This window comes from Nannobrachium achirus (assembly GCF_963921795.1).
Source record: "Nannobrachium achirus genome assembly, chromosome: 12".
Classification (NCBI taxonomy): domain Eukaryota; kingdom Metazoa; phylum Chordata; class Actinopteri; order Myctophiformes; family Myctophidae; genus Nannobrachium; species Nannobrachium achirus.
This window is the reverse complement of record NC_137832.1, coordinates 31,678,910-31,739,857: the sequence shown is the minus strand read 5'-3', so window position 1 is coordinate 31,739,857 and position 60,948 is coordinate 31,678,910. Positions and strand designations below refer to the sequence as shown.

Sequence of the window (60,948 nt, the reverse complement as noted above, 5' to 3'; positions counted from 1 at the left end):
CTCTACTGTACCTTACTGTATTGTACTTTGTACATTAATGTACTTTAATGTACTCTGCTGTACTCTACTTTACCTTACTGTCCTGTACTTTAATGTACTCTACTGTACCTTACTTTACCTTACTGTACTTTAATGTACTCTACTGTACTCTACTTTACCTTACTGTACTGTACTTTAATGTACTCTACTGTACTCTACTTTACCTTACTGTCCTGTACTCTACTGTGCTCTACTTTACCTTACTGTACTTTGCTGTACTCTACTGTACTCTACTTTACCTTACTGTACTTTGCTGTACTCTACTGTACTCTACTTTACCTTACTGTACTTTGCTGTACACTACTGTACCTGACTGTACCGTATTGTACTGTACTGTACTTTGCTGTACTGTACTGTACTGTACTGTACTGTACCGTATTGCACTGTACTCTACTTTACCTTACTGTACTTTGCTTTACTCTACTGTACCTGACTGTACCGTATTGTACTGTACTGTACTTTGCTGTACTGTACTGTACTGTACTGTACTGTACTGTACTGTACTGTACCGTATTGCACTGTACTCTACTTTACCTTACTGTACTTTGCTTTACTCTACTGTACCTGACTGTACCGTATTGTACTGTACTTTGCTGTACTCTACTGTACCTTGCTGTACCGTATTGTACTGTACTTTGCTGTACTCTACTGTACCTTGCTGTACCGTATTGTACTGTACTATGCTGTACCTTGCTGTACTGTATCTTACTGTACTGTAATCTACTGTATCTTACTGTACCGTATTGTACTGTACTCTACTTTACCTTACCTTACTGTACTTTGCTTTACTCTACTGTACCTGACTGTACCGTATTGTACTGTACTTTGCTGTACTCTACTGTACCTTGCTGTACCGTATTGTACTGTACTTTGCTGTACTCTACTGTACCTTGCTGTACCGTATTGTACTGTACTATGCTGTACCTTGCTGTACTGTATCTTACTGTACTGTAATCTACTGTATCTTACTCTACTGTACCTGACTGTACCGTATTGTACTGTACTTTGCTGTACTCTACTGTACCTTGCTGTACCGTATTGTACTGTACTTTGCTGTACTCTACTGTACCTTGCTGTACCGTATTGTACTGTACTATGCTGTACCTTGCTGTACTGTATCTTACTGTACTGTAATCTACTGTATCTTACTGTACCTCTCTCTCTCTCTCTCTCTCTCTCTCTCTTTCTCTCTCTCTCTCTTCTCTCTCTCCTCTCTCTCTCTCTCTAACCCCCCCCTTCCCTCTTGAAACCCGATACTCTTGTGACCATGATGACAAACTCACTCTACAGAGGATTGCGCAATAGGTATTGCGAAATAAGCATACAAACACAAACTGTACGGTAAATATGCATTTTGAAAAGATGACACTAAGTGGATTACGTTCAGCATAGCATGCAGTATATATTTCTGTAATAATGGTGACTTCCAACACGACCGAATGTCGGGAACCGCCGAACAGAATCCGTCTTTGGCCGTTTTGAGTTGGTGTGGCTGAGATGTAAACAAAGTGTCAGTCTGACAATGGCCAAAATGATTATTTTATCATTAGCCTATTTTACGCTTTTTGTGGACATCTTTGAACAGAAACACAGGTCAGTCTCCTGGTTTCATTCAGAATATGTATGACACTGATTTACTATAACTGACACTATGTGGCATATTTAGCCTAGGAGTCCACCAGTGGTTCTCAAATGTTTTATTTGCAAGGACCCCCGTAACTCTGACTCTGAGAGTATACAAATGGAACATAATATGGACCCTATAGCCTCCATCATAGTCCAAGGTAAAGAGCTATCACCTCACCGCGGTGTAATTTTCTAGCTATCACCTAGCCTTTGCTATACATCTTTAGGTGATAGCTAGAAAACCACACCACGGTGAGGTGATAGCTCTTCACCTTGGACTATGATAGAGGCTTAAGGATCCATTTGTACACTTTTTATATGAATTGAGTACAAAAAGACCCCAATTTAAACAAGCAATTGAGCTTTCTAGTGGTTTAAATCCTTTTAGTTGACCTTGTATCAGTGAACTATACTGTCCTGTACTTTTTCCTATGCAAACCTCTAATAAAGTCTTCAATCAATCAATAATCACTAGTCTCAGGGGTCCATTTGGTTCCATTTGTACACTCTCAGAGTTCCAGAATCGCTGTCCCTCCAGAGTTACAAACCTGTTAAGGTCATTCTGACTCTTAATGTGTTGTTATGGTCATTCAGGACCAAAAACATGTGTTTTTGGTCATATTATTCGCTCATTTTCTAGGTCTTGCTATGTCTATAGGGCGATGACCTGTGCAATATAGGCCTATATATTTACAAGCAACTTTACTGAAAAAAGCCCAGAGTGGCTTATAATAGGTAGACATGGCAACACTGGTCTCTTTCTGCTTCTCTCTCTCTCTCTCTCTCATGCTGTCCTGGACTGTATTTACAGTTCCAGATGCCCCGCCCCCTCACATTCACTGTAAATACCCCCGGGGTTCCCTGAACCACACTTTGCAAACCAGCAATGGATGGACCCCCTCAAAGTAATAGTACTCAGATGGTCCTAATATTGACAAGCTTTTTAAAAACAGCAGATCTACAAGCTCACAACATGTTGCAACGTCACATTGTAGATCAGCTTCTTACAATTAGCCAAAGTATTCATGTGATTCAAGTGATTCATCTACTCTGTGGTTTCTAGGATATACTGTAAATCCCATAGCCCGGGATCCTAAAACGTTATTCTTTTTAAGTTAAATTTCTAAAACACTACAAAACATTTCTCAAAGAAAAGTACAAGCACACGTCTCCACAGTAAGCTGAACACATTGAACTTTGAATGGTGTTTCTAGGTGCAAGTATGTAGGAGTTGAAGAACTTGACTATCAATAAATATTGAAGACTAGAAAATATTGTTCCTTCGGAACAATTCTGGGCTCGCTTCAAGCCAAAAAACAATGGCTATAATAGTACAAAATGTGCAGTGCTTTCTTTGACGTTACTGAAGTAAAATGGTAATCAAACTACAATGCAGACAAGCAGTGTTATTACATGAACTTAACTGTATGATTTGAGGCATTTTGTTCCAAAAATGTGTTATGCAAAAGTTGACCCGCTGTTGGCGCTATAACAGGCCAATGTGAGAAGGATGGCATCTGTCCATTGACCTAGTGGGAATGTGTGCAAAATGTCACGCACATCGCAGGCTGTGTTCATAATTTGAGGCGTTTTGGCCACTTTATCGCTGCTTGCATATAGTAGTCTAGTAGCCAGAATGTGAACCCAGACATTTTGAGTACCCCAATGTTTTATGTTAGAAATGTTGAGTATGGGTCCCCAGCATGTAAAAACCACCGGATGCTAACTTGTATATGTTGGGCGATTTTCATAATCAGCCGCTAGAGTTGGTGTCCCATCAACTTTACATTACAGGAAAAATAAGCAAAAATTAATCTGCTTCAAGTAGCATATGAGGGGTCTAACTAGGGGTATTTCATGATTCTGAATCCATTGCAAGCATCCGTTTTGCATGAAAAACATTCCTTGGGCTAAAACGGACCCCAGAAACATGTGAAAAGTGATGACTCTGCACTTTTCATCACTAAACCAAGGCCGATCTTTCGCCAAGGAATGTTTTTCGTGCAAAACGGATGCTTGCAATGGATTCAGAATCATGAAATACCCCTAGTTAGACCCCTCATATGCTTCTTAAAGCAGATTCATCTTTTGCTTATTTTTCCTGTAATGTAAAGTTAATGGGACACCAACTCTAGCGGCTGATTATGAAAATTGCCCAACATATACAAGTTAGCATCCGGTGGTTTTTACATGCTGGGGACCCATACTCAACATTTCTAACATAAAACTTTAGGGTACTCAAAATGTCCGGGTCTACAATGGGGCTCTATGGGCTGGCTACTAGACTATAGTCTATATATATATATATATATATATATATATATATATATATATATATATATATATATATATATATATATATATATATATATATTATTTTTTTATTTTTTATTTTTTTTCTGGGCCAGTATGTTTGCTATTTTTGGATTTTGGTTTAAAAAAAATGCATTGGAGAAGTGTGGAGAAATAAAAACTCTGAAAGTACAGCTTGGACTGTTTTTGGAGCCTAGGCCATCGGCCAACTTTACAATAGAGGATAAGACAAAAAAATATATATCTAAAGTATCACAAAATAATTTATTGAAGAAGCATAAAGAATTCAATGTAAATTCTTCAGCAGTATAAATGTTGGTCATAAAAATAATGAATTCATTTGGCAGACAGGTTTTAGTGGACAGGTGGATTCGACCGTTTCTGAGGTTATAGCACCACCTTGTGTTAAAAACCTTTCAGTCAACTCTACAAACAAGTAACTGGACTCAAAATGCTGTAAATCTTTCTACTATACAAGATAATGTACAATAAGTTAGATATTTTATACATTGAACTATATTGCTAAAAAGAGGTTGGTGATAGAGACACATTGTATTTCAGGCCTGTACCTCAAGACATTCATTTTTAGGATAAAGAACATTGGCTTGGGGTTATCAAAAATGCACAAACACATTCAGAACGAACAAAAACAGCTGTAAAACACTCAAATTCCTTTTGCGTGCGTGCGTGTGCAGGCAAAACCAGCATTGCATTGCTGGTGTTGGTCCACTGTGTTTTATGAAGTTCAAAAAGAGAAAACCAGTCAGATCAGTCATCTGCAGCTTCTGATGTTTTTTGGACATACAACCTGTCCAAAGTGTGCAGAAGCATTGGCGATTCATAAAATAGGCTCTGTTGAATTGATCTTTCACTGCAACCCAAACACACCGAATAGAATTAGAAAGTCACTAAAGTGTGTCTCTCCCGGTCAGTGAGTCCCTCGTTCAGCCATGGCCTGTTGTATCTGTCTGTTCAGTTCGGTAATGATGCGATCTTCATGTGTGTAAACTCCCGTCCGCAGTAACGTGTCTCTCTCCTCCAGCAAGCGACTCAGGTGGTCGTCAGCGCTCTCGTTAAGGGCCGGGCTTTGGGAGCGGCCAGGGGCGGGCCCAGAGGAGGACGAGGGTCCGAATCTAACCTCCTGATGTTTCAACCTGGAGGGCAGGGGGGAAAAAACGTCCATTTAAATTTCAAATATAGTTTGGTTTCACCATGAAAAGAGGTAGAGAGAAATAAAACAGAGATGGGGAGAAAGGGAAAAGGAAGAGAGGAAGGCAGCAAGGATCTTTCATAAAACACAACACAAAAAAGTCATGCTTTAGCACGTGGGTTCTCAAAGTGGGGTCCAGGGGGGGTATCCCGATCGCAGAATTCACTTTTGATTTGATTTCAGCTGAATGAAAATGAAATGTGAATTCGGCAACCTAGAGGGTTCAGACTAGGGTTCTAAGGGGTTCTAAGGTGTCCCCAGCAAAATGAGTTGTGAGCTTATCAACACAAATCCTCTATAGGACTGGGAGTCCCTAGCAGTGGCAACAGCAAATTAGGGTGGGACCAATATTTTCATATGGGGGTCTGCAGCCAAATATATATTAATTTGTGGGTCCTTGAAACAGTTTGAGAACTACTGCTTGTTTAGCGTAGATAAGTTCATCAAAATTAGGATTGCAATCATCAAAATCATCATCATCACCTGTTGAGTTCATTCCTGATGTCGTCCAGTTCCTGTCTCTCTGTCCGGACTGTCTCCTTCTCCTCGGTTGCAAGGTAACGCAGCCTCATGGCCTCAATCTCCTCCTGTTGTTTCTTCAGACGTGCCATTGCATTCTCCTGCTCCCTCTGAATACACACAAACATACAGTATTGATTTTAACCATTTAGCTTTAGCTGATTCTCTCAAACTAATGTATACAAAGTATGACAAACATACTGCTCCCTGGAATTTTACAATTTAAGCCCTAAATACTTTGTCTAAATGTTTCACCTGTAATTACAGGCCCAAAATAGGGACTTAAAGTGGTTAAGCTCCAAAAGAAAATAAATAAAATAAGCACAGCTGAAAATGTTTGAAAAGAACACCCTAAAACCTTAATCTTAAATGAATAAAAACTTGGTGAATGTATTCTGTATTCTTATGCAAGTCCCCCATTACACAGTTGGAGATGATTGTATAAAATATTAAAAGACGTATGGTCATTGAGGGTAAGCTACAGTGGGCTTAGGTGGAGTCTGAAGGCGGCAGCTAGGGAGAGAGTCTTTTTTAGTTGCTTAGTTGTTCTAAGTGCGACAGGGAGTTTATTCCACAGTTTGGGGGCCAGGAGGGCGAATTGTCTGGGACAATATTGATGAACACTGTTGTCCCTACCTTGACACTTTAGGAAGAGAAACCCCCCTTTCTAAAGCTTTGTGCTTCCTAGATTACTAAACCAGTGATATTTGTCTGTTATTGACTAATAAGGCTTTACACAAGGTGAAGGATCAGGAGTAGTGCATATCACAAACCAGTCCAGTACTGATCATTGTATTTTGATCAGGCATTACCTGTTTGAACCTGGCCAGTTCTTTTAAGGCGCGCCCCCACTGCTGCTTGTAGTACAGCTTGGATTTGGTGGTGGCCTCCAGCTTCCTCTCCAGCTCCGCCTTAAAAAACAACAACATACACATCAATAAAAGACACATGAAACTCTGTGGATACTTTTACAACTGACTCTTACTTAAAGCGCCACTGACATTCAAAAAAAGGAAGATTTATTTTGTTATAAAAAAATAAACGTTTTATTTTAACTCATTCTGTGCCGATCCCGAACTAGTTCGGCTTTATTTCAATCCAATACAATTTTTTTTTTATTAATTCACTTACCCCGAGCTGCTTGTAGAGTCGTGGGTGGTCCTGGCTCGCTAGCCGCTAGCCAGCTAGCCATTCTACTCTGTCCGACGATATATTCCATTAAAAATGGTTTAAAATACATTTTTGAGCTCCCCAATGTTCACCCGATGTTCGGCGCCGCTTCCGATGAGTACACGAGTGTGCCGATCCCGAAGTAGTCCGGCTTTTTTTAATTAAATGAATAAAATGATAAGAGGCCTTCTGAAGCCTGGCCTGATTTTTCTAGCTACTAGCTGAAAGCTAGCAACCTCCCGGCCGGCCGTAATTTGCGAACGAAATCGCCAATCTCCGCCTAATCCAATGAAAGACCACATCTTTGAAGGCTTATATCTCTGGATTGTGTCTTTAGGGAAGCGGCGCGAGGTTTATTTACGGCGAAATCGCCCAAAAATGATCTTTTAGATGACAAAATGGGAATAGCCATTCTGTTAGCATTATCATCCGGGACATTTCCATGACGTGCATGAACGTGAGCACGTGAGGTCCTGGAAGGTGAGGTCCTGGAAGCTAAAGCGCTCGCCTATGAGAGATACCCTGGCATTCCTTGGCCGCTAGAGGGCGCTGGCAAAGAATGAATTAAAATGTATTTGCTAATATTTTGATGTCATTTTGGGAATGCGCAATAAGCCAATCAAATTAATGTATTGCTTTACTGTACATTCTCACCCACAGCCTGCATCAACTTCCTTGCACTAAACTAGTAGGAAGTGACTATACATGAAAATGTATTTTTATATATCTGTGTATATAAACTAAAATATCTTTGTTACATCAACATTGTTCGTGTGAATAAGTTTGTTTATGCTTATTTATTGAAATGATCAAAATCACTCTGTGTCCCCGATCATCGGGGAGAAATACACGCATCGTATGCCAGTTGGCTATGTCCTTCCCCATGCTGTGTAACCATTTCATGGATAGGCTTTGTTATTATGGGGGAAAAGAGTTACATCACTAATGTCCGAGTGGGACGGCTGAGGCTCGTTGATTGAGGCAAGAAGAGGCAAGAACAATAATAGTAGTTTATAATACTAGTTATTTACCTTCTCCAGTTTCAGAAGGTTAATTTCAGACTGTAGCCGTAACTCGGGTCGGATGTTTTGCTGTTCTCTTAACAGGTGAGAATCCTTCTCCAGCTGTTTATACCTCGACTCACCATCCGCTATCTAGAGAATAGGACAGAATAGAACAGAATAGAATACAAAGAGAAGAGAAGAGAATACAAAGAATTCAATTGAAGTAAATTCGGATACATTCACCACGCAAAGTACACACACATGCACACAGGGCTGCAAGTCTGTCTCTCCCTACTTGTTGCAGCAGTCTAGCTCTCTCCTCCTCCATCAGTCTGACTTTGTCTCTCTCCAGCACCACCCGGTGGTCAGAGTCCAGTCGCAGCCTCCTGCTGCTCTCCTGCAGCTCTCTCTGGGTCAGCTCGTGCTCGGCACGAAGCTCCTTCTGCAGCCTCTGGGTCTGTGTGGGTAGGGATGGGACAATACGCGATATTATCGTAAAAATAATAATAATAAGATAATCGTATCATGGAGATTTAATTTATCGTGATATTGTCCTCCGTCATGCGCTGGGATCAATTCACCTTTTATTTGCCGAGTTGCATATCCGGTACCACTTAAACCCTCTATAATTGGTAAAAGGTACACTTATAATATACGTACTTGATACAGTCTTTTTTCACTCTATCAAATGTCTTTGTCAAAAAATAGCCGATCTACAATGTTTTCTGCTATGTTTTGGCAAATGTTCCACCCCAGGATAATGGATTTTGATCATCGCGATAATATCGTAAATCACAATTTCTTTTGTCTCAATAATAGTGATATGAAATGTTCATATCGTCCTATCCCTGGTGTGGAGTGGACATGACATGAGCACATGGTTTTGCTTCAATTCAACGTTAAATCCAAATGAACAAGGTTATGTTTGAGGTTGATATACCATAATGCTCATACACACTGATCTGGTCTTAGACATGCTGAAACAAAATAATGTTTTCCATATCTTTTAGCGTTGGAACCTCTCATATCATGCATTTACTGTAAATGCCAGCAATGTTTGTCACCACTTCAAATTCCTGTATGTTAATTTGCAGTAAATACGATACTGATGAACAGGTTTTACTTGTCATGTGTTGGCTGATTTTTCTTTTTACTTTTGAGATCATGTAATTGATAAGCAATCAACTTGGAATCGTTCAAACTTGTTTGTGAACACAAACAAAATACACACAATAAAAAAGTATGGACACACAGTATGTGCACAGACTGCATACAAACCTCTATCTCAGCATTTGCCAGTTGTTTCTCTCTCCTCTCCAGATCACTCAGAGTCTTCTGCAGCTGCTCCTCCAGAAGGTTATACTCTACCTCCTATAGAGAGACAGAGAGAGAGATTAAAAGAGAGAATGTGAATACAAGAACAGTTTGAGAAAGACAGTAAGAAACTGGTAGAAAGGGAGATGGAAGAGGGTCAACAGATCTTTTTAGAATGTGTGTGTGCGTATGAAAATCTCAAAAGCCATCGTTTGTATACATGTGTGCATTTGTGTACGTACCTTCTTCCTGACCAAAGCTTCTCTCTCACCGTCTCTCTTCCTCCACTCCTCTGCCAACGCCTGCATATGGCTCAACTCTTTTTTCTTCAGCTACAGAACAAACACAAATGAAAGGAAACTATTACTTTCTCAGTTATAAGTTATTGTGGCAATGGGTGTGGCAAAGTGATCTTTAGCAAGGCACAAAACATAGCCTATTCATCTCAGAGAGGCCAGATAGGTACATACACTATATTAATTTAACAAGGTTAAATACAATACTTTACAGCAACAGAGACTAGTACACATGCATAAAAACATCCGCTGCTTCCACCATTAACACACACCATCAGTATGAACCAATGCCAATGCCACATCAGACTATATAAAATATAAAACATAATAACGTGTAATAATAACCTGGTCATCAAACAAGTCCTCCTGCTCTTCCTTCCACAGCTCCAGTTCCAGTGCGGTGCGGTACTCCATAGTTTCTCTGGCTGGAGTAGGGTCCTGTGGGGCAGAGCTGGGGGCAGCAGCAGGTTTATATGCTGGATGTTGGGGCTGCTTCTGTTGTCGAGGTGGATGGATGTCCTATTGTATTGGGAAGACATCAAGTAAGACAGATTACTCTGAATCTTCTCATACAATGTCTGGAGGTTTTTCCGGTGTGCTCTGCTGTGAACCTGAAGCCTATGGTTATGGCTGAGTCATGTGATGCTACTGTATATCATTTGTTAGTTTGAAAAGGATATACAGTTTGAAAAACAAGATCTGGCATGAGTACGGGATCATTAAAACACATGAGCAAGTGAACGACATTCCAGTAATAGGTTAGTAGTTTAAACCAGAACTTTTACGAAACATTGACAAAGGAATTCAACTACTACTTGTCAACATCAAAATTGATATTATGCTTCTGAACAAATACAGTATATATTCTATTTCATTGGTGGTCTGACCTGTGGTGTATCAGAGACACTGATGTCCTTGGCTGTGACCAATCCCAGGTCCTCTAGAGTGGTGACATAAAAAAGCTCTGCTACCTTCTCACTGGGACTGTGTGGACAGACACATGTAGAACACACATTATTAACAACCAGATTGAACAATAGACAATTAAAGAAGAGCACTGCATTTTTATGCTGCACTCTTCAGAGTGCTTTGCAACACAAACATACTATTTATTGTCAGGTAATAAGTTAGTAGGTGATAGATATGATTGGTTTAAGTCATTCTTAGGTGTAATTCATGCCTGTGTGGTTTTAGGACCGGTATTCTGTCTGTGTGAGTCTGTCTCCAGTGCTGTTCCCCAGTAGCTCCTAGGAACCTGGTCTTGTCAGCGCTGAGGAGGGCAGACAGCTGGATGCTGGCTGTCCCCATCAACTGGTCTCTGCTACTGGTGTCTCTGTGCCACACCTCCACCAGCACAGGAACCCTGGAGCACACAGATGTGCACATATGCAATCTATTATTAATGGGAACATTTAATTGAATCCTCCCCACACACTGTGTGTGTTGGCACTGCTGTTGTGTCCAACTGGCTCACCTGCCAGCGAGGAGCCCCCACAGGGAGGACACAGTACCTCCTCCCACCCAACACTCCCGGCTGACAGATGCCGCCTCAGCCTGTAGGCTTATGTGCAGTGATATATCATCCTTCCCGCACAGTTTCACGCCCCTAAACAGGGGCCAGTTGTGTTTGTATAATAGATGGTCGACAAAGCCGGATGCACAGAATTGGATTCAAACCCCTAGATTCCACAGTGGTGGGGAGGTACTTTAGCATTGCGCCTAGGGATGGATATCATTCAGCATACGATACCTTTTTAGATACCTGGGAATCGATACGATACCTTTTTCGATACCATTTTCGATACTTTTTATTTATTATTATTATTATAATTATTATTTGCCTTTTTCTATGGGCTATTTTATAGACGTTGGATCATTATCATAATAATAAACATTATAGGCTATTCTCGGCTATTTTCACAGTAACGAGTGTAGCCTACTAAAGCAGTCATTAAACTCTCAGTAGCCCAATTGTTACAGATGCGACCGGCAAGGGGTGCATTCAAAAGTATCGAAACAAGGTATCGTTTGTTTTTACGTGAACCGATACTCGATAGTATCGACGTCAGTGAATCGATACCATTAAAAGTATCGCCGACGATACCCAACCCTAATTGCGCCACAGTGGACTGAATTCAGGTTCATTAGTGAAATGTGTGTTTAATTAAGACTATCCAGTAAAGAAAAAAGAAAGAATAAGTGAGCGAGAGAAACAAGAGTCCATAAAAAGGGTCATCTAATAGTGTTCCGTAGCAGTATGCATGTGCGTGTGTGTATGTATGCTGTGTAATGTGTGTGTTGTGTGGTCCTAACCTGAGGAAGGTATCCTGTAGTTGTTGCGGCAGGGCAGCAAAATCAAAGGCACAGTAGGACTGAGGCAGAAACACCTCCATGTTTCTCTGGACCTCCACGGGAGGGTTGGTCATTATAGGAGCTGCACTACCAAAGAACTGGTAGGAGTACCTGGGAAAACAGCACAGTGCTCCTAAATACAGAATAAGGAAGCATTTCAACTGGAACCCATAGATCAATACCAGAATGACCGAGATTCGTGAAGCTGGAAGATTTGAGAAGAATATACCTTTTTCACAAACATGACTGTACAGCATTTAGCCCACTGTGTTTACGGCATGGTGCAGAAGGGGTCATCAGTCTAGAAAACGTTATGTCTGCCCCATTTTGTGAATAGTTCTTTAACATCTTTGAGAAAATGCCACAATTGTTCTGTAGATTTAGTCTTATTCAAATGCCATCGGTTGCTTGCTGCTTGTTCACTGAAGATATGACTGGCTGTATGTTTGGTGTCGATTACATGCTGCAGAATAGATTTGGGAAGGATCAGACACCTCCCTGATGGTATTGCACGGTTGATAATAATAGTCTGTACTCAGCATTGAGGAGAGCACTTCTGACCAAATCTCCAACTCAAATGCAGCCCTAGACATGCACAGAACATCCACCATGCTTCACCGCTGCCAGCCGACACTCATCAGTGCAGTAGTCTCCAGCCGGTTGGCAAAAAAACTGCCTTCTGTTGGAGCCATGAATATAACATTTTGACTCGCTTCCATTTTTCTGTTTTGCAGTCGTTATGTTTTCGTGCATAAGTAAATCGCTTGAAAGAAATATGAATCTAGACAAATGTTGGGCCAAACCTTTTGCACAGTACTGTATGTTAATGTATTCAGGTGGGACAGATCCAGAGAGCAGGTGCAGTGGTACCTCAGCATAGCGTTGACAGGGTGCGTGAGAGTCAGGCGGCCCAGGCTGCGGAGGTCCAGGGAGAAGCAGTAGTGATGAGCAGAGGCAGGGATGGACACTTTAGGAGCGGACACACTGACAGACGACACTCCACCCTCTGCTGCTGCTGCAACCTCTGCTGCTGCAGAGGTAGGAGGGATCCACAGTCAAACCAATGCATGACACGGTCAAAACAATGCATGACACCAACCGTATGAGTGATTGGACCAACATGGATATAGCAAAAGCAAGCAATATATTTTTCATGTTGTTATGGGGAAATGTGTCTCAGAAGACAGAGAAAATGTTTCATTTGATAAGAACTGCGTGAAAGAATACATTCACAAGTCAACCAATAGCAATATTCATACTGCTGTTGCAATTCAGCATCTTCTTAAAATGTTACATTTTAACTAGAAAAAAATGAATAACTGAACCAAATATAGAACATTTATTAAAATTTGTAATACGTGATAAAAGAATGACTTGGCCAAGTTGGCCACAAATAACAATGACACTAAATATTCTACCACAGCAAATGTTACCCAGACATAACAGCTCCAAGAAAGCCTTAAATCCCATCAAGCATCAAACATCATTAGTCTATAATTATCCTGGCTAATACAGACTGCATGGTACAGTGTGGAAGCCATGTCTGGAAAGGCTCTCATTTCATTGTGAATCATTCGCTCATTAACCAAGTATATTTTGATTGGTTCTTACTTCTCATATTTAATGCGTAGTGCATACTGGTCCTTACCAACAAATCAATTAGCTACGCGGCTACGCCCCACTAGCTATACCGGAAAAAGAAACACAAAGCTCTTGTGGGGTCTCATGCAGTGGCATGTAGACTGTGAATTTGTTCAATTCCACATGGCTATATCTAACCAGTGCCTTAGGGCCCCCCCAGACAAACAGAATTTGTACGCAATGTTGTGGCATTTGAGGAATTTATGACTGTGACGAGAAACAGCCCAAGATCGCTCACAAGGCACAGTTTTTCTTGTGTCGTGTGGAAGCGCCGGCCGATATGTTAATTCGCTTTTTTACGACCTTTTTTACAACCCACCCGACAGGAGAAAATATCAAACTTGCTTGAAAATCAGCACACAGCGGGGGAGAGAACTAGCAGTGTTCCTGTAGTGTGGAAACGAGTGACGATATTGCTGCAGCAAAATCTATGAAGTCCCTCCTTCCCTCTCTCATCTCTCTCTCTCTTCCTCCGTCCTGGCTCCCACTCACTCCCATCACTAGTTAGCCTATTAATAATTCTAAACATTCTAAACATCCATTAGAACTAGGGATGTGTGCGGTTATTTGGATATCCGACTAATAAACGGGGCTGATCCCACTATTTGGCTTGTAAATAAAATTTGGTTATTCTAATTATATATTTTTATTGAGATATGATCTTTATTAAACATTTGCATTTTGCACCCATATTAATGTCATGTCTTTATAATAAAATGTTGCATTTAACAAGTAAAATAAGCAAATTAAGAATTACCATGGGTGATTTGCGGAGCCTGACTGTGTGGTCACGATGACCCCATACATTCAGCGCACCAGCAGGCTCTGTCTTTTTTTTCTGCTGCTTATCCCCAACATGAGGCAGCACATTGATCAGCATCTACTCTAAGTTTCTATGTGCAAAGTGTGTGTGAGTGCTTTGATGGCAAATGTCATCGTGATGGATAAATCAAATCCAATAAAGACGACTGGATGGGAATCACTCGTTAGCCTACCTCTGCTCGAGCAGGCTATACTGCCTGGCGGCTGGCGTGCCTGCTGCTTCAATGTGATTCGGTCATCTGAAGAATATTAATCCATTTTGAGGTGAGAAGAGAAGAGAACATGGAGAAAGTAGTCTTATAAATTGGCTGCGAATGCCATATATTATGGTTTAACCTAACATAGAGAGCTGTGCTGTGCAGGTCGCGAGTCCAGTCAGTCCAGCTGGCTGCGCTGGGAGTTAATTGGTAGCCTATTTAAGCTACTTTAAAAAAAAGTTTTAGTCTTTCGCTGGTGATGTAGGCCTAATTAATTATTTTGAAGCAGATTCCAACAGTATAAACGTTATTAAAATGCTTTCATATAGCCTACTCTTGATATTCTTTCAAATGAGGTTTGCCCTAATGGGTCAAAATGTGCTCAGTTTTGGAAGAAAGAAAATAACAATTAATTTTTGGATAGTCGGATATTCGGTTTCAAAATTGTCATGTAGGCTACACCTAGGAACACATACAGTTTGTCTCATGATCTGACTTTTAATGTCACTGGTTTCTGCTGCTGCTTTGAGGGAGGCGTGATTTATTTATTTATTTTTTTGTCTCGTCACGTCTCGCACCAGATTTCACCACAGGGGTGTCGGGGAAGAGGTCTTGTTGTGTGTGCGGTTCTGTCGCGCGTCTCTCGCACAGCGGGACACACGACCCAATAATCGTCAAGACTGAGGATGGTGTAGTGTGTGTGCTCATACGATCCGATGAAAAAATTATAATATGTTATTGTAGGCGAAATCTCTTAGTCTGTAGAGGCTTTTAATGTCTCAGGGCACACAGTCCCTTCATTATCTGTGTCAGCACATCAGCAAGATTAGCCAATAGGAGGAAAGCCCTAGCATGGGATCAAATAGGGGTGGATGATATGGAAAAGAAATACAATATCAAAATATATTTCCAAGCGGTATCACGACAAACGATCTTATCACGATTCTTTTTCATGTTGGTTTTTATTGTTATTTTGTACAACAACCTACAAGGTAACAAAAACTAAAAGAAAAGGATCCTTTTGGGAGGTCTAAATTGACCCTTACAAGTATGTAACTCTGACAGCATACAAATGAAACCAAATGAACCCTAACGGGTCCATTTGGTTTCATTTGTATACTGTCAGAATTAAGGGGAGGCCTTGACATTGTAAAGTTTGAGCACTACTGATTTAGACCAAAATGAAGATTTTAATGAATTTTAATTGATTTAATTTGATTTTGTATAAGGCTCCCTCATTGTTTCACAATATATACGATATCTCTGAAAAGTTACGATATTTATCACCATATCGCCCCCACACCTAGGATCAAACAACCTGAGCGACCATTATTTCATGGGAAAACCTTTTGTCACTGGCTGAAGTGAGAAGTACGAGCCTTTACCTGCTTGTCCAGCTTGACTCTGGCCACCATGGAGCTCCTCGCGGAGGCTCTCCACCTCGCTCTCTGTGTGAGAGGCAGGGGGGTGGGGGGCCGGAGCAGAGGCAGCGGGGGGTGGTGAGGATGGGGAGTCCAGAGGCTGTGCAGAGGATGCCCGTTGGACCATGGAGGGCGTGTGAGGTCTCTCCTCAGGAGGGGGGAGGGAGATGGCAGGATTGGGAGGAGGGACAGAGGGTGGATGGGATGAAGGGCGGGAGGAGGGTAACTGTGGTCCACCTGCTGCTCCCTCTTCATTTGCTAAAAACTAGAGAACGAGAAACATCTGTCATTGACCAAATCCGCAAACACACTGATGAACGTGTGAATGGTTATGTGGGAGAGTGTGTGTGTGTGTGTGTTCTTGTTGTCAATGAAGGAGACAAATCAGTTTCCATTCTTGAAGTCTGTACCTTTGATTCTAGCTTAGAGGAAGCCTTTATGACCAAAGTCATTAAATACCAGCCGCTCCTACGAACCATCACAGAGCTAGGCTATCTATTTGTGTTCATCTTTGGCAGTCTTGGACATGTACATAGGTTGGTTGTAAGAGGCTTCCAACAACTTGGGATGCCAAAAAAAAAGCAGCTAAGCGGCTTGCAAAGTTCTGTGCAATCTCTTCTACTACCGGTAGTCGCCAAATATGGTGAAAGCGTTGTTACTTGTACCCTTGAATGGTGTGTGGTTATTAGATATTTGTACAGGATTTGCTGACTGTACATTATTTACAGGACCTTGTAATATTTGTGTCCTTGTACTGTATCTCTTATGTTGAGTGGACATAAATAAATGATTGAAATGTGTAGATACCTCCTCCCTCCTCAGTGTAACTGCAACTCCTACAGTGGGCTGCAGGTCAGCAGGCAGAGCTGGTAGTTTCTGCCTGGCTCTGTTAGGAGGTTTGAGGACGAAGGCTCCCTCCACGGTGGTCGGCTGGCTGTCCAGGTCTGCCGTTCTAGTGATCAGAGCTGAGAGAGGGACCTCTGTGCTGCCTAGCGAGTGGTTCCCACAACACAGGTGGATCTGTGGAGACAACATGTGCTAATGTAAAGTCGGGATGGGACGATAAGCGATATTATCGTTTATTGTGATAAAAAACACTTGCGATAATCGTTATCGTGGAGATTTAATTTATCGTGAAATCATCCTCCGTCATGCACTGGGATCAATTCACCTTAATACCACTTAAACCCTCTATAATTGGTAAAAGGTACTTGATAGTCTTTTTTTTCACTCTCTATCAAATGTCTCACAAGCTCACAAGCTTTTTTCTGTTTGGAATGTCTTGGACTGAATGTATTTTTTATGTTGTGCTGCACTATACCATAACCACATTTTGTAATGTCACATAAATTTTAATTAATAACAAACACAGACAGACAGACACACAGATAGACAAACACACACACACAATCCCTACCTGTAAACTAGGTTGCTGTGCTAGGAAGGTGTGGATGATCTGCTTGCTGCTGCGGATGCGCACAGAGGCGCGCTCTGGTTCAAAGCTGGGGTTCAGGAGGTTGCGGAAGGGCTCACTGGTGATGTCATTTTCCAGTAGACGGTAGTAAAAGAAGAAATCTGAGTCTTCTGACAGTTTCATCGTGCTGGGAATCAACTGGGGAGTGGGAAGGACACACACACAGGCAGACAGACACACAGACAGACACAATGAATGCAATAAACCAATAAACAAATGTTAGTTTGCATGCAGTTACATGTTGACAATATTATATATATATATATATATATATATATATATATATATATATATACACACACAGTATATATATATGTATATGTATATATATATATATATATATATATATATATATATATATATATATAGTTTCATTTCAGCTTTGGCATTACCTAGACTAAGCACAGTAAGCAGACTTGTGTCGTAGAAGAAGAAAAGGGACAGGGGCTTAATAATATCTAATTTATATATCGCTTTTCTACGCACCCAAAGGCGCTTACACGGGGGGGGGGGGGGGGAGAATACAACGGTGAAAAATGGGGGTGTGCAGTTAGCTGAAGCTTGTGTTTTGTACCTACCTGTTCCAGTTTAGTAGCGAAAGCCACAGTGACAGACAGAACAAACATGTCAGCGCAGTACTCTGGAGGTCCGATCTGATGATAGCCCTGATCCTGGATCAGAACTGCCTCCAACTTCTCTGGAAGCTCAGTCAATGCCGGAGAACCTGGAGGAGACAGAAAGGTTGATTTAAAAAAAAAAAAAAAAAAAAAGTAGTGAGGGTTGAGGGTAGGAGGGACAGCATGGTGCTAGTATGGTGGAAGGCAGGGGAACACAATGCCATGCTGTTCCGCCTGCTTTCACCACTACCACCACCGTGGCAGTAGTGGTGGTGGAAGACAGAGGGAAGAGCATAGTGGTGCTAGTGGTGGACCACAAAGACACAGAGGCAAAAAATGACACTCACTTTTAAGTCCCTTAAAAGGAGACTAACATTAAGGAAAGATGTTGGGCTACTAACTGAATGTAATCATTTTATATTAACAACCTGCTTCACATTAATGCATTTACAAATAGGGGTGAAACTATTTATCATTAAGTAAGTAATCGATCAATAAAAGTTATCAAACTGTGTTTGACGGTGTAAATGTCTAAGATGTGCCATTGACAACTTCCCCCAAATCTGAAGAGCACTATCTGTCATTTTCCTTATCCAGATTTTGCCCATTGTTTATGACCTATCAAATGTACGTTCAAATTACAATTTAGGTGTTTTATTCTCTTATCCAGAGCGACTTAACAGATTCAACAACAAATATCAGGGTAAATAGTCACATAATAATCTCTTGCCACAAAGAAACTTGTTAACCTCAGTGAGTTAAACAAGTAAACTATGAATTAATCAATCGAAGAATAAATGACATACGTAAAAGGTTAACAGCTTAACTTAACTAACACATAATTATCCACTTTTACATTTAGTAACCAGTTGAAGAAACTGAACCAACTGACCTTGTCGGGGCGGGGCTTTCTTGGCTTTGAACCTATCAGGAGAGGGTTCTGCTGGCTTGCTGTCATTTTCCAGAACCATCGTGAGAAGGATGGCAGGTTTCAGTTTGGTGTATTTACTGCTCAGTAGAGGATACCACTTAGGATCCTAACAGACAGACAGAGACACACATTAATTTGCCAAGGGCTCTTGATCACTGCTAACATTTGTATATAAATAGTCTGAAAGCAGTGCACACTCATAATATACAGTATATTGGAAAAAACAACAATAAGACTGTAGACCAGCTAGTCAATATATGACTAGCTGGTCATATGATACTGTATGTAGTAGTTTGGAAAGATATAGCCAATACCTTCTTTGTATATACTTTCTGTTTGTTTAGACTCACTGTTTTCTTTTTTTTGTTCTTTCATTTTATCTTCCTTACATATCTACTGCATAGTACTGTGTTCTATTCGTCTGTCATTCAATGTTATATGAGATACTTTAATGGTTTCCTGTGGAAATAAGCTTAGTCTTTTCATGGATCTCCTTTTAATAGACCTTGTACCAGTGAACTGTACCGTCATGAAACTGTACCTTTTCCTATGCAAACTTCTAATAAAGTCTTCAATCAATCAATCAATACAGATGTTTATGCTTAATTTTTTGTTTGACTCACTTGTGTGCTAACTAAGTACTATAAATAACAATAACAATCTATTACAAAAAACTCCGATGTAATGTGTGCGTGACTGACATTTTTAAATATCTCTCCAAGTGAAAGTGGAAGCCTGTTGCACCTTGCTTTTTATATTGGCTAGAAATCTTTCTAAATCCATCCATCTTCGCCTGAGTGAGTCGGGTTGTGGAGGTAGAAATCAAATTTCGGACGCTTCTATTTCATGATAGGTGAAAGTAGGAACGAAGATTGACAGGTAGATTGAGCGTTTTGCCTTCAGGTTCAGCTCACTTTTTTGTTTTAACGGTGCAGTACAGCAAAAGGTTTATAAACCGACACTATCTTGTCGTACATCTACTGACCTGTTTGATTTCCTGAACAGACCGCAGATCGAGAACAATATATCCAATGGCCTCCTTCACCTGGCTGATGGAGTCAACAGCAAAACACTGCAGTTTGATAGGGGTTCTCTGAAGCCTGAGAGGACAGAACGGCCATGTTGAAGGAATGACAAGTGCAACAGTACACTAGGAGCAAAATCATAATTTATAAATTATTTATGACAAGAAATATTAAAGCAGTGTTTAGGGGACAATGTTGAATTAACCTTTTTTTATACAATGAATGGACCTAGTGGCTAACCTCAGAACCGACCAGTATTTCTTGTCAGATGTAAACAAACCTCAATATGGAGCTAATATTTAGAAAAAGACATTCTGTGCCCTCTGGTACATTTTTATTCTGCATGATGGCCATCTTGGTTATATCTTAAACACTTCCCTCTAGACCAGGGGTCTTCGATGTTTTCAGGCCAAGGACCCCTTAGTTGATAGAGAGATGAACCAGGGACCCCCACAACCTTTTCATAGATTCCATAGTTTCAGCACAATTATCAGTGTATTTTGAATTCATGTCAATTTGTGTTTTCAGATATTTAACCACTTGAACTGTCACTTGAACCTTTCACTGACGAAAGTGAGCTTGTAGATCAGCTATTTTTGGCTTAAGTTCTCAGAATATGGACACTACTAGGGTTCAAGTGGTTAATATAATAAAAGAAGCATTTCTATTATTCAAAGATTTGGAGGACCCCCTGAAGTAACTCTGACGACCCCCTATGGGTCCCCCTGTTGAAGACCCCTGCTCTAGACTTACTGAAATGGACCCGAGTTGGCTCTGTACTTGGACCGGGTTTTTCTGTCAACACCAAACCTCTTCGCCAACATTTTTTTGACTGATGTTTCCCAGAATATGGATGCTGGGGTTCAAGTGGTAAAAAAGGGGACAGAAGAGGAGCTGACCTGTGCTGGTGCAGGGTCCTGCGGTCCAGTTCCCAGGCCAGCTCAGTGCAGAACTGAGGCTGCTCTCTGTGTTCTACTGGATCTGTGGACAGCTGCTCCCCGTCAAACTTAGCCTGGACCACCAGGCTGTGGCGCTGGCTCTTTGGGAAGTTGCGACCTGTGGGGACACATTTACATTCCATGGCTCTAGTACAGGCCAGGGGTTCTCAACCCTTTTTAGGCCCCCAAAATAAAAAGAATTTTAACTGGGGGGACCCCCACCCTGACAAGCACTTGGAATTGTAGGTATTACATTTAATGCGACTCGGTTCCACAGATAAAAATATTGTGAAAATAGCCGATTTGTGAGGATGTAGATTGGCTATTTTTACAATGTTCGCCTCTTGCTTACTTAAAGGAGGACATCACCAATGGCACTTTTCAACCTGTCTTCACATAATAGGTCCTCACTAATGTTCATGATAAAATAGCAACAAAAAAAAATCTACTCAGTCTAGGTCTCATAGGAGAGCTGTGGGCGGGTCAATTCCATCCACCAGTGACATCATCGTTTGACAGATTTCTTTTTAAACAATATTTTTGAAAAGAAAAAATAGCCTGCAAAAAAAATATTGATGTCACTGGTGGATGGATTTGACCTGCCCACAGCTCTTCTATGAGACCCAGACTGAGTAGTTGAAAAGCGGTGAAGTCCTCCTTTAATATTTGACAGTTTGGTCGGACTTTAAATTAAAAAGTTTGAGAACGTTACTGTAACTCTCTTTACACGTCTATGCACTAAAACTAACCAAGCTAATGCAGCTAGTAGCTAAAATAAAAGGTCCTAACGTCACTCAGGGAAATCTCTACTTGAGATTTTGCTAATAAGCATTACAACTGACTAACTAACCTAACACTGAGTGCAAATGTAATTCCACATGGCTTATGGTTACAAGATTTAAATCACTTTGCAATCATGATGATTGCCAAGTTGCCAACAGCACAACAAATCTCTTTAAACCACTCACTTACCCCCAAGAATGGACACAACGATAAGAAGTTGGTCTGTCTTCGAAGCCATGTTGACATTTGTGCACAAGGCTGCAGGTAATCTTTAAACCTTGCTCAAGTTGTAAATTGTGTCTGCGTTTGTGTTGATGTTATATCTGCGTCTCTAATTCAGCTCTAGAGATCATAATGACCAGTTGTTGTGTGTACAGTTTCTCTGTCCGTTGCACACACCCGCTTTGTTGTCATGCTTTGGCGCCACCCACTTCTTTTTAAAACGGGAAGTGCTGTCATGCTGTGAAGGAGAAAGACAGGTTTCAGCACCACCTGCTGGTACGGGGTTAAAATACCAGCCAGGGGATGATGATGATGATGGGGATCTCTCACTGTAAGCAAGTAGTAACCGCAGCAGCCTGCCACTGAATTCCCCCCTAGGGATAATAGGTATCTATCTATCTATGAACAATTTCATAAAAAAATAATCAGTGATTTTCCAGCCATATGCCTACTGGATACTGGGGCACAACTAAAATCAAATGGAGTTTTCAATTCTTCTTTTCACTATGTGTACCATATTATTATTAATAAGACCAGCTTACCCTGTCAAGATAGCTTGCATATATAGGCCTATATAAGGAATAGCACCAGTGCTTAATTTGTGGGGGAACAAGGGGGAACATGTTCCCCCACCTCTTTGATTGGATCCGGCACCTATTTGATTGGATCCGGGACCTTCCCTGTCAATCAAAATAGTGCTGTGTGGTCATTTATGTTTTCATCCTTCCAAGTAGAGACCTTTTTGGCTGCAGCATTTTTCTTTACCTTATATTTTCATGTTTTTGTTCAATCTCTTGTAATTTTTCTGATGTGGTGCTTCATAGGTGACAGTGAAACACAATAGACAAGCTATATCCTACACACATACATGGTGTCATAGAATTTTGTTAACAATCCAAATATATATTTTTATAAATGTAAATTGTCGCGCGTGAAACAGTTTACGCACACAGTCCGCGCGAGCGCAGCCTGGGATCCGGCACCTATTCATTGACAAATTAACACAAAGGGCTGGCTATGTTCTCAATCAACAGCCAACAGACAAAAGGCTTTATATAAACATCCTTTAATCATGATTGCCAAACATATGAATTAAGGCATATACAGTATAAAAAAGCAACAGCAGATTCCATGTGTATATGATTTAAATGTCAAGTTAAATTGATACAGCAGGTGGATGGATGAACATACCAAGCAGCCTCATGAGACAGACAGCACCATGTCTCCCAAAAAGATGACAGTATTTTGTAAACAGAGTTCATAGCACTATATTCAAGTAATAGAACAACCACTTATAGCCTACTATGCAGGTAAGGTGTTGTGTGGGAGTCAGAGCCACTGCTAGAGAGGGTTTGAGTTTTTTTTTTTTTTGCGTTACAGTTTTTTCTTTTTTCCAGAGACAGCCATTTTATTTCCACAGTCCTGTTTCAGGGGTCTTCAACATGTTCAGTCCAAGGACCCCTTAGTTGAGAGAGCGATGAACAAGGACCCCCACAATCTTTTAATATAGATTCCATATAGTTTCATCTTTTGACAGCACAATGGACAGCACCATCATAAGTGTATTTTGGATTCTTGAACCGTCAATACTTAATAAACTTGACCTTTCACTCTGTACTTAGTCTGCTCTTTTCCCCCTCTACACCAAAGCTCTTTGCCGAAAATAGCCGATTTACAAGCTCACAACGCCTCGCAGCGTGAGGCGTTGTGAGCTTGTAGATCTGCTATTTTTGGTTAAAGTTCTCCGAATATGGACGCTAGGTTTCAAGTGGTTAATATAAAAAAGGAGAAAAAAAATGTTTCTATCACACAAAGATTTGGAAGACCCCCTGTAGTAACTCTGAGGACCCCCTAGGGGTCCCGGACCCCCTGTTGAAGACCCCTGGCTTAGTGAGTGGACATCCGGCTCCAGCTGAGCCTTTGCATGCCCGTCGCCATGGGGATGTTATGGAGGTCATTGTTAGATATCTACAGACCACACTTGTTAGTTCTAGATAAGTAGCAGCAGGATGGTGCCAGTAGCACCGCCTGAACAAACGCTGTCTATTAGTGGCTCAAGTGTGTAAGAGCTGTGGGTCACCATAGAGATGCAACAAGAGCAGGGGAGGGGCAAGGACACCCCTGATAAGATGTGACTGACACTGAGCTCACATCGGGTTTCTTTGTTAGTCTGTGACGTGGATTTGTTTTAAAGAACACTAACACATCCCTTTGTTGCTTAATGCAGTGGTTCTCAACCTCTTCAGGCCGTGACCACCAAAATAATCATATTTTAGCTATATTTTACCCTAACCCTGACGAGCACTAAGAGTTGAGGCATTACATTTTGTATAAGACGGTTGGTTCTATTGTGAAAATAGCAGATCTATACATGCTCACGACGCCTCGCGTTGCGAGGCGTCGTGAGCATGTAGATCGGCTATTTTCACAATTTCTGCCTCTACTTTTTGACAATTTGGCCGATGTTTAATTTCTCATTTTAGAGGAATTAAAAAGTCTTTAAATTGTCACTTTAGATATGTGTAGAACTTTATGTTGGTTTGTTTACTGTTGAGTGAGATAACATTGCACATTAAGTTAATCATCTGGGGACCCACAGGTCGAGAACCACTGGCTTAATGGGTAAAGCACAGCACCAACATTATTAAAAAGTGGGTTAAATTTTCAGTGTACCTCCAGTTAAATGACATAGCTCTAACACTGCCTTGCTCTATGGTTCCTTTCCCTGTGTAGCTCAAAGACTAGATCATGGCACTAACACAGCCAGAGTTAGGGGTTCCATAACCACTGGGGGGCCACTTATGCAAAAAGAACATGTTCATTCACTTTACCGAAATTTGCTATGGATAAAAAAAATAATCACCTAGCAAATGGCATATGGACCCTAGTGTTCACCCAGTATCATAACATATTGTTACTGTACACCAAAATGCCATATATATAAGGCATAGGACAAATAAAGTGATTCTGATACTTTGACCCCCTGTTCACCGTGCCCTAGCATGGCTGATGAAGATCAACAGAGAATAATTATGATGAAGCATGTTTGTCTTTCTGCCATGAATCTATACAGAATATACATTACTACTGGGCTCCTACGTGGCACTGGGCAGGTGGACGTGTGGTGAAGGCTTACTCTCACATAAAGACAGTACAATCAACATGGTTACGCTCAAGTACAGATTAGTAATACAAATGTAGGCTCAGCACTATGGGAGGCGAGGAGGAGGACCACTTCAGTAATAATAATAATAATCATAATAATCATAATTGTAATGATCATAATATACTCTTTAGCTTCCTCTCCCCAATAGGAGTTTGTTCAAATCAAACAATGAAACAACACTATTTGGATAATGTAAGTCATTGTCAGTACATTCAGTCATATGATATTACACTACAATAGATGTGCCTTTATGGTAGTTGAGCGACAAGGCTCAGTCTCCGTAGGTTGGTGCATTTATACACTCCATGTCCGTTGGGGTTTGGATTTCATGCCCAAATATACTGTTAAAATTCAAAAAGCTTCAAAACTATGGGCTTTCGTGGGTTTGTACGGTTAGTTTGTCCTCCAAAGTTATCCCAGTCCCACTCTCTGACTGCATGTCCGTTGGCCTGTTCATTCTTCAGGGTGTGTTATAAAACAGTTGGCTGTTAGTATAAGAAATGAAAGAAGTTGTTTTGTTTGTTTGTTGGTATGTATTTTTTCGTTCTCTGCCTCTCAGGGAGGCGAAGCTTATTCACCATGGAATTGATGTCTGATAGTTCTGCTGCTCCACGTGGGAGGCGGCGTCACATGGTCCTACTTCTTCCCCTCACCCTCTGTGGAGACAAAAAGAAAACAAAGCACACACACTTATACGCCTGCTGTTCCCTGCTGAACGATTACTCCATCACCACAGAACACACAGTGTACTTGTTCCGGGGATCAAACCTGTGACCTTCCAGTTGTGTTCTAGTTCAGTGGTTCTCAACCTTTTCAGGCCGCGACCCCCAAAATAATCATATTTTAACCCCACCCTGATGAGCACTGAGAGTTGAGGCTTTACATTTTGTATAATCTCTCAAGACAGAGTCTGATAGCTACGGAAGAGGAACAAACAGAGTGGGCGTTACCTTTTCTTTGACGATGGCTAGCCATTTTGTATAACACGGTTCTATTGTGAAAATAGCCGATCTACATGCTCACAACACCTCGCAACTATTTTCACAATTTCTGCTAATAATATTTGACGATTTGCCCAAAGTTTAAAATGTCATTTTAGAGGTATTAAAAAGTCCATAAGTTGTCACTTTAAAGAAATGTGCAAATCCCTCTTTACACTTAAACTTTATGTTGGTTTGTTTACTGTTGAGTGAGAGAACAATGTTGCACATTAAGTTAATCATCCGGGGACCCCCAAAAATAATTTGGGGACCCCCCTGGGTCACAGGTTGAGAACCACTGTTTTAGTTGTCCACTGTTCTTGTATGCCGTGTTTTATGTTGTTCCCTTATGGACTCCTGCATGACAACCTAATTTTCCCCCGGAGATCAATAAAGTACCTACTGTACTGTACCTCCCTCAATTGAGAGGAGGCTGAGTACCTAGTTCCATAGTGGAGTGTTCCATATTTGACACTCAAATATATCAACACGCAAGCACCAACGCACACAAGCACCAACGCACACGCACAAGCACACACTAACACTAACACACACGCACGCACGCACGCACGCACACACGCACACACACACACACACACACACACACACACACACACACACATGCTCAATTTGCTAGTCCGCTGTTGTATGAAAACAAACATCACAGAATTAAGCGCTGACCTAATATAATGGGAGTAAATTCTGATCCACTGCTGTGTCAGTATGTTAATGGAACACTTAGATGTTAATATTTTACTTTGTAGGCAATTAGCTGACACTTATCCATATGAAATTCACAAGTGAGAGCAATTAACAACCCAGCCTGCCGTTGTTATTAGTGTCGTTGTTACTAGATACCGTAAATACATCTTATCCTAGTACATTATACGAAGGGATAAATAACAAGATAGCATGGCAAAACATCATGGGCCCCTAAGGTACTTAACATCCCTTTCTATTAAAGTAAATGTATGAAGGACTATGTAGCGTGGTATAGAGCTAAATCCCTAAAATCTTTCCAATAACTACTATGGGTACATTTTTATACTTTTGTAATTAAAGTAACACTCAGAATGTTACTGTGCACTAGTCCACTGTCAGGTCTTTTAAAATCTTGTCGTGTAAGGGAGGCATTAGTGAGAGGTAGTCTCACGTAGCCAGACAACTATTCCACAATCTCCGAATGCTATAGAGTCTGGAACTATACACCCGGCTCCTGAACGGCGAGTAATGGAGGCTGGCATTTCTGTTCATGAAAATATATTTTAAAATGTTTTCTGCTAAGCAGCAAGCTAATATGCTTAGAAGATTTTTATTTATATTAGGATATGTGTGCGATGTTAAAAACGAAACGTAAGAGGGGAGGAGGCTTCACTTCAGGCACTTCACTTTTCTTATATATTAAGAAAATATAAGGAGTGCAGCCTACCAGTAGAGGAAGAGTGTCCTGCTACCTGCTGACTGACCAGTGATCTGGAGCTGAGCCCTTCAACACAAAACAAACAGCACAGTCACACAACCAGAAACAACATACGAAATAAATAAATAACAATATTTGCGCACGCACACGCACACGCACACACACACACACACACACACACACACACGCACACGCACACACACACACACACACACACACACACACACACACACAGATCGATCTTCAAAGCCGTCACAGTAGATCACAAACTTTCGGAGGTTAGTGAAAGTTACAGTTCTTACTGTATGGTGAGTGTGATATGAAATGTGAGCTTACCATAATCACAGTAATCCTTAATCATATTCCGTCATATTATTCAAGGGCTTATAGAGAGAAATGAGACAGACTCCAATAGCACTGCAGAGGGCAGGTGTGTGTGTGTGTGTGTCTGTGTCTAGTTGACACGTTAATGTTATATGCATCAAGGCAATTACGCTTCTGCACTGTCAAATAGGCCAATATCAAATATAAGATAGCATCAAAAGCGTTATTAACATTTTTATGTGTTTTATAAATAATGTACTTTTAAACTGAAGAGGATGGCCAATGTTGACGCTATATCGTGTACTGTATGGTGAAAATTAGAGTATCGTGACATCCCTCACAGTCAAAATTATCCCTAACATTTGATGACAGATAATCTATCACCACATCTCTCAAAAGTATCCTTTTGATAGATATGTACAAATATATGGTCATGTGTATGCTTATTTGTCAAATTTCAATAAAAACTAAATCAATCAATCAATTGAACAAAATACCTGATGTGAATATTACTTGATGAGGAAGTCAATATTGTGCATTGAAGATAAGATTTATTTCATGTCCCTTGAGATTTAATTTGTTTAACCTAAATTAATTTAATTTAGTTTAACCTAAATTCTTATTTAGACTACTATCCTTTGTGTGGATATATGCAAACAGATTGAGCCTGTTGTCAAAAATTAAAAAAGGAAATATGATGTCTTACTCGTGGTATTTTTTTGGAACATATTGTAGTTGCGACCGTTAGGTCGCAGTTACTATGAAAAGCTCCACCGGCTGTCAGTCAGTCTGTCTGTCCGTCACTTCACACTTTTGCCCTACTTTTATCTCCGGAACCGTTGCCCCTATCCATGCCAAACTTTGCACACACACTCCTTGACTGGCAACTCACAACCTGCAGCCCCTCTTCTAGAGCCACAATGAGGCAGATTATTGCAAAACACATTTTTGAACACTGCTCCTACAGATGTTGGCCTAAAATCACGCAAAACGGTACACAGTATCTCTACGGTCATGTCATCAACATGGATCTGTCCCATTTCCCATATTCAATCCTGATTGGCTATGATTGCCTTCTAAAGCTTGTGTATGCGACCTGACGGTCGCTTATCTCCCGAATAGGGAGTCTTACTGGTGTTAGATCTCGGGTCTTTCAGTCCGAGTGTATCACAAAAAGCAACTGGGTTAAGCACCGTTGGTCCGACCAGTTTAACATTCATCAGGTTAGCATTTTACCAGGTTAGCATCCATCAGCGCTAGTTTTACTGAGGTTAGGATTAGGGTTAAGGTTAGGTGTATCTCCTTCCCCCTGACTTTCGTCACCTCCGGGCAGCCAATCACAAGCTTCCGCTGCCTTAACCAGTTGCTTTTTTGATACACTCGGACTGAAAAACCTACTCTCCTGGTAGATCTCGGCTTACACAGAACAAGAATAGAAAGTGCACACAGGCTTGAAAAGATTGTTTACCACTGGCCTAAATGAACTGTGTCTTATCTTTCTGCCAGTTTGAGGGCTTGCTGTATGAGTGTTACCTTGGTAGATGTCGTATTGGCCAGACATCAGGTTGTAGCTCATGCCCAGGTGTGTGTGGTGGTGGGTGTGAAGGTGTCGGGCAAACGCAACGTGGTTCCTCTCTCTTTCCGCCTCTCTCTCCCCCTCTGGGGACCCTTTCTCACCCGGCTGAGAAAAAAAAAAAGAGCGGAGCGTATTCTTACGTTTCTTCAAAGCTATGCTTTCACTTGCATCATTTTCAATTCTCCTCTACACCTCACTTTCTCCTTAAAGAGGTGGTGCCATAGTTTTGTACTTTTTCTGTTTTGTATGTGTCTATGGAGTTGACATTGCTGTAATAGACCACGTGGTGGGGTTATAATGTGCAAATCTGCCTTCCCTGTGTATTTTTGGTTTCTTCCTGAAAGCTGAAAGACTCTGAGTCAAAAGGCCTGATCAAAAAACACTGATTTAATGTCATCATAAAATCATACCCTCCCCTTTTACCATACACCCAACACTAAGCTAACTTCAGCTGGGTCACCATCCACCTAGAAACCAGGCATACTTAATGGGTGTGGCCACATAAAACATAATTTTAACACTTTCTTTACACTTTTTTGGAAAAAATCTTCCTCCTAGTATAATCATAATACCTGATCATCATGTTTTAGGGAGGGAAAAAAATCATGGCACCCCATCTTTAACCGAATCAGAATGAGAAGCAACTTAATCACATTACTTTCGTTATGAAGAGCCTAGACAAGTGAAATTACAAAGTATTTCAAAACATACTTGGTAAATGCGGTACTGTGTACATGGAGGACACAAACTCTCATTCTGTATATTGCAAGGGCACCATGACGACACGCAAGCACACTACAAATGTCAAAATTGCAATAAACTAAGAATACAATGCATATTTTCTTCAATCAATCAATCAATCAATCAATCAATCAATCAAGTGGTTCTCAATAGGGATGGTCCGATCAGGTTTTTTGGAACCGATCACCGAGCACCGATCACAAAAGTTTGATCACCCGATACCGATCAATCACCGATCTGATCAAGTTGTTATTTATATATTATTTATATTTTCTAAATGTTAATGTTTTAACTTTAATTAATTAATTCACTCATGAATTCATTTATATATTTGCCTTATAGTTATTTACCAGCATTACTATGTATTTATTATCATAGCAGTAACTAATTATTCCTTCAGCGCTGTGGAAATCAATACCCCAAAATGGCCTCAAGTGGGCATACTGAACGGCTGGTTGATCGGATGCACCGATCGGATCGGATCGGTGAATTTACCTTTTGATCTAAACCACCGATTTTCGCCGATCACGCTTTGATCGGCCCGATCCGATCCATTGCCGATTGATCGGTAACATCTCTAGTTCTCAAACTTGGGGTCGGGAGTCGGGACTCCAAGTGGGGTCCCCAAATTATTTTGTGGGGTCCCCAGATGATTAGCTTAATGGAAAAAAAAAAAAGTCTCACTCAACGGTAAACAAACCAAGACAAGTGTATACAGGGTATCTGCCCATTTATAAAGTTTAAATTTAAGGATTTTCAAGACCGTTTTAATACCAAACTGGCAAATATTAAATAAACAAGAGGCGAACATTGTGAAAATAGCAAGATCTGATATTTTCACAATGTTTATCTGTGGAACCGAGTCAAATTAAATGTAATACCTACAATTCCCAGTGCTTGTCAGGGTGGGCTGGGGTCCCCCGTTCATATATGTTTATTTTGGGGGTAAAATGGTTTGAGAACCCCTGCATCAATCAATCAATCAATCAATCAATCAATCAATCAATCAACCAATCACTTAATCAGTGTGAATACTCACAGCAGGGGACTTGCCATGGTACTGGTGGGTTTGCTGCTGGAGGAGCTCCATGGCGGTGGAGTCACTGCTCTGTTTACTGGCCACTGCTCCACCTCTGGTGGGCTGGCTGCCCTCACAGTCCTCCCTCCCTGCTGTTTTACCATACAAGGGGTAGTGGAAGCCTGATTTACACGCGCACACATACACACACGGATACACGGACACACGGACACACAGACACACGGACACAGGTACCCGCAGACATGCAGGGTGAGTTGATACACTACACACAACTACCTTTTATATATATTTCCTAGGGCTGTCACGATATGCCTAATCCACGATTCGATTCAACTTTCGATTCTAAGGTCACGATTCGATCAGATTACATTTTTGATACAATTTTTCAATATAGGATATCCTATTTTTTAAACCTCCTTTTTTCAGCACTGAGGAATAAATGACTATTAATTTAGGCTATTGTCTTGATTTATAAAGAAAAAACACTTGTTTCTCAATAAGTCACTTTTATTTGAATAACAAATGAGAATGAGAATCACGAAAGATTTAACATATACAATATAAACTTTGGGTTTTATGCCCTAACAACTGACATTTTCATGCACGGAAGTGAATTGCGATTCGGCTTGTGATTACGATTCACTGAATCGAACATCAAGTTCGGTTCGATTCGCGATTTGAATCGGAATCGTGACAGCCCTAATATTTCCCCATAGGGATGCTCCATTAATCATCATATATCTGTGCGGTTAACATACCTACAGTACATGTGTATTTAAGATGTTACTATTTGTCTGGGAGAGAGCAGATACATTATAAACATGGTGTCCAACGATTAAATATTTTAATCGCGATTAATCGCATGATTTATGTAGTTAATCGCGCGATTAATCGCAAATAAGTCATCAGCTTTTATCAGGTCACAATGTAATTTAGATGGATAACTTTCAAGTCTTTTGTGGCCCTATTAACTTGGGAGTGTAAATATTTGCTGGATTTATGCAAAAGTATATGTTAATCTTTTATTCTAAATCAATTAAAAACCTGAATAAATCATAATGGTATTGCATTAAACAGATTTCAGCTGATGGGTATAAGGATCTGCTAAATGATTACTGTTGTGTCCACCTTTATGCTTTAATTATACTTTGTATTTTTTGTTACATCAACAGTGATGGACCTTGTTGCCAATATAGCCGATATTGTAGTAATGTTTGTAAATATGCGATTAATTGCGATTAAAATAATTAATCGCGATTAACATAATGGTGAGTTAATTGCGATTAATTTAGTTAACTCGGACAGCACTCATTTGTATATATTGAAAGTGAAATGTACTGAACATATCTTATGAGTGTCTCTGACATTATGTACGTAAATGACAATGCATTTTGTTGTTTGTTGTTTTGTTTGTTCGTAAAAAATATGTATTTCTAAAAATAAAATGATATATTTCAAAGGATTTTCCATCTTTTTAAATATACATTCAAGTTTTTGTGGGAAAATGAAATGGGATTTTTACTCTGTGACCCACAATTGGGTCCCGACCCACTGTTGGGAAACAGTGCCATAGATAACTTTCACTGATGTCATAAACTAGCCACATGACATCCTTGATCCACATGGAAACCATGCTGTAGTGTTTTGTATCCATATGGAATTAGGGATGGGACGATATGAAAATTTCATGTCCCGATTATAGTGTTCAAAGCAATTGCAATTTACGATATTATCGCGATAATCAAAATATGCCCAACATCCATTATCCTGGGGCGGAACATTTGCCATCTACATGCTGACAACGCGATTGGTCGAGAGTGAAAATAAGACTATCAAGTAAGTTATTTCCAGGTCTGTTTTCACGATAAAAATGTAAATCTCCACGATACGGTTATTGTGAATATTTCTTATCACGATGAACGATAATAGCGACTATCGTCCCATCCCCATATGGAATAGGAATACTTCTGTCCGTGTATACATACACTATAACAGTGGTCCTCAAAGTGGGCTCCAGGGACTCTCTGGGTTCCTTTTGGGAGGTCTAAACTGACCCTTACAAGTATGTAACTCTGACAGTATACTATTACTAATGAAACCAAATGGACCCATAAGGGTCCATTTGGTTTCATTTGTAAGCTGTCAGAGTAAAGTTTGAGAACTACTGCACTATAAGTTGTCAGTCTTACCAGGGTAGTTGTGCACCAGGGTTGGGGAGGACACCCCCCTGTAGGAGCCTCCTCCGCTGCTCTCACACATGGCCAGGTAGGGCGGGTAGGAGGAGTGCTGGTACTGGATGTACGGCTGCTGGGGGGTCATGGGAGGAGACACCGCGGCTCGGGCGCTCTGCGACTCGTCGGAGAGCACTCCCATTGGCTCCTGGTCCTGCCCGTCAAGCTCCTCCAGCCCGTCAGGGTCCTCCTCTGCGTCGATGACGGTGGGCGGGAGATCCTGGGATCCGACGTGGAGGACCCTGGCCTTCTTAGGATCACCTACGCCCAGTGGTGTAAAGTGCATTTACTTAAGTACACTTTTGAGTTATTTGTACTTTACTTGAGTAATTCCAATTTCCAATACTTGCACTTCTACTCCAGATCCAAATATTGTACTTTTTACTCCACAACATTTATTTGAAAACTTTAGTTACTGGTTGCTTTGCAGATATAAATGATTATATTATATAACATACATTAATCCACTTTAGCCCTATTTTATACCTAGGGTATTTGAAAATAGACGATCAAGCTCGTAGAGCTTGTAGATCTGATATTTTCAAACATCATTTGTATTTTCACTTTTGGTACTTTGACTACATTTTTAAACCAACACTTTTATACTTGTACTCAAGTAAAGTTGTATTCCAGACTTTTACTTGTAACGGAGCATTTCTACATTGCAGTATTGACACTTTTGCTTAAGTATAAAATGTGAGTACTTTTTCCACCACTGCCTACGCCTCCTCCTCCTCTTTCTCCAGCCCCCACACCTCCTCCTCCTCCTCCTCCTCCTGCCATGGTCTTGGCCCCAGCAGCCAGCGGCTCCATGGTAGCAGCGCACCATTCTTTTGCCATTCTGTCTCCTTCGACCTCGTCCTCGTCCTCCTGGCCGTGCTGACTCTGAAGATGCTCCATGTATTTGCTGTGAGCGAGGCGGTGATGGCCCCAGGAAGGGCCGTCTGAAGGCTATAGATCGATGGGGACAAGTGTTGGTGCAAGAGGCAGTGTTTCCCCTATTATTCTCTGCTAACAGTGGTGGGTGGTGGTGGTGGGGGGTGGATTCAGTGTCCGTCCATAGTTTTGTCCCGGTTTGTTTCTGGTCCTATAGTGACTGTGTTATAGCAGTGGTTCTCAACCTTTTCAGGCCTGCGACCCACAAAATAATCATATCTTAGTGCTCCTGACGAGCACTAAGAGTTGAGGCATTACATTTTGTATAACATGGTTCTGTTGTGAAAATAGCCGATCTACATGCTCACAACGCCTCGCGTCGCGAGGCGTTGTGAGCATGTAGATCGGCTATTCTCACAATTTCTGTCTCTAATATTTGACAATTTGTTTAATTTGACATTTTAGAGGTATTAAAAAGTCCTTAAATTGTTACTTTAGAAATGTGCAGATAGGCCTATAGCCTAGGCCTACTTAAACTTTATGTTGGTTTGTTTGCTGTTGAGTGAGAAAACAACATTGCACATTAAGTTTAAAATTGCATTTAAATAAACACGAGCCCAACTCCATTTTCTGGTTTCAGGGGGGAAATGTAAAGTGCAGCTTTCATGTTCACGCCACGGTTAGTTTTACCAACGGGGGGAGGAGAGTGTTCTAGCTGTCATCAGCCCACCGCTGCTGTCTGAATATAGAGGAAACACTGAGTGGTTGTGAGAGAGAGCCGCAGACAGCTGTCAGAGACATGGACGTGATGTTGATGAGGGATGAGGACATTTCAACAGCCAGCCATTTTTAATTGGGATAAGAACAGGGGTCTTCAACTTTTTCAGGCCAAGGACCCCTTAGCTGAGAGAGAGATGAAGCAGGGACCCCCTCTACATATTGTTTAAATGTGTCATGGAGATTTTCATCGATTTTGTGGATACCGGTAGATTCATAGACTTGTTTGACAGCACTGTCATCAGTCTATGTTGGATTCATGTTAATGTGTATTTTCAGACATTTAACCACTTAAATTGTCGATATTTTGTAAACCTGACCTCTCACTATGTACTTGGTCTGCTCTTTTTTTTACCTCTACACCAAACCTATTTGCCGAAAATAATAGGAATCACCTCAAATCCCTATTCCTCGGAATAGGGATGCGAGGGTTCAAGTTGTTAATTTAAAATAATTATCCTATCACAGGATTTGGCGGCCCCCCTGTTGTAACTCTAAGGACCCCCTAGGGGTCCCGGACCCCTGTTGAAGACCCTTTGGATAAGAGACGTAGTCCCCCTCCCCATACACCTTTGTTTGCACAAATGAAGACAGTTTTCATAGCCGTATCGCTTAAGCAAAACCAAGGGAAACAGCAGCACGCCCCTCCCTCCCAACTTGTATCTTGTTAAATTTGTATTAAAAAAGTAGACATTTTTTTTTGTTGTCCACCGTGTTTAGTTAGAAGTTAACCCTGTGTGAAAGATCTGTACACAATTTATGGAACAAACAAAACAAAACAAAAAAACGGTCTTGTATCAAAACCAACACTTGTGTATTAGAAAAGATTATTTTGATAATGTATGTGTTGAATGTTTACATTTACAGCTAAGGTTAGACATGAAACAACTAAACCCCCTGTCCCGTTCTCATTGAATCGTTTTAAAACCATTTGCATCCATCAAATCAAAACCAAATGACTTTGTCTTCAATCAAATGATTGAAACAGAACAGCAAAGCACATCTAAAGCACCACATGAACCACATTGTCATTAGGATTAGCACCAAATGGCTTTGCTGTACACAACATGTCATCATCTTGAAATATTTTCCACAAGTCAGTTTAACACACCAATACGGCGACAGCAGGCTAGAGACAGAGGGAGAAACTTACATTGGAAAAGGAAACATTTGAGTCCAGATCTGTCTGACTGTTTGGGTTGTGGACTGAAGAAGAAGAGGAGGAAGAAGAAGAAGAGGAGGAAGAGGAGCATGACTTGGCATCATCACAGTCTTTCACCAAGCCCTGGTGTTGGTCCACCAAGATGCCACTGTGTGCTGTCTTGGCCCCATGCTGCTGGGAGCTCAGGTTCTGTCCCCTGTCTCCTCTCTCGCCCATCTCCACATAGGACAGGACAGGTTTGGGACCGCACCCTTTCATACCGTCCCCTCCTTTGCCCAACATAGATCCACTGGCCAACCCCCCTACCATATGCTTAACTTCTTCTGAATCTCTACTGCACGGTCCTTGGCCCCTCTCTCCTCTTTGCTTGGCCCCTGGGGGCTGGTCGCAGCACTTTGAGCCCAGCAGCAGTTTCTGGTCCATGTACAGTCCTCTGGAGTATTGGCCATAATAGAGGGATTGGGCAAGTGCCGTCTGGGTCTGACTCATCGCCAGCTGTAACTGGGACTGAGGAGGTCCGTCTGCTTTCTTTGAGTCAGAGAACTCGTGGCTGGACGTTTTGTCTTCCTCTTTTACCTCCTCCTTCCTGTCTTTGCCCTTGCCGTCATGGGAGGAGCTCTTGTGAAAGGCGGGAGCGTTGCTGCTCTGCCTGTCAGTCTGTAAGTAGCCCTGTATGTAATAGGGCTCATAGCCATGGTAGTACGGAGACTGGGGGTCTTTTGACGATGGCACAGACACAGAGGGAGGAGTCTTGCCAGCGCTGTGGTGGTTACTGTTTGATGAAGTCACTTCCGAGGCAGCAGCAGCAGCAATAGAGCCACACTTGGACCTGGAGACATCCGAGCGGCATTCTGAAGATCCACCATCGTCACCGGCATCCGAGATGTCAGAGTAGGCAGGGCTGTTGTTCTTACTGCCGCCATCCGCTGTTGTCAGGCAACCACCAGCAGCATCGAGCCGTGAGGACCCGCCGATAGACGGACTGGGTGCATTATCTGTGAAGGTGTACACCTTGTCAGCCTCTGCACGGATGCTAGCCATTCTGCTCTCCTGGCTCTCCGTCAGTCCATTCATAACTTCCTGTTTGCTGAGGTGCTCTTTCAGGAGACTTCCAGAAGCCTCCTTGGCGCCCATTTTAGATCCACCATTGTCCTCCATTTTGATTCCACTGCTTTCTCCATTGGGGGTCCTGATGGGTGTGTCTTTGCTGTGTTTGTCCTTCAGCCGCCTCTTCTCTTTCTTCCTGGTCTCTTTGCTGCAGGTGACCATTGTGGCTTTGACCAAGCTTGGCTCCACCACAATGCTCAACTTTGGCTTGATTGGCTTCAAGGGCATGTTTTTACTAGTGAGACCCACAGCAGCCATGGGTGAAGGCTGCTGCTGCTGTGGGGTGGTATCGGCTGTACTTGTGGGGTAAGTGGTGTTAGGGATAGCGATCAGCTTAGGGGGAGCAGGTGCTGGAGCGATAGGGCGGTTGGTCCGCGACTTGGACAACTTCTCTACCTTGCCGTTGGCCTTCTTACCCTTGCTGTCGCAACCTCCCTTCTTGTCAATCAAACCTTCTGCCTCCAGCTTGGGCATTTCTACCGTGGAGTTACGGTCTGCGACCATGCAGTTCTCCAGAACCACAGTCATGTTGGAGATGATGGGCAGGTTACTCAGGTCATCCATCAGACCGTCTTTCAGCAGGGAAGTCCTCCTAGTCTTGGAGTTTGCCGTTGGACCGTGGTCAGTGCTGAGGAGCAGGCGCCTGTTTTTAGAAGACCCCACTGGGGTCACCTTGTATAACGGAGCGGGCTTCTTGGAGGGAGTGCTACTGTTAGTGTTAGTGCTGCTGTTTGTCTCAGGGAGGTTGTAAGTCACGTGGCCGACCGTCTCCTCACAGTCGGACAGCCGCTCCTCGCTCTCTCCGTCCTTGAGCGCCTCCTGAAGCTCGGGCTTCCTCTGCTCTTCCGCCTCCAGGTGCGCGTGCGTCTGGTGGTAGCGCAGTCCATTGATGTGCTTGTAGCGCTTGGTGCAGTTGGGGTGGGGGCAGTCAATGAGGATGGGGGGAGGAGGCGGCGAAGAGGCACACCCTCCCCCCGGGTCCATGAACGAGGGGTCGGACTTGCCCTGCGGCGTGCTGGGAGCGCTGCGGGACTTGGCGCGGATCCTCTTCCCGTTCCCGTTTTTTACGTCGTCCGAGGAAGAGGAGACCAGGCTGAGGTCCAGTTCGGCCGGAGGTTTGTTCTTACGCTTTCCAGAGGAGGAGGAGGAGGAGATAGAGGAGGTGCCGTTGTTGGTCGTTTTCATCTCCTCCACCGCGAAGAAATTGGCGGGCGTTCGGCCGTTGCTGTTGATGAGGTTCAGGCTGCCTCTCCGCCCCTTGTTGTGGATCTGTGTGGATGTGGTCCCAGCCACACCTCCGCCACGGCTCCTGTGCTGTGATAGGCCCCTGACCTTGGGGGTTGGGGCGGTCTCGACACAGGGTCGCTCAGCGATGGCCAATCGCATCCGTTTCCCCCGGCCACGGCCCCCTGGTGTCTCTGGGTCACTGGAGGGGGACTCACAAAACCTGGTGAGGAGAATTACAATTACAAAAACAATATTTATTCTCAACCTGAAGCTACTCGACAGAGGAAAGAGCAGCCATGTGAGGTGATGATATGACATGACTTGAGGTGACATGATTGTGACCGTAGGTCACAGTTTACTAACAGAACGGTCACAGTTTGTCCGTATCCGTCCGGACGGGTAAAGCCTGACATCACTGTGATGTCATGGGAACAAATCCCTTTTATTGCCATATATGGAGATCCCTGTGATGCCAGGGGAACCAAATCACCTTTATGCCCATATATGGAGATCCCTGATGTTATCAATATTAAGCCCATATCTGTGAATGCCAATATATAATCACTGTGATGCCAGGGGAACCAAATTCCATTGGCCAGATGGCCAAGACATGGCGCGACCTCGCCCTTTTGGGCCCTTTTTGCCCTTAAGCGTCTTACTGGTATTATTAGTATCTTAATAACATGAATAGAATAGTAAATGTCTCTGGTTTCTAAGCAATTAAATGTCACATTGAGTGACATCAGACTACACATGACAAATACTGTAGGCAAGATCTGCTGATTGCAAACAGCTTTTTAACATGGTTGACATTCACTACAACTGACATATCCCACAATTACACTCCCCGTTAGCCTGTAGTTCCTCTGCTCTGATTATTCTGATCTTTTAAACTTGCTTGCTTGCTTCATGCTGGGGGTCCTTGTGTTTATATATAAGCGATTCTTATATTTTATGTTAACATCGTTTTGTCTAAATCCAAAAACAAACTGTAAGGAGCAGTCAATGAAAAGTGCGCCATTTTGCTTTTATCAATTGCTCAGTCTGGACAGAAGCCCACTACGACCGAATGAAGAAAAAGCTATTTTGTTCCTGGTTTCTGAGATTAAGCTGTAATTACCATGACAACAATAATTTGCATACAGGAGAATTAATTGAGTGGTTTCAGTGTGGAGAGCAGTGACTGTTACATTTTCCACTTGGCAATTATAAAAGCAACTACCCATTTGCAAGGGCGTCACAAGGGGTGAAAAGTGGGAATGAGTTACTAGGGCCCAAGGTGGAGGGGCCTTAATTATTTTATACTTTAGCTATTGAAAAATAGCAGATCTACAAGCTTGCAGCGCGGAGCTTGTAGATCTGCTATTTTTTTAAAGTCGTGAAAATGTGTGCAAATCTTTGAATATATATATATATTTTTTTTTTAAGCGAAGATTTGTAACTCAAATTTAGCTTCTGGGGGGTCCCTGGAACAACATGTTGGGAAACATAGGTTTTTCAAAAAACCTTAGAAGGATTGGAAATATTCAAAGAGTTGCACACATTTTCACGATTTAAAAAAATAGCAGATCTACAAGCTCACAGCTTGTAGACCTGCTATTTTTCAATAGTTAAAGCACAAAATAATGCGTAATAATGCATTCCCAGTCTAAATGGGTTAAACCCCCTCCCCCTGTGAAGAACATTCATGGGGGGCTCGCAGTGAATCCTTGTACCCAGGGCCCAGAATTTGGTGCGAGACCCCTGCCCATTTGTAATCCATTTGGGGAATGGAGATGGTTTTGTTCATATTCAACACAAACCGGCAGCCGAACGCAGACACAATATTACCATAAAATGTTAGTCACATGAATTCACTTAGACATGTGTATATCTTTAGTGTGCCTTTGTGCGTGAATCAAACAAATACTATGGTAGATAGTGACACTGCTTAAAAAGTAAGCACAAAATGTATTCTTTATATTGAAAACAAATAAGCATGTGTTGAAAATGTTCGTTTAATGTAATGTTTATTTAGCCAGTAATGAATTTAATTAATTATTTTCGTAATCAAATCTTCCCTTAATTTTCCCTTTTTCTTTCTATTCAGACAAACAAGACGAGCGTGCAGCCGCAGGGTGCACATCAGATAACAGTTATCATTGCTTGTTATTATTGACGTTATCCAGCAGCAAATAATAGAAAATGATAGATAACAACAAGTTGTTGCCAATCATGCCGTAAAGCCACGTTACATGACCCATGGAAGCTGTACTGTAGTGTTATTGTCTACCTTGATTTCTTTGGGGTGAATTCAACTGTGAAGAATGTTCTTGCAAATGTTATATCCTCCAAAAGTAACTATGTAGGTATGCAATACTTTATAATGAGCCATTGAGCCTCATAAACTGATTATGTTTGCGCCCAGAAGCGAAAATCCCCGGCAAAGTTCAAATCCTAAAAACAGGGTTTGGTTACAGCCATATCGCCCTGTCTCTCTGTCCGTCCGTGTGTCCGTCTGTCTGTGAACAGCTAATCTCTGGCACTGTTTGCCCAATCGACGTGAAACTGAGCACACACGCCTGTTTTGGCGCCACCAGAGGCCAATTTGAGCAAAAACTGAAATTACTCCTACGGATATCAATTCGGAACTCCCCAAATAAGCCACGGCCATTTCCACCGGACAAATTCTCCACCATGTTGCGAATTCTTTGCAAAACACAGTTTTTGCTACCAATCTTACGGATTATGTCCAAACCTCACACAAATCGGTAGACATTATTTCCAGTGTTTGGGAATCAGTGACGTAGACACATCCAATGTTAAATCATTTTCAAAGCCCAGTCCCCCTTTGTATAATTACAATAGCTGAGAGAGACACAATGAAAGCAAATGAAAGGATGTGATTCTAGGCCAGCAGAGACACATGCGGTGTCATTCATAAAATAAAGCAATAATACACTGTTACCTTGGAGGAGCCCAGTCATGTTTGGTACAGTCCAGCAAAGTTCCAACATAGGTCCTCTTTCTCCACGTCACATTCACCACCAGAACACCTGCCAGTCACACAGAACACAGAGCAGAGTCATTACACATAGGTAAAAAGTAAAAAACCTTACCTCTTAGGACAAGGGTCTTCAACAGGGGGTCCGGGACCCCTAGGGGGTCCTCAGAGTTACTGCAGGGGGTCCTCCAAATCTTTGTGTGGTAGAAACGTTTTTGCCGTTTTTATACTCAACCCTATAGCATCCATATTGTGAAAACTTACAAGCTCACAATGCCTTGCGCAGCGAGGTGTTGTGGATATAAGTGTTAACCTTGAAGCTTCATTCCGTTAACAGGATAGAAGAAGCCTCAGGTATACAGATTGAAAGGATGTCTATTGTCTAGTGATTTATACTGTCCGTGCACACAGTCAAATCAGCATTGTCCATTTATCCATTTGTTACTCTGACGGTACAAATGAAACCAATGTGGTTAGATTTTTGTATTATCTGGTGTGTAGCCTACCCTATTTCATACATTGTCATATTATCATGGTGTTGCATGGGGAAAATATCCAATCTACAAGCTGACCATGTGTGTTGCATCGTGACGCGTTTTGAGCTTATATAGATCTGTTTCTTGATCTGTTTTACTTTTTGAAAGATTTTGCCTGTAATACTCTTTACAGTGCACTTTGTGAACACACACACACACACACACACACACACACACACACACACACACACACACACACACACACACACACACACACACACACACACACACACACACACACACACACACACTCACTCACACAGCGAGGGAAGGATTCAGGAGACAGACAAGGCGAGAGAGACAGACTGACATTTGAAAACCATTAACCTTCTCTTTGTGATGTGCCAGTGGCAGTAGAGGGAATCACGTTTTAAGTTTAGAATGAGGTTTGACTGCAGCACAGTTCTATCTCGTCAGTTAGCTTGACAATCAATCACTGCACATCAAAAGGTGGTGTTAACATTTTGTCTCTTATCACCACTGATCTAGGATGCATGACATGTATACAGCTTTAAGGGGATTGTATTTGACATGGTTAATCATGGATATTTCATTCCACTGTCCTCTCCCAAATCATCATATTATTATGTGGTGAAATGGTGATAGAAAGATATATTATTATTAAACAGCATTCATATCCATGGCAAACAACCTAAGACCAGTCAACAACTGTACATGCACACAGGTAGGCATACAGACACACAGACAGACAGACTGACAGATAGGCCAGAAATATTACAAAAGCAACATTAGATATAATAGAGCTTAATTCTGTCTCCTCGTAGATGAGCTGTTCTCTGTGAAAAGGGACCATTGAAAAGCAAACAACAGCTGACAGGCTCCCGACACACATTCTAATGAAAGTATTATTAGCATGCATGGAGCACTTGTTCTGGTCTTGACAGAAAACAGACAAATTAAATTACCTTTAAAAAGACAGACAGACAAACAGACTTTTTAAAAAGCGGTGCTCACTTCACACTAGAAAATACTGTTTAGTTCCTGAAGAAACAGCACACTACGTAGTACCTATCATACATCATCATCATACTGTACTTAATAAGTACAGTATGATGATGATATATGATGATGATGTATTCTATCTATCTATCTATCTATATATATATAAATTCCAGAAGTCTGTCTGTCTGTGTTTATGCCCGTAGCCAATCAGAGAGGGACAAAGGGTGGTGTCTCCATGATTGGTCAAGCTTCATGTGACATCATATACTGCACCAATACTATAAAACAATGTGCAGAAATGGAACCAAATGGACCACGGGTTGGGCTACATTTGTACATTGTCAGAGTTACCGACCTCGCAAAGGTCCCTATCGTACCTGTTCCTATATCTGACATACAGATAGGGACGTAGGCCTACATGTACACATGGACGACGTACACACAAAGTCACGGACTGGAGCGGCTAGCACCGCTCAAAAAGACAGAGCCATACAGAAAGAAAGGCTCTATGAGCTTCTTCTGAGCAGCGCAAATTGTCATTTAATTCAGGCTCATCAAGCCCTGAAGCTCTTCAATTAACATTCCACTTAATCAATATTCATACGGCGTCAGCCCCGTATCCCTCCGCCACCGGAGGACGGGGGCTCACATATCACGATGTCGTCTGAAGCAGGCACGTGCACACATAGACGTCAAAGGGGGCTTGAGCCCCTGCCCTTTTATCCGTCTGTAAAAAGTGCCCTCTCCAGACCATTAATGCAGTTTTTACTATGGTGAAAGAAAGGCAAATTGCCCTCTTTCCATGCCATACCTGAAGGCAGCATTCAAGAGAATTGCCTTGTCCAAACTCTCCCGAAATTGAATGCAGCATCTTATGTTGAAAGAATTGCCCTCTCTGTGTAGAAATCAAGCATTGAAAATAGCCTACCTCCAAGCTCACAACGGGTCGCAGCGCGACCCGTTGTGAGCTTGGCGGTCTGCTATTTTCAATGTCAAATTGGAGGTCAGCTATTTTCGAGATTTTCATCAAAAGGCCCTTTTAGAAATTTCAGCCCCTGCCTCTCTAACATTCTCTGCACGTCCCTGGTCCAAAGAATAGTCCCTGAGTGGCGAGGCCCGTCACTCACGATGAAAGGGACTTAAAACAAAGAAAAGAACACATTTGCTCTTTTTCTCATTTCTTGTATTGCTTTTATTTTTCTCTGAGCCCATAGCTTGCTGTCCCTTAGATTCTCTCATTCTTCATTCCTTTCACTCTCTCAGAGATCTCACTCCCCCAAGACATCATGCACACTTGCATCTTTCCTTCCAAAGACAGACAAAATACCCCTCCCTCCGCCCGTAATCTCATCCCCACTGCTCCATCTCTCTCTCTTCCTCTATATCTCTCCATCTCTCATTCTGTCTGCTCTTATCAGAACTAGAGTATGTATTGTACATACAGTATTTATTATGCACCGCATTTTCCATTTTTTGCTTCCCCTTTTTTTCCCTCCATCCATCCCCTCTTCCTTCTTTCATCTACATCTCTCTGATGTGTTCTATCTATTCAACACAGTAAGAATATATGTATTTTACAGTTAATTAACCCCTTAAATCTTTATATACTTCATTGACTGGAGTCCCCCGGGGTCTAGGCCCCCTAGTTTTTTGGCTCTATCTACAGTATGTTGTAAGTAGACTATCTAAAGGCTCACATTTTCTTTATTTTTCTTTTTTTGTAGATCTGCAATTTTCTTGCTGAATGTTCGGCCTAGGATAGGGACGCCAGGGTTCATGTGGTTACGTAACACTCAGTGTACAGCATTTATCTTCCTCTCTCTATCTTCTACCTATCCACTCCATTTTTCCTCCTCTCCTTCACTTTTCCTCTGCCCCTTGTCACTCACTCCTTCTCTCCCTCCCTCTTTATCTCGCTGTTGAAGAACAGAGTATGAAATGAGGTTTGCCGTCTCACTACTCTGTCTCTTCCCCTTCCTCCTTAACCTTTCTCCTTCTCTCTCCCCCTCCTTTCCAATCTCTCCCTCTCTCCTCTCAACTCACTGTTAAGTATAGGGCACCATACTCTACGTACGGTGAGTCGTGCAATACCAGTAAGACTCCCTAATCGGGAGATAAGCGACCGTAGGTCTCGCTAGAAGAGGGCCATGTGAGAAATGAGGGGTGGGGTCTCCGCGTTGCCTTGGCGGACGAATAGGTACTGGCCCCGGCTCTCCCGGACGCTCCTAGGCCGAGTTAGGGCATTTTATGTGAGCTGCAGTGGAGGGGGTCCTCCACTGGGGGCGCCACCACTTTTGCATCCGTTCTGGAGTACCAGGAGTGGGTGGTCCCCGGGAATTCCCCGTGAGCAGCCCCGTGGGGGTGGTCATTTGGTCATTTTTGCACATTTGGTATTTTTTTTACACCTGGGGGTCCCCCAGGGACCTGGGGGTCCCCCTGGAACTCCGGGGGTCCTTGGAGGTTGTAGTTTGGCAGGCAAGGAGTTTGTGTGGAAATTTTGGCATGGATCGGGCCAACGGTGGCCGAGCTATGAGTAGGGGGAAAGTGTGACGTGTATGTGGTAATGTTTTTACACTTGGGGGTCCCCCAGGGAGCTGGGGGTCCCTGGAGCTCCGGGGGTCCTTGGAGGTTGTAGTTTGGCAGGTAAGGAGTGTGTGTGCAAAATCTGGCATGGATCGGGGCAACGGTTGCGTAGATATGAGCAGGGCAAAAGTGTGACGTGTGACGTGTGTGACGGACGGACGGACGGACAGACGGACACCTGGTGGAGCTTTCTGTAGTAAGTGCGACCTACGGTCGCAATTATACATAGGGCTGTCGCGATTAGGATTTTCTGGATACGATTCATTGTCATACAAAATAATCGCGATTGGCGAATATATTGTCTATTTTTCCCATAGAGTTATAATAAGAATAGAGAGGACACCAGATATCCCCGCCCGTCCGCTTGCATTGAGTTGCTCACCCAGCGCATGAGGCGTTTTCACCCCTCCTTCCGTGTAGTAAAACTGTGACGTAGTGGGGCCACTGTGACGCATTTTTCGTCATAGTTTGTGTTCATGGACGCGCTGGGGCTCAAATTCATGAACGAGCCCTTCCGGTATGAACGCGCGTCAATACAAAGAAGCCTATGCACGTTCATGTGGTTAGTAGACCCAACTGCAGTACCTCAAAACGGCCACCATGTCCATTTGGTTTCAGGGCGCCCCCAGGGTTCTGGGGGCTTGATTTTTCCCCCTACGTTATATATATACCACCATGCTAGTATGAGCTTTAATAATCCACATACTGTACTCCTTAATGAAGAAAAAGAGCAATTTAATTGCTTTTTGAACATCAAGAAAGACAAAAATGTTAGGGAGGGACTAGTGGAAAAGAGAGCGACCCAGTTGCGCTCGGGCGTTGCACTCTGAAAATATCAGAACGCGTTGCGTTGACGGGCTAGACCAGCTGTGGTTGGACAGGAGTGGCCGCTGCTGTTTTATTTCCCAGTTCAGCGTTTTGTTGTTGGTGGTGGATCTGTAGATTTGTTGTGTTAGCAGCACGTCTGACTGGCACCTTTTTATGGCAAAGTGTACAGATCGCTTCATCCACGTTACTGGGCTCTCCTTTATCACTGGGATTAAAACCACACGTACCCCAGCGGTGCGGTGGTACGTGGCTTTGGAAACAAACTTTCATCCTCCATGACACAAACTAGTTATCCTATAAAATGGACAATTGATGGTAATCGCAAATATGAAAAATAATCGCGAATAGATGATTATTTAATAATCGCGACTGCCCTAATTAAGCACTGTCCATATTCCCTGTGTGTGTGTGTGTGTGTGTGTGTGTGTGTGTGTGTGTGTGTGTGTGTGTGTGTGTGTGTGTGTGCGTGCGTGCGTGCGTGCGTGCGTGCGTGCGTGCGTGCGTGCGTGCGTGCGTGCGTGCGTTTGTGTGTGTGCCAGGGTGAAGAGCAGCGCCCCATGTTAATTACCACTGGGCCTGGACTACAACTCAACACCTCACTCCAGATGCCCTGTGGTTGGCAGAGCACTGCAGGTCTGCTGCAGACAGACACCTTATTTATTAGTGACATATTACACCCAGGGGCACCGTATAAGGGGGGGGAGGGGACAGGGGTGTCGCACCAAATTCTGGGCCCTGGGTACTTTAACTATTGAAAAATAGCAGATATACAAGCTCAAAGCGCGGTGCCGCGCTGCGAGCTTGTAGATCTGCAATTTTTTTTAGAAAAACCTATGTTTCTATATCAGTGGTGCTCAAACCTTTTCGTATGTATTTGGCCACGGACCCCCATCTCAAAATATGAAGTTCCAGGGACCCCCCAGAAGTAAAATTTGAGTCACAAATGTTCGCTTAAGAATACATACCGGTATATTCAAAGATTTGCACACATTTTCATGACTTTTCAAAAATAGCAGATCTCTAGCTCGCAGTTTTTCAATAGCTAGTATAAAGTAAGTATAAAATAATTCCAGGCCCCTCCACCTTGGGCCCTAGAAACTCAGTCCCCCCCCGTGTGACGCCCCTGGGAACTCTGAATGATTCAGGAGGCCAGCTCCTAGACAGACCTGGAACACGGCAGAGATGCCATGCTAAAATACTTATCTATCTATCTAGGTCGTCCTCAGACGAGCCCTCCATCGTTGTTTCCAGTCATCTCGGTTCCCCATACATCTGGCCAGCTCATTGGTGTTCTGTGTCCCTACGTCTTCCTTGAGTACGTCCACGTATGTTTTTGTGGGACGTCCTCGCGACCGGTGCCCATGTGTTGGCTCCCACAGTACCAATTTGCTGGCTGGAAGCTCCTGGTGTCTTTGGCAGTCTACTTGGCATCGGTGAAGCTTGCCGACGGCAAGGGCTTGTTCCATTTCGTTGTGGAGTGTTTTAAAGGTGCGCCGTGTTGCATTCTGACTCTTGTCGCCTGTCGAATCAAGTGCAAGTGACATTCATCCGATAACCGGAAGGGACGGGCCGTCCCGGGCGTCTGCATGTTTTTAAGTAAGAGCTATCCCATAACCAAGAGGGACGTGGTGCAGGGACGTGCTGGGCCCCTGATTCAGCCCGGGAAAAAGAGTTTGCGCACAATAGAGAGAGAGATATCTCTATAGCGCTGCTGCTACTCAAAGATTTGCCATTTCAGATCATGACAAGTGACATACATGAGTTATATTTCGTTGTTGTCGGGTGGAAACATTGTATGTCCAAAACCGTTTGTTTTGTATTTATCATTTTAAAAATGATCTAAACTAGTGAAAACAGCCGATCTACAAGCACACAACACCTCGCGGTGCGAGGCGTTGTGTGCTTGTATATCTGCTGTTTTCACTACTTGTCCCGCTTTTCCCAATGGACAGCACGTCCCTGACGTGGTTGCTGCGATGCCATAACCATGCCATACTCTGCTCTGCTATACTCTGGCCTCAGCAGAAAAGTTAATTCAAAAACATCAAAGTACTAGACCTCCGCTGTTGCTAGGATTATGGCATAATTTAAAAACCTGGAATCTGATCTCCAACAAGAACTTCAGAGACTTTCATTCTCTACAAAAATACATATATATACCAGTAAGACTCCCTAATCGGGAGATAAGTGACCGTAGGTGGCTTATCTCCACAAATAGGGCAAAAATTTATTTTTCACAAATCTTCCTGATCCATGTTGATGACATGAGTGTAGGCTGTGTAGTGATATTCGTGATTTTAGGGCAAAAACTGTAGGAGCAGTGTCCAAAAATGTGTTTTAAAAATCGGCCTGAAGGTGGCGCTAGAATAGGGCCATGTGAGAAATGAGGGGTGGGGTCTCCGCGTTGCCTTGGCGGACGAATAGGTACCGGCCCCGGCTCTCCCGGACGCTCCTAGCCCGAGTTACGGCATTTTATGTGCGCTGCAGTGGCAGGGGGTCCTCCACTGGGGGCGCCACCACTTTTGCATCCGTTCTGGAGCACCAGGAGTCGGTGGTCCCCGGGAATTCCCCGTGAGCAGCCCCGTTGGGGTGGTCATTTGGTCATTTTTGCACATTTGGTCATTTTTTACATCTGGGGGTCCCCCAGGGACCGGGGGTCCTTGGAGGTTGTAGTTTGGCAGGCAAGGAGTGTGTGTGTAAAATCTGGCATGGATCGGGTCAACGGGTGCGGAGATATAAGCAGGGAAAAAGTGTGACGTGTGACGTGTGAGCACATTTGGTCATTTTTTACATCTGGGGGTCCCCCAGGGACCTGGGGGTCCCTGGGGCTCCGGGGGTCCTTGGAGGTTGTAGTTTGGCAGTCAAGGAGTCTGTGTGCAAAATTTGGCATGGATGGGAGCAACGGTTGTGGAGATATGAGCAGGGCAAAAGTGTGACGGACTCACTGACTCACTGACTCACTGACTCACAGACAGCCCGTGGAGGTTTTGGTAGTAAATGCGACCTACGGTCGCAATTATATTACCAGTAAGACTCCCTAATCGGGAGATAAGCGACCGTAGGTGGCTTTGCAAGAATCGGCCTGATGGTGGCGCTAGAAGAGGGCCATGTGAGAAATGAGGGGTGGGGTCTGCGCGGCGCCGAGGCGGACGAATAGGTACCGGCCCCGGCTCTCCCGGTCGCTCCTAGCCGGAGTTACGGCATTTTATGTGAGCTGCAGTGTAGGGGGTCCTCCACTGGGGGCACCACCACTTTTGCATCCGTTCTGGAGCACCAGGAGTCGGTGGTCCCCGGGAATTCCCCGTGAGCAGCCCCGTTGGGGTGGTCATTTGGTCATTTTTGCACATTTGGGGGTTTTTTTTACACCTGGGGGTCCCCCAGGGAGCTGGGGGTCCCTGTAGCTCCGGGGGTCCTTGGAGGTTGTAGTTTGGCAGGTAAGGAGTGTGTGTGCAAAATGTGGCATGGATGGGGGCAACGGTTGTGGAGATATGAGCAGGGGAAAAGTGTGACGTGTGATGTGTCACTCACGGAGGGACATTTTTGTACACCTGGGGGTCCCCCAGGGACCTGGGGGTCCCTGGAGCTCCGGGGGTCCTTGGAGGTTGTAGTTTGGCAGGTAAGGAGTGTGTGTGCAAAATGTGGCATGGATGGGGGCAACGGTTGTGGAGATATGAGCAGGACAAAAGTGTGACGGACTCACTCACTCACTGACAGACAGACAGACAGCCTGTGGAGGTTTTGGTAGTAAATGCGACCTACGGTCGCAATTACCAGTAAGACTCCCTAATCGGGAGATAAGCGACCGTAGGTCTCGCTAGAAGAGGGCCATGTGAGAAATGAGGGGTGGGGTCTCCGCGTTGCCTTGGCGGACGAATAGGTACCGGCCCCGGCTCTCCCGGACGCTCCTAGGCCGAGTTAGGGCATTTTATGTGAGCTGCAGTGTAGGGGGTCCTCCACTGGGGGCGCCACCACTTTTGCATCCGTTCTGGAGTAGCAGGAGTGGGTGGTCCCCGGGAATTCCCCGTGAGCAGCCCCGTGGGGGTGGTCATTTGGTCATTTTTGCACATTTGGTATTTTTTTTACATCTGGGGGTCCCCCAGGGACCTGGGGGTCCCTGGAACTCCGGGGGTCCTTGGAGGTTGTAGTTTGGCAGGTAAGGAGTGTGTGTGCAAAATCTGGCATGGATCGGGGCAACGGTTGCGGAGATATGAGCAGGGCAAAAGTGTGACGTCTGACGTGTGACGGACTGACTGACGGACGCACGGACACCTGGTGGAGCTTTCTGTAGTAAGTGCGACCTACGGTCGCAAATATATTATGTTCTGCCAGAGTGAGTCACTCTTTGTGTGCAGCTCTCTTCAGCTCCACTGTAAAGCGGCATTATGCATTGTACACAAATATCTTTGTATTGATGACTTGCTGCAGACAAATAAAAGTCACGAACACAGAATGCGAACTCATCGACTCTCCTCACCTTCATCAGTCTCGTGCCACACGATGCCCTCCAGGTTAACGCTGGTGCCCGGCTGGCATGGCCCCAGGCAGGCCCCGTCTCCCTCCAGACCCACCGAACCTCCGCCTAGGGATGGGACCATATGAAAGTTTCATGTCATGATTATTGTGACCAAAGAAATTGTGATTTTCGATATTACCGCGATAATCAAAATAGGCCTATCCCCAACATCCATAATACTGCTCACAACATGACGCACTGTGAGCTTGTAGATCTGATCAGCTATTTTTGGGCAAAGAGATTTGCTAGAGTGAAAAAAAGACTATACCAAGTATGTTATTTCCAGGTCCATTCTACCAATAATTATAGCCCTAGACTAGAGGTTTGGTACTGGATATGCTGCTCTGAAAAAAAAGGTGAATAGATGCATGACGGAGGATAAGTTCACGATACATGTAAATCTCCACGATACGATTATTGTGAGTGTTTTTTATCACGATAAACGATAATAACGATCATCGTCCCATCCCTACCTCCGCCTCCGCCCACTCCATCCTGTGTGTTGGTGCCAATGGAGCGCGTCCGGACCACCAGCTGCTTGGGGCTGGACAGGGGCAGGGCCGGAGGGGACACCCCTAGAGGCCCAGGGTGGCCAGGGGCCGGGGGAGCTGGCACCGTGAACATGGGCTCTACCTGCAAAACACATGGAAAGGAGAGAAACACAAGACATTAGTGGTGGGCAAAACCGCTCATTTAAATGAATAACGAATCGTTTTGTTCACATTCACGATAATGATCCGTTCAAATGATTCGTTCGCGTTCACCGTTCATAGCGCGATCGTCCTGTGAAAAACAGTGTCGTGGGAGTGTACAGAAGAATCCGTGTTTGACGGGTGAGAACGGGCGGGATATATACTATTATAAATTTGCGTGTGCGGGGAAGGGCGGTGCGCGACTAAACACGGGCGGGTGACATTTTATTGTGAAAATCAGACAACTGCCTAAACAACATCACTGGAGGAGAGAACCACCACGGCATGCATACAGCACTGTTTCCGCCTAAGCGTCAGCAGCAGCAGCTGCTGCTGGCAGGACGGTCAGACAACACACAACCACAGCACGTACTAGCACGTTAGCCCATGTTCTCATCATAGCAAGGGACAAGAGTGGTTTAAAAGGCTATCTAAATTAATTGGCAGCCGACCTGGCGTTTATTACATAAACGCCAGGTCGGCTCAGTGTTAGCTACGCAATATTAGGGGTGTGAAAGAATATTCTATATTCGAAGATTCGTTCGAATGTTAACAATAAAAGAATATTCGAACGTAAAAAATGGAGCTTCGAATTAATTTATATTTAATTAAAACAAATCTACCGCACTTCTCGCGAGATTCTGGGCGCATGGAACGTTAAAAGGTGGCTGGTCTCGCAAGGCAGAAGTCTCCATTCGCTGCTGCAAAAGTGGGTTGATCTACAAGTCCACAATACGTCGCTGATCCAATACGTTCATTACGTTGTGAGCTTGTACATTAAGGGTGCCTATTTAGCGACACCGTCATACAGCGAAGAATAAACCTCCAGCTGCTTCACTTTCCCTTCACACTGTCACTGGCCGTCACATGTCGGAGTGGAGAGATGCACTCGTCCGCCTCGCAGACAGTGCACAGTGCAGTGCACACACAGTGCTTTTAAACTGGCTCACGTTGATTCAGAATGATTAACGAGTCGAGCTGAAACGGGCGACTCATTTAGTAGTGACGGGAAGGCATACAACAACGAGACTTCTCCACCGAAAACACTATAAAAAAGCATGGATTTCTTCTCTCACCGAGTCAATCTCCCCGCACGCAGCCACGCGGTAACGGTAAAACTTCCTCCGTCACTCACACTGCTCTTGTAGACTACCCAATTTTGTTCAAACCAAAACATAATCCATTGGTGTGATTATAATTGCTCATTTCATGTCGTGGCTGTTCCAACTCAACTCAATCACAGCTGCTGTGAGTGAGGCACGCTTTGCAAGACGATCCGATTCTGCTCTAACGCAGGCACGTGCACACATACATCAAACGGGGCTTGAGCCCCTGCCCTTTTAACAGAGAATTGTCCACCAAAAGGCCCTTTTAGAAATGTCAGCCCCTGCCTCTCTTAACATTCTTTGCACGTCCCTGACCAACGCGGACCTGCACACAGTAAAAAAAAAAAGCGATAGAAGCGACTGTCTAGATTAGAATAAACAGCTTCGAAGTGCGAATGCTTCGAATTATTCGATATTTTCGAATATTCTAATTTATTCGAATCAGCGGTGGATTTTCGGGCGAATATTCGAATACTATTTTTGGCACATTTTCACAGCCCTACGCAATATACAGTGTTTATACTGTATATTGCGTCACAAACACTGAGGACGGCGTGCAGGGACATCGAGTACGATGTCATTTGGAAGCATGTACACGCGGCTGTAGGCTATTTACTTTACTGCATGTAATCACGGGTAGCGGGGTGGGCGACGGGTCCATTTTTTGATGGGCAGGGCGGATCTGGTTTTGATTTTTATATAATCACTGGAACGGGTTGGTCCACTGATCTGATTAATAACGGGCGGGGGGGGGGGGGGGGGCGCGGGTTGTCAAAATCGGACCCGTACAGGACTCTGGCGTACAGCCCACCCTCCTGTCCTGTGGGCCGAGGGCTATGGGGCTTTTAAGGCGTGACATCATTTTGTAGTCAGACCTCCAAGCTGATTTATTGTCAATATCTGTCCCTCGCTATTTCAACAGATCCGAGACAAAAATAACGACTAAAGTATAATTCTACCACTTTCCTTTCAACAACAAAGAGAAGAAAAATTAGTAAATAGTAAAAATAGCAAAAAGATTCATGGGCGCTCGGGCCTTTTGGCCCCAAAAGTTCTCCTCTGCCTACAAAATGATGTCAGACTTAACATTAGGGGGAGGTATGAATGAAAGTGTAAACGTAACAGTGTGTAAACGTAACACGAATCATTCTTATGAACAAATCACTCATGAACGATCTACCACTACAAGACAATGATGTTTGTTTAGTAGGTCAACATGGCATATAGAGTACAGTGTTTGTGATTTTATCCATTTTGTAATGCCTCCCAAAGGGCAGATTATCACATTCACAATATGGATTAGGTAAACAGTCAGCCATAAGGTGTCTCTCTCACGGTCTGAATAATATGCAGTCAGTTAGGTTTACTAGCCAGGTATACAATCTTTACCTGTTAACATCAGGTCACTGGAGACAAGATAGGGTATTCTTGCCGCACTATATACTGTATCTAATGTGTGTGTGTGTGTGTGTGTGTGTGTGTGTGTGTGTGTGTGTGTGTGTGTGTGTGTGTGTGTGTATGTGTGTGTGTGTGTGTGTGTGTGTGTGTGTGTGTGTGTGTGTAAATGTACTGTATATGATCTCCAATGGCAGGTTCAAAATAAGCAATATTTCCCTTTAAGAATGCAACTTGTCAAATTGTCAGGGCCTTATTTGGTTTGAGTCTTGTAAGGCTGGCAGCAAGCTGCCTCTCAGCGAGTAGCCTACACAAAGAACATTACAAATTGATAGCTCTACAATAGGGCTTTACTAAACAGACAACCGCTGTTTTGGCTTCCAAAATCCACAAGTGATCTTAACTGTTGTCGTTACCATGGTAACTTGTAATTAAATATACACAGTGAGTGGCAGGTCTTAAGAGTGCTGCCCTCAACCTCACGGCTTATTGTGGTCCCAATTACTCCAGCTCTGTAAATTAATCTGTTGAGAGAGCAGGAGCAGGGGCGTCACAAAGGGGGGGGGGGGAGTGGGACTGAGTTACTAGGGCCCAAGGTGGAGGGGCCTTAATTATTTTATACTTTAGCTATTGAAAAATAGCAGATATACAAGCTCACAGCGCGGCACCGAGTGCCCCGCTGCGAGCTTGTAGATCTGCTATTTTTGAAAAGTCGTGAAAATGTGTGCAAATCTATATGTATTTTTTAAGCGAACATTTGTAACTCAAATTTTGCCTCTGAGGATCCCTGGAACTAAATATTTTGAGATGGGGGTCTGTGGCCAAATACATCATTTTGCGGGTCCTTGACATGAAAAGGTTTGAGCACCACAGACATAGAAACACAGGTTTTTCAAAAAACCTTAGAAGGATTTGAAATATTCAAAGACTTGCACAAAATGTTCAAGATTTTTCAAAAATAGCAGATCTACAAGCTTGTATATCTGCTATCTTTCAATAGTTAAAGCACAAAATAATGCGTTCCCAGTCTAAATGGATTAAACCCCCTCCCACTATGAAGAACATTCATGGGGGGCCCGCAGTGAAACCTTGTACCCAGGGCCCAGAATCTGGTGCGACACCCCAGAGCAGGACCAAACTGCTGTGAATGAATGACTTGTCTCAGTGCTCAATAAAGATTGATGGCCCGATGAGCACAATATTCCCTGAAATAGGTCTGATCTCAGAATTAAAACAAAACAATAATGCTACATTTTGCCAATTCTGCAGATACAGGAGGAAACAGATTCCCTTTCTGAGTCCAAAAAGAACCTGGGTGTTCTGTTCTGTTCTGTTCTGTTCTGTTTGGGTACCAGGCTGAAGGAGCTGACAAGGATTTGTGTTACAAATGAAGATTTATCAATTTGTCTTCAAACAGTCTTTTTTTAAGCTGATATCACCATCCAAAGACTGACCACAGTAACTACATGTTAAAGTATATATTACCTAGTATTAAGGCTGGGCAATATATAGAAAATATATCGATATCGAGGTATCAACATGCGAGGTATACATACCAACAAAGACGTCTTGAAATTAGGTATTGGTCTATGTGTCAAATTAATTAACAGACACACTACACATGCACGTAGCACATGCAAAAAAGCAGTCCATCTGTAACCAGGTGTGGTTATTTCAATAAAACCATTGTTGGAAAATGTAAATAAGGCATTTAATTTCTTTATTTTATTTGTACTTTGCAATGTGCATGGATATACTATTCATTATCTGGGTTAGGCAGGCAGTGGACCTAAAGCAGAAAAACATCAAAATCTATATAATGCAATTGTTTTTACTGATATCGTGAGTAATATCGATATCGAGGTATTCAACAATGTTATCGAATATCGAAGGTTTTCCTAAAATAATAATATTGCCCAGCCTTATCTTGTATGTGTGCACATATCTGTTACATTGTTACAGTATGTTAGCCTAAACGCCTTCTAAATCCTTTTCTGAAAAACAGCTAATCTCCGGCACCGTTGATGAAACTGTGCACGCACTCCCTGAATGCCAGAGCAGAACCTCTTACCCAAATCTCTCACATCGCCCTGTTACAATTTACTCCTATGGATTTTGTCCAAACATCACGCAAATAGGTACACATTATCTATATAGTCATGTGATCAACACGGATCTGTCAGACTTTTCATATTCCATCCTTGGCTGAGATTGGCATCTAAAGTTTGCAAGAGTGGCTCGTTTTGAACAAAATGCCTCAAATCATGAACAATGCAATTCCACTCATCACAACACTCTAGATCTGCTATTTCTGACATGGAAACAATTATGCTAAATAATGAATGCGATTATGTAATAATTGTGACAGGCCTACCAAATACAGTGTACAGTGTACAGTGTATTCAGAAAACAAAGTCACAACCAAACTCTATGAAGTGTAAATGTCTGAATTAGAAGCAACCCATTCCCCCTGTGGAGCCTGACCTTGCTGCTCCAATCCTCCCTCACACAGTGGTTTCCTAATTAAAATAGCATTGCAACACTGAACCCTAATGCACATAACACCTCAATAATACTGTACTCCAAATGCAAAATCATGGTGTAAGAATAACAACAACAAAACAATGTTTACTGTCCCTTCTTCTTTCTGTTGTTCATAATAACTCACACACTCCCTCCTACGCGTAGACACTCTCAACATCCAAGCAATACAACAGAACACGAAATAGGTGGCCGACTGGCCGTTCAGGCCCTTGATAGGCTGAGGCAATCTGGGCAGGAAACGGAATGCTGTTCCCATACCACAATAATTATTAAAGGACGACTTCACCACTTTTCAACCTATCTTCATATAATTGGTCCTACTAAAATGTTCATGATAATATAGCACAATTCTTTCCTACTCTGTCTGTGTCTCATAGGAGGGTTGTGGGCAGTTCAGAAACCAGTCTATCAGTGATACCATCGATGGGGAATCCAAGCTAATAGAAACTGCAGGCTTTCTATGAAAGGTTACCATGCTATAATGGAAGCCATTGTTCTCGCAATAATAAAAATCTAAATACCATCATCCCTAGTCTGGTGGGGTTAATTCACCAAAAATAGCAGAATTACTAGCTCACAACACGTCACGTTGTTGCGACGTGTTATGAGCTTGTAAATCTGCTATTTTTGACGAGGAGGTTTGGTGGTCTAATGCAGGCGGACCTGCAATAGTATTATAGTCTTGCCTAGCCAAATGCTTAGAGATCTCCGGCTATACCAAAACATCTGATGACATCTAAATTCAATGTAGGGGCTAGAACCAATAACGCTCCTTCACTTACTGTAGTGCTGTGAAAAAACAATCCTGATACTGTCCCTATTGGTTCCAATACAAATATGTTTGTATTGGTTTGTATTTCAGTAGGCAGAGATCTCTGATCGTCTGGGTACGCAAGACTATCCTAGGTGGAACGTTGCCCTAACAACCAAAAATAGGTTTAAGGTTATTTATTTTAAACCCAAGAGTATGGTCGTAACGGCCAAGATGCTGAGTGCGAAATAGACAGTCATCTAAGGTCATCACAACACGCAAGCGTGCTGTGTGCAGCTTAGATGGAGGAGGAGGAGTCAGCTTGATAGGAGATAGGTGAGTGGTTGGCACTGGGTGGCATGGGTGGAGTTACCGGTGGCTGGTTAGAGATGGTTGATTGTCCTCAACCATTGTCCTCCACACCTCCCAAACTTCAGTTGTACCAACTCCATTTAGTACGTGTCCGACTTTATTCTTTCTTTCCATCTTCCCGGATAAACTTTATTTTGCCGCGCTACTTCTCCCACAGTTTTGGTGGCACATACCCATATGTCAAATCGACAGGCTTCATCGGGACTTATCTGTTTGCTTTTGCTAAGAGATACTATTATATAGTTTAATTTATATAAATGTATTTGTGAATTCATTTTCTCCGATGACTTGAATGGGAAAATACACAAATGTAACTTTTCACAAATATGGAGATAACTGATGTCTGACGTCACAGACAACATGCATGCAACATGCAGTATTTCCATATATAGACAATCCAAGATATGGGCTTAATGTTGATGACATCAGGGATCTCCATTTATGGGTATAAAAGGGACAAGGATGGAATGGATAACACTGCTCAAATAGTGACAAGGACTGACAGATACAGAGAATCTGAGATATCCATATCATCGTTGTCGGGTGGAAATCTCGTATGTCCAAAACCGTTTGTCTTGTATTTATAATTTTTAAAATGATTAAACTTGTAGATCGGCTGTTTTCACTACTTTTGTGCAATGGCCTTGTGTGATGAAGCAGTGCTTTACTTTGCGGGAAAAAAATGTACAAATTTGAAACTTGGAGTTGGGTTAGGGTTAGGGTTAACAACGATATACTGTATGGGCATGAAAGGGACAAATGTTAAGACGGACAATCCCAACGGATTCCTTGTGATTCGCATCAATTGCAACCACACTTGCAATTTCCCTGAAATGCATCTTTCTAGTTTTTCTCTCTCTCTCTCTCTCTCTCTGTCTCTCTGAAAGAGAATTCATGGTTGGTGAAAACTTTTCCTGGAAACATAACGCTCTGAATAATTATAACAAAAGGTATGTGCTTCCTGTGCTATAAGTAAAAAATCGAACCTCTGTTCGAAGTGGAGCTGTGTGTGTGTGTGTGTGTGTGTGTGTGTGTGTGTGTGTGTGTGTGTGTGTGTGTGTGTGTGTGTGTGTGTGTGTGTATTGCAGTTGAAAACAGCGCCCCTCCCTTAACATGTGTGGCCATAAAAGGTACTACACCACATTCTTGAGGCTACATACAGACCCACCCACACACCCACCCACACACAAACATACCTACACACACGGCCACGTATAGGGTAGCTTGTGTTCCACACAGCTCCAAAAATAACATTATTTCCTCTATACAGTATACTGTTTGCCCACCACACTGGCACATAGAACACAGTCAGTCAGACAGACAGACAGACAGACAGTCAGACAGACAGACAGACAGACAGACAGACAGACAGACAGACAGACAGACACACTCACACACTCACACACACACACACGCGCGCGCACACACACACACACACACACACGCGCACACACACACACGCACGCACACACACACACACACACACACGTGCGCACAGGTGCGCACGCACGCACGCACGCACGCACGCACGCACGCACGCACGCACACACACACACACACACACACACACACACACACACACACACAGGCACAGACAAAATAGGAATTGTCCTTAAAAAGGATTGTCCTTAAAATAGGAACACACACAGGAACACAGGAACACACACTTGTACCAAACTAATTTCTTTTTAAAATAAACCCAGAACACAAGACACATTCACAATGCACAATAACAATAAAAACGTATGTAGGGTCTCCTGTGCTTTCTGCTGAATATTTCTACTTGCTTATAATCTTTCATCACACACCATCTCACAAAGTCACACAGAGGTACAAGACGCAAACAATATTCTATGCAAAATAAGAAAGAAAGAGATGTGTGGTCCCCTGTGATTTCATAACACATTTTGCTATTTGACATTCTCCCTCACACAGAATAATTTACCAAGGCTGCACCAAGCATAACAATATAAACAATCACAATATTATAATAATGCCTGGGAGAGGGGTTCCTTTGCAGTCATTACAGGTATGGCAGTAAATACTAATGCACTATAGTATACAAGGCACTGAATCAACTTCAATAGTGGTACTTGAAATGAACTGAATGGCACTAGATTCCACTGAATTGTCATACTGTTGTACATTCCACTGCAATAGTGATAGTGGATCTATTATGGAAGATATTAATATCCAGTCAGGGGGAAGTGTTGACAATGTATTTAACCCATTCAGAACGGGTACACATTATTGTGTATCATTATTTTATGCTTTAACTATTGAAAAATAGCAGATATACAGAGTGCCGCGCTGCGAGCTTGTATATCTGCTATTTTTGAAAAATCGTGAAAATTTGAATTTTGACCCGGTTCTATAAGTGTCTTTTGAATCCTTCTAAGGTTTTTTGAAAAACCTATGTTTCTATGTCAACAATCTGGCCAGCCATCGTCAAAGAAAAGGTCCTTTTCACTTAAATGGAGCTCAGTTGGTCCGTTCTTGAGAGACTACTATGTCAGTGGTGCTCAAACTTTTTCATGTGAAGGACCCCCAAAATGATATTTATTTGGCCACGGACCCCCATTCAACATATTTAGTTCCAGGGACCACCCAGAAGCAAAATTTGACTTACAAACGTTCGCTTTGAAAAACCATGTATTCAAAGATTTGCACACATTTTCACGACTTTTTCAAAAATAGCAGATCTACAAGCTCGCAGCGCGGCACTCGGTGCCGCGCTGTGAGCTTGTATATCTGCTATTTTTCAAGATTTATCAAAATGTTTAAAAAATATCCGATCTACAAGCTCAAAATGGGCTGTCAGATGTCTGCCAGATCTACTCGCCTACCCGGGCTGTGTCAGTCAACATTTTTGTAACCCATTTTTTCACCCAGTGCCAATTGCCTAACCTGTAATCCTGGTTTCTGCTCTCCCTCTGTGTGTAGAAACCAGGATTACTGCATGTTTTGTGAGGGTATCTTCCCTAGAAGACACGGGAAGAACATGCAAACTCCACACAGAAAGGTATTTTCGCCAATTTCAACCTTTTAGTACATATTATTACACACCTTTAGAAACACATTGGTGAAGAACTTTCTTGGTAACGATTTACTTCGCAGATTGGTCAAATATCTCATAAAATCC

At 42.8% G+C, this 60,948-nt stretch overlaps 2 protein-coding genes across 2 annotated transcripts; both read right to left on the bottom strand.

The window, feature by feature from the left end:
* Positions 1-4,324: 4,324 nt before the first annotated feature.
* cep120 (centrosomal protein 120) lies at positions 4,325-22,045 on the bottom strand. Its single transcript, XM_080738568.1, has 21 exons — positions 21,882-22,045; positions 20,871-21,027; positions 19,932-20,046; positions 18,908-19,052; positions 17,977-18,122; positions 17,342-17,536; positions 16,732-16,944; positions 15,889-16,189; positions 14,480-14,545; positions 12,714-12,873; positions 11,805-11,954; positions 10,672-10,854; positions 10,379-10,475; positions 9,837-10,010; positions 9,438-9,527; positions 9,160-9,252; positions 8,177-8,338; positions 7,909-8,031; positions 6,520-6,618; positions 5,672-5,817; positions 4,325-5,132 (listed from the first exon to the last, which is right to left on the bottom strand). Exons 1-21 carry the CDS (start codon positions 21,928-21,930, stop codon positions 4,907-4,909), a joined length of 3,090 nt encoding a protein of 1,029 aa, XP_080594694.1. The 5' UTR covers positions 21,931-22,045; the 3' UTR covers positions 4,325-4,906.
* A 3,549-nt stretch (positions 22,046-25,594) lies between these two features.
* Positions 25,595-51,570, bottom strand: znf608 (zinc finger protein 608; the record flags this gene model as incomplete). The annotated part of the gene is made up of 10 exons (XM_080738392.1): positions 25,595-25,736; positions 27,490-27,546; positions 29,338-29,485; positions 31,161-31,321; positions 33,350-33,652; positions 34,147-34,342; positions 36,198-38,760; positions 41,488-41,575; positions 50,908-51,012; positions 51,420-51,570. 10 exons carry the CDS (start codon positions 51,568-51,570, stop codon positions 25,717-25,719), a joined length of 3,792 nt encoding a protein of 1,263 aa, XP_080594518.1. The 3' UTR covers positions 25,595-25,716.
* Positions 51,571-60,948: the final 9,378 nt, after the last annotated feature.

Coding starts and splice junctions, on each gene's coding strand:
- cep120 (XM_080738568.1), bottom strand. CDS start 21,930: ATGGCTTCGAAGACAGACCAACTTCTTATCGTTGTGTCCATTCTTGGG. Junction 10,476..10,671: donor CCGGTCCTAAAACCACACAG/GCATGAATTACA, acceptor CTGTCCACACAG/TCCCAGTGAGAAGGTAGCAG. Junction 5,818..6,519: donor AACTGGCCAGGTTCAAACAG/GTAATGCCTGAT, acceptor GTGTGTATTCAG/AGGGAGCAGGAGAATGCAAT.